General features: G+C 33.4%; 7 protein-coding genes across 9 annotated transcripts; 3 read left to right on the top strand and 4 right to left on the bottom strand.

The window, feature by feature from the left end:
• The first annotated feature begins 290 nt into the window (after positions 1-290).
• On the top strand, positions 291-1,245 carry LOC126706063 (uncharacterized). The gene is made up of 2 exons (XM_050405322.1): positions 291-530; positions 640-1,245. The coding sequence occupies exon 2, from the start codon at positions 658-660 to the stop codon at positions 1,183-1,185; it is 528 nt and encodes a 175-aa protein (XP_050261279.1). The 5' UTR covers positions 291-530; positions 640-657; the 3' UTR covers positions 1,186-1,245.
• A 1,172-nt stretch (positions 1,246-2,417) lies between these two features.
• LOC126705110 (uncharacterized) lies at positions 2,418-3,188 on the bottom strand. Its single transcript, XM_050404059.1, has one exon. It carries the CDS (start codon positions 3,186-3,188, stop codon positions 2,418-2,420), a length of 771 nt encoding a protein of 256 aa, XP_050260016.1.
• A 5,696-nt stretch (positions 3,189-8,884) lies between these two features.
• LOC126707030 (protein CHROMATIN REMODELING 35-like) lies at positions 8,885-18,987 on the top strand. 2 transcript variants are annotated; one of them, XM_050406619.1, is made up of 7 exons: positions 8,885-9,201; positions 9,292-9,413; positions 9,814-10,209; positions 15,449-15,709; positions 16,265-16,423; positions 16,788-18,541; positions 18,634-18,987. In XM_050406619.1, exons 1-7 carry the CDS (start codon positions 9,066-9,068, stop codon positions 18,635-18,637), a joined length of 2,832 nt encoding a protein of 943 aa, XP_050262576.1. In that variant the 5' UTR covers positions 8,885-9,065; the 3' UTR covers positions 18,638-18,987. The 2 variants fall into 2 exon arrangements, with proteins under 2 accessions (XP_050262576.1, XP_050262574.1); XM_050406617.1 differs by having other exon boundaries at positions 8,885-9,413.
• Positions 18,988-19,668: 681 nt separating this feature from the next.
• On the bottom strand, positions 19,669-20,262 carry LOC126705111 (uncharacterized). Its single transcript, XM_050404060.1, has one exon. The coding sequence runs from the start codon at positions 20,260-20,262 to the stop codon at positions 19,669-19,671; it is 594 nt and encodes a 197-aa protein (XP_050260017.1).
• Positions 20,263-22,199: 1,937 nt separating this feature from the next.
• LOC126705113 (probable E3 ubiquitin-protein ligase RHA4A) lies at positions 22,200-22,790 on the bottom strand. Its single transcript, XM_050404061.1, has one exon. The coding sequence runs from the start codon at positions 22,788-22,790 to the stop codon at positions 22,200-22,202; it is 591 nt and encodes a 196-aa protein (XP_050260018.1).
• Positions 22,791-30,224: 7,434 nt separating this feature from the next.
• Positions 30,225-37,616, top strand: LOC126706748 (protein CHROMATIN REMODELING 35-like). 2 transcript variants are annotated; one of them, XM_050406289.1, is made up of 7 exons: positions 30,225-30,742; positions 31,180-31,575; positions 32,750-32,962; positions 33,082-33,489; positions 34,554-34,712; positions 35,387-37,167; positions 37,253-37,616. In XM_050406289.1, exons 1-7 carry the CDS (start codon positions 30,248-30,250, stop codon positions 37,254-37,256), a joined length of 3,456 nt encoding a protein of 1,151 aa, XP_050262246.1. In that variant the 5' UTR covers positions 30,225-30,247; the 3' UTR covers positions 37,257-37,616. The 2 variants fall into 2 exon arrangements, with proteins under 2 accessions (XP_050262246.1, XP_050262245.1); XM_050406288.1 differs by having other exon boundaries at positions 35,387-37,616.
• Positions 37,617-39,494: 1,878 nt separating this feature from the next.
• Positions 39,495-46,888, bottom strand: LOC126706715 (BEL1-like homeodomain protein 6). Its single transcript, XM_050406249.1, has 5 exons — positions 45,968-46,888; positions 43,911-44,889; positions 41,294-41,673; positions 41,129-41,189; positions 39,495-40,491 (listed from the first exon to the last, which is right to left on the bottom strand). Exons 2-5 carry the CDS (start codon positions 44,823-44,825, stop codon positions 39,802-39,804), a joined length of 2,046 nt encoding a protein of 681 aa, XP_050262206.1. The 5' UTR covers positions 44,826-44,889; positions 45,968-46,888; the 3' UTR covers positions 39,495-39,801.
• Positions 46,889-66,173: the final 19,285 nt, after the last annotated feature.

A 66,173-nucleotide genomic window follows, 5' to 3' on the forward strand; every position in this document is an offset into this window, starting at 1 on the left:
AATTCAGTCTTAAATCTTTGTATATTTTTCATTTTTGGTTCCAAAATTTATATTCTCCCCCAAGATGAACTTCTCACTCCATCTCTAATTTTGTGCCATTACTCATTACAATTTACAAATGATTTGAAAAAGAGCCCTCTCCCGCATCCCCCAATTTTTAATTTTTTTTTAATAAATAATTTAGTTGTTACATTAAGTGAGAAAAGGGATTCAAACATTGGTTCTTTTTAGGGATAATTACACATAACCCACCTGTGGTTTGGGCGAAAATCACTTTGCCCACCCGTGGTTTGAAAAGTATCACTTAACCCACCTGAGGTGTGTTTCCGTCACTCTCCGTAACCCACCTCGGTCTCTGCCGTTACAAAAACATCTTTTAACCCCAAAACAGAACATAATGCGAATCAAAACCCCCAAAACTCAAACACTTTTCGAGAGAGAGACCCGGGGTGCGATCAGCTTGTTCTTCGTGGTTTGGAGCGTGTGGAGAGGGAGAAAACACTTGTTTTGCATCATCGAACCTAGGCAAGGTATGTGTGACTGCTGTTCATCTGCATTTGGGTCTGTTCTTGATTTAGGGTTTCAGATTTTGTTCAAGTGTGAACTTATTGTGTGAAAGTCTAAATTTGTATTTCCCAGGAATCGTGTTATGTTGATATGTCTTCATCAAGTGGTAATTTCTCGGGTTCATGTGGACATATGTGCAATGAGCAGACTTGTGTTTTGAGAACAAGTTTGAGTTTGTACAATTTTGGGAGGAGGTTCTTGGGTTGTAGCCGTTATAAGATTGGTCCTAAGTGTCCTTTCTTTGTTTGGATTGATAACCCAACCTGTCCTCGTGGGAATGAAACTGCACCTTTGGCTCTAGAGAAGATGTCTAGGCTTCAGACTGCTCTCCAACTTGCAAATGAGAGGGAAAGGACAGCTCTGGAAACGGCAGAAGAAGCTAGGCAAATGGCAGAAAAGGCTCTTGAAGAGGAAGCCAAAGCCAAGGAGAGGGAGAGAAAGGCTCGAGCTGTCTGTGCAAAAGCTAAGGAAAAAGCCATTCTTGCTGAAGAGAAGCAAAGAATGTGGAAGTCTGCATGCATTTTGTCATGGATCTTTTTTGTTATTGTTATGTTGTTGTGTTTTGGCTCAATTGAGTTCTCTGGAGTGAAGAGACCTAGATTGTTGCCCCTGAAGTAGTTAATTGGTTAGTAGAGATAGTTATGGCAATGGTGTTAATGAATTTGCATTGTAATAGCACTAGCCTATTGATGTAATGTTTTGATGTGTCAATGAATGAAGAATTGGTCAATTATTGAGTATTTTGTGCATATCATAACAACCATTCAATGGAAGAAGTAATGGTCAATTATCAATTTGGCTGTGCATACCATAACAACCATTCCACAATAAAAATTTCCATACACTATATTAGAAAAATATACTTGGACACAATTTGTAGTAGCAATAAATAAACTTCCATATAATTTGGTTGTGCATACCATAACAACCATTCCACAATAAAAACTTCCATACACTCTATTAGAAAAATATACTTGGACACAATTTGTAGTAGCAATAAATAAACTTTCATATAATCTAGTTTGGACAAATATTGTTCCATACAAACTATAATTTCACAACTTCTATATAACAACCTGGAGTGTATTGTACCTTAATTACAAAAAAACACATTCCAAGGCCAGCAGTGATTGTTTTTTACACTAATTAATAATTACAAAAAAGCACATTCCAAGGCCAGCAGTGATTGTTTTTTACACTAATTGATAATTACAAAAAGCCAACAGTGGTCTTCACAAAAAAAAAAAAAAAAACAAAAAGGCCCACATGTTCCCACTAGCTTTACTCCCAATGCTGGCATGCGTACCCACTAACTTTATTCATTTCTTGCCTTTACTTTTTCCTCTTTCCACCCACTGGATTCATTTTTGGTGGCCTTTGTGCAGCAAACTGTCCTCTAGTCCTCACACCACCAGTGCTCCCATTTGCACGTGAAGGCTACAAAATAAAAAATAGATCCACTTGTTAAAAAATATCCCAAGCTACACAACCATCCAGAACTAAGTTACCTGTGAAGAACTTGGTAAGGTATCCCAGGTCTCCCTAGGTGTGTGAAACTCTGGTTGTGAGGAAGAGAACCATCCTGCTCTCTTGTGAGATGGCCTAGGTTGATTTCCTTGCTGTGAGGATGAAGGCTGAGTGGCAGACATCATGTTGTAGGTCTGGGTAGGCTACTGGGATGGTGGCTGAGGTGCAGATCTAGGTGCAGACACCCCTTCCCTTGCCTGCAACAAAACCTAGTTTCAATACAGTGTTTATTGTAAGTTTAAAAACAAGTTTTTTTTTTTTTTTTTTTTTTTTTTTTTCTAATTACTTACAGCTTTTTCTCTTTGAAGTCTCTGTCTCCTCTGCTATGGTGTCTCCCCAGTGATGCCAGCCTTGCACCCTCTTGAATTATGCCATTCCTTTTTGCATTTCCCACATCTTACAGGTCTGTTCAGTCTACTTGCTTTGTAAGGGTTCCTAGGCTTATCAGAAGCCCTCTTTCTTTGCTTAGGTGGTCTGCTTGGTGGTTTGTATATGTGAGGTGCCAAGGGAGCAGGCTGTCCAGTCTTAGCCCATTTTGACTGGCCAGGCATGGGAGGAAGTACCTCCTTGTATATCTCCATATAAGTTTCTTTGAAGTAGCATGGGTGGGTATAGTCTTCTGGTGTCTGAATGTTTGTATAAATCACTGTTGTGGCATGTTTGCAGGGAATGCCATTTAAATCCCAAGACCTACAGCTACATGTCTTTTTCACCAAATCAACTACATGCCTCTCATACTGAGTGCCTACCTTATAAAGGAAACTACCAGCTGGGGTAGCACTGAATGCCTTACTTTCAACTTTCAATTTCTCCAACCTATCTTGTATGCTTGGACACAACTTTCCAGCATACTTCTGTATCCCTTCCCTTTTTGTGTAAAGCCTAGTCATAAGTCTAACCCTAATCCACTCCAACATTGCCAAGATAGGCTTGTCTCTAAACTTCAATATCATTGCATTAAAAGACTCACTCAAATTATTTACCAAACAATCTGTTAAGGCCCTAGGAGTGAAGTGTGACCTTGTCCACGGTGCAGGTGCAATGTTTGCAAGATACTCATATGCCTTTTCATCCAAATCCCTTATGTACTGCATGCATCTCTCAAACTTCCTTACTGTTGTGGCAGCAGCACACCTCTACAATGCATCCTTCAGCTCCAATCCCTTGTGATCAACTTTGAAATTATTGTAAATGTGTTTCATACAGTATCTATGCTCCACGGTAGGGAATAATGTCTCTATTGCAGGTATAAGCCCCTATAAATAAGCAAACAAACAAACAAAACAAGTTAGTTCAGCAAACAAAGTCAACTATTCAAGTGTAACTGAACAAAACAAAACTTGCATACCTTTTGCCTATCAGAAATGAAGACCAATTGAAACTCCTCTGGCCTCCCTATATCATCAGCAAAAATTTCCAAAAACCATATCCAAGACTCCCTGGTTTCTTGTTCCACAATAGCCATGGCTACTGGAAAAATGTTGTCATTTGCATCCTTGGCAGTGACAGATAAGATTTGCCCACCAAATATGTACTTTATGTGACAACCATCTAAACCTATAAATGGCCTGCATCCACCTAAAAATCCTACCTTCTGAGCATTGAACCTAACATACATCCTCTTAAATTTTGGCTGGGAAATCTCCTCAGCCATTTCTGTCTGCAGTATAACCCTACTCCCCTTGTCTACAATGGTTATCATTTGTGCATAGTCCCTAAGGACACCATATTGCAGTTGCTCATCTCCATTTATCAAATCCTTTGCCTTTCTCTTTGACCTATACACTTGGTTTACACTTAGGTCAACAGATAAATTTTGCATCACATGGTTGTGTACACCACTCACCTCCCAATTTGGATTTTTGCTAAAATCCGCAATGAACCTCTTAGCAACATAAGCTGATGTTGCTTGGCTGTTTTTAAAAGACTTGGGACAAGTACAGTCATCAGTCAAGGTCTTAATTTGAAATGTTAGCTCTCCACTTATTTGAGATGCATAACATCTCCACCCACACCCATTCTTGCAGTGAACTGATATCTTGGTCCTCTCATTAAGCTTGAATTTGATGTCAATAGGTTTTTTGATTGCATACTCCCTCAAAGCAGCTCTAAACACCTTTGCATTAGGGAACTTCATCTCCTTCTTCAGTACAACATTTCTCATGTCACTCTTAGCATTAAACTCTACTTGCTCAGGTACCTGCTCATCATCAGACTCATCCATACTTACCAGGTCATCCTCAAGGGCTGGCTCAGCCCACTCAGGGTCTGCATGGAATGCATTGCTTGATTCTGAGGCTGTGTGGGGTGCATTGCTTGATTCTGGGTTTGTATTGCGAGCAGAACCTTGTGGAGCTGAGTTTTGAGCAGCAAATATATCATCACCAAAGCCATCCCCCTCTAGGCCTTCATTTAGCCAATCATCATCATCTCCTTCAACATTCTATTCTTCATCTCTTGCATCAATGTCAACATCCTCAACATCTTCTTCATCATCACTCTCATCATCTTTCTCATCATCTTCATCATCATCACTATCCAATTCTATTTCAACCCTTGCTGTATCACCACTTACATCACCACCTGCATGACCACCTACACCATCTGCCACTCCCCCTGCATCAGGATACTCAACTGCCAATGGCTGCACATCTATGTCAGTATAGATTATGATTTTTTCAGCATACCATGCCTTATGAAGGTTAGTCATGTTTACGACATCTGTATCTATTTCTATGTCTCTTAAATCATGTTGTAGATCACCATCAGGAATTAAATACTTATATCTACTGTGTTCCTTAGGAGCACCAACTAGATGGCATAAATCCCGAATTTTAAAGTAACTCAACTTGTCAGGGTCAATCTCTGTCAGTAAACGTACAGACCCACCCACATATTGTATGGTTGGCTCCTCCACAAAACATCCCCCAACATGAATTTCAAGGTCAAATGTGAAGTCAACCATCTGCAATTAAAATAAGTATTTTGTTTACACACTGACATGCAGAAAATGACAAGAAGCCAAAAGAGACAACAAGCCAACAAATTGACTACAACACACGGACAAAGGACCACATAAAGCACATGCAAAACCAGATTCCCAACAAATTCATAGGGACCACACTACCCACAATTCACAAACAAGTGCAATCATTGACAAATAAACTTGATTCTTTCAGGTATATGCATTATAGAAACAACCATAGCAAAATGCATATCCTAAGCGATTCTACACATAAATAGCAAAATGCACATTTAACATACAAAAAAAATTTTATTGTGCAGATGAACAGCAAAACCTAACTACGTGGGTGGGTCACCATAAAAAAATGACATCAAGAACCCAAATGCAGATGAAAAACAATCACACATACCTTGCCTAGGTTCGATGATGCAAAACAAGTGTTTTCTCCCTCTCCACACGCTCCAAACCACGAAGAACAAGCTTGATTGCACCTTGGGTCTCTCTCTCGAAAAGTGTTTGAGTTTTGGGGGTTTTGATTCGCGTTATGTTTTGTTTTGGGGTTAAAAGGTGTTTTTGTAACGGCAGAGACCGAGGTGGGTTACGGAGAGTGACGGAAACACACCTCAGGTGGGTTAAGTGATACTTTTCAAACCACGAGTGGGCAAAGTGATTTTCGCCCAAACCACAGGTGGGTTATGTGTAATTATCCCTTCTTTTTATTAACGAAATTAGGCAATACCAATTACAAGACTATTCTCATAAAACTAAATAATAATAAAAAAAAGGTTACAAAACTCTTTAGCAAAAAAGGTTATGGCTAATGTAAGTAGTTATTAAGAGAACACATAATTAACATGAATTTCTCTTATTTGTTTAAGATTATTTGGAACAATATTAACTTACCTATTATTAACGGTTTTTTTTTTTCCTTCTACTTTTAGGGAAATAAATTGTTTAAGAATTTATTTTTTGTTGTTGTAAGGACTCAATTTGTAACGATCCCAAACTGGTATTGGGTTCGTACGTTAAAGGTCCAAACAATAAATTTGTAGAGAGTGAGCTGAAAGACTTGGCCTTGGTCACCAGACAGTGGTTGGTCATTGTGTTCATGGTGGACGCACAGAGGTGAACTAAGTTTTTCCATAGAGCTTGTCCATTGAGCTTAATATTCTTATTATTCCTTTCACTTTTTGGTTACAATTGTTTCCGCCTCTCCTCCTTTTTGGCGCATGAATCCTTACATTATATAGCCCTCCTCAATTGATCCTGACCTTCCATCTGTCGATCAGGCAGGTAACTTCTCGAGTGCCTGTCCCATCAGCCGCCTCCCCCCACTTTCTGTTAGTTGCAATAACCGAAGCCACACTATTCAGGGGTCTTTTCCCATCAATGTGGCTAGGACGTTTGTTGGCGCATTCAGTGTGGAGGTGACGTCTTTTCCTTGAACCACTCCCACACTGTACCCCCGTGCGAGTCCCATTCTACTCGCCTTTTCTTCTGGGAGCGCTTTGGAGGCTACCTTTGATGACGTATCATTCTTCCCTTTTAGGCCTTGGGATGCCGAGGACAGGGTCATCCTCGACTGCATCTCTAGGCCATTTGGATTTTCGCTATTTGTCCTCGGCAACTACTCTCCTCGGCGCGGGCCTTGGGCCCTAATGGAAAGTGGGCCGGGACCACAAATTCTCTGGCCCCACAGTTGTCATTTAAAATTTCAAAAAATAAATATTTTAAATTTATAGTAATTATTTAATTCAAACCATGAAAAATAAAATATCAATTTTAGAGAAATAACAGTTTGGCACAAAGGAGCAAAAACTAAAAAATTATATCAATTTTGAATATTCTACCAATTCACCAAAAAATAGGCATCCAACTGCGCCGTTTTAGCCTTTGAAGGTTTCAACCATGACCCCCTTTAAATCCAAGTTTATATCGCCTGTTTCATTTCATCAAGAGATTACCCAAATCTTACCTTTTATTTTTTATTTTTTTTATAATAATAAAAAAAATAATAATAAAAAAAAAACGCTTCAGAAATATAACAAAATCTCGCAACATTAAAATTTATTATTATAATAAAAAAATACAACGCTTCAGAAGCACAACAAAATTTCGCAACAATAAAATTTATTGTTATATGGGTCTCTCAATTTTTTTTATAATTTTTTTTTTAAATGGTAAGAACTTTATTTATTTTTTAAATATCAGCTGATGGCCACGTCAAATGCATGGGGACCCACTTTAGATTTTGCTGATTGAAACTTGAAGACACAGACCTCTCTACACAACACAACAGAATCTCTCAGAAAAACAGAGAAGGAAGAAAGTTGTGAGTTTTTATACATTTTTTTTATTTTGATTTCTTTAAATTTTTCATAATGTAATAAAGCTATATGTTTTTTTTGGGTATAATAAGGAATAGAGAAAAATGATGATATATTTAATGTAGTTTTGATTTAAGCATGTTAAGTTTTTGTTCTTTCCTTCTTTGTCAAGAAAGAATTTATAATATTATATTGACTCTTTTTATTGATTTATTGAATAGTGAGCTATGGACCCAGATATTAATTATCCAAGTTCAGCTCCAGGCAAGTTATTACAAAACCCATTTGGCTTTATCGGTTTATTATAATAAATTGCTGGGTTCCTTTTAGTTTTGTCTATTTTGGATTCCTGGTTGTGCACATTTTGGTTGTTTTTATCATGTTATATGTTTTCTAGCTACTGTTTGTATGAGCATTTTTTTTTTTTTTTTTCACTTTTTATTTTCTTAAGCATGTTCCATTTTGTACATGTAGAAGAAAGTTGGTACAAGGCTATGTTTTTCTAGGAGAAAACTATTTCCTGGGAAAAAGGTTTTGCAAAAGATAATTGGGTAATGCTGTATTGCTGTCTATCAATCGCTAAAAGTGGGAGGTTTGTGCAGTGGCTGTGACTTTTGCTATAGCCCAGTGAGCTCTCGCTCAAATGATTCTTTCGTTTTGACAAGAATGTAGAGAGTGAGGTCGTGAGTTCAAAACCTATAGAATGTGTGGAAACTAAGTTTGTGAGTTCAGTACGCACTGATTGTGAGTAACTTACTAATCAAATAATTTTCTGCATGATCCCGCCCCCCCCAAAAAAAAAAAAAAAAAATCAGTGAGATGAGTAGGATCTCTGAGAGTATCCCTTTACAGGAAGATTTTTCTCAAGCTATATATTAAATTAAATTGAATGGAGCTAATTGAGTTTTCATTGGTCATGAGTTGAGAGAAATGTAAGGCCTTATTGTCATTAAAGTTATATTTTGCAGTCAACCTTTGTATGATTAACAGGCGTCTACAACATGCTCTACCACTTATGCTGGCAAATTGCTTGTATATTGTCTTGTGGGATATGTTTGAAACTCCGTAGCTCTGTGTACATGTTTGATAATGCAGCACATCAGATACAATGATGAAATTGCAATTTCCACAAAAATGGTTTCAGCAGTATGTACATTGTAACTTACTGAATAAATTTTAAGTATGTCGTAAATCTGCAATCATTGCTATGCTTTGATATACTCTCTCTATTGTTGTTAATTATGACGTGTATATAAAACTTACCTTTTAGGAACTTTCCAGTTATGGCAAAGGTGTTTATGTTAGTCCAAATTTATTATGACATTGGTTTCTTTTGTTTTTGATGTACTGGGACTAGTTATGATGAAGTCTTATGAACTTTTTTGGTTCCATAATGCTTCTATTTGATTGCTTCTGTTGGTGTTGAGCTTCTAAAATTCTGATGATTTGATTATCGAGGGAAAAAGATTCTGATGATTTTTATGTTGAAAATAGAGTTGCATTCCAAGGTATGCAAAAGATTGAAAATAAGTTCTGAAGGAGGAGATTATGGCCACAGATCATATCCTGTGACTAAGCATGATAATTTTAAACACAAGCAACAACAGGCCACATCAAGAATTCTTAATGATTCGGAACCATCTGACACTCCCAATTTGGTGCAAGTGTTGGATACAAGTATGTTTGGAAGTGTGGGGAAAGAAATAGAGGCCCTTTGTGCACGAAGGTCACAATTGCTGAAACATGATGTTGCAAGAAATCCTAGGCTTCCCTTCACACGTTCAAATGTGCCAAACAACAGGAGTAAAGAGCCTGGTAAATTAGTGAATCAGAGGGCCACTCATCTCACACATAAAAATATCATTGATGTAGAGGATGACTGTATGTTGATTGATGCCCCTGCAGTAGTTCCAACTGTTGTAGATCTTAGTTCAGATGATGAAGACGGTGAACATCGGAGGCGTTCTAATATATATCAGAAGGTTGTGTTGGAGCCTGTCGGAAAATTTCTCACGAAGGATTCCATGGTAAGTTTTTCCTGTACATGTAACTGATACTTGCATGCCTGACAGGGCTTCTCAACCAAGGTGTTTGCACTAGAGACCTGGGATTATGTCCTGCTTTCAATAGGGCTGATAAAGTTTATTTTAAGTATGGGGTAAGGCTACTTTCGTTTGTGTATTGATTGCTGGTTAATGACCTAAAAGAAATTCAAGGGGTCTAAACTTATCAGCTGTGCTCAAAGCAAGTTGACAGACTTATATAACTCACTGTGGAATGCCTGTGTTGAACTAAGAAGATCTTTATTACTTATGCTGAACTAATAAATTCTTGCATTTAAGTATCCTTTGCTTCATTGTTCATTGTCCTCGCTAATTGTTTTTCATTGCCTTATATTAAATGGTGCTGTTATGATTTTTGTTTCAGAATATTCAAAAGAGCAAAGTTGTAAAGGAACAAGTAGAAAGCATGAATGGAAAAGTTGATATTAATAAGTTTGGCGCAAAAGATGATGTAGAGGTTGATGATGATAGTCACCAGCCAGTTCAGGAAAAAGAAAGTAATTATGAAACTAATACTGTAGACCATAGCCTGAAAGATATACAAAGAAAAGCTCCAAGCAAAGAGGTACGAAATGTGTCTTATACAGTTGATGTCAGGATTGAAAAAGATGAATATGATGGCTCTAGAGATGATGTGGTGATTGAGAATGACAATCATCAAATTCATCAAAAAGAGGAGCATAATCTTCAAACATATGCTGAAGACAATGGTCTGGAGAATATATGCAAGAAGATGGCAGTCACATCAGAATGTTCCGAGGTATCTGTGTTTGATGTTAATCTTTATATTAGGAGTTTTCATGTCATTTATTCATTAATCTTGCTTCTCAAAACATATAGGCTAGTGTGGCTTCCTTTTTCTGTAAAAATAGCCTCCATTTTCTTTCCTTTAATAACTTAGGTTTTGAAGTTCTGCAAATGTTTTGTGATCTCTTTTTTGCTACCTTCCTTTGTAAACCATTGCTGGCTAATGACCAAATATAAAATATAGTGCAGGTGGTCTAAACTTATCAGCTGAAGAGTTACCTAAACATGTGTTCAAAGCAAACTGACCAACTTATATTTCTTTGTGGAATGCCTGCATTAGATTATGAAGATCATTATTACTATGCCAAACTAATATAATCTTGCTTTTAATTTCCTTTGCCCTGTTATTCCTGTCCTATCCATATTTTTTCTTTGCGGCATATTATTTATTGGCGTGATTATGATACTTTTTGGTTCAGGATCTTCTGTAGAGCAAAGTTGTAAAGGAACAAGTAGAAAGCATGATTAGTAAAGTTTGATATTAGGACAGATAAAGTGGCAATTTTGGTGCAGAGAATGTAATGATTGAGAAAGACCGTCTCTGGTTATTTCAGGAAAAAGAAAGTAATTATGAAACTTATACTGTAGATCATAGGCTGGAAGATATACGAAGTATTGCTCCAAGAAAAGAGGTGAGAAATGTGGTTGATGAAATTGATCAGGATAGATAAAAGGTACGTATGTTGGCTCAAGAGATGATATGGTGATTGAGGAAGACAATCACCAAACTCATCAGAAAGAGGAACATAATCTTTAAATGGATGCTGAAGATTATGGCTTGGCAAATATATGCAAGAAGATGACAATTGCACTAGAATGTCCCAAAATGTCTTTCTTTGACTTGTTATTCATGATATTAAGACTTTTCACATCATTTATTCATTAATCTTGCTTCTTAAAACATATAGACTAGTGCGGCTGCCATTTTCTGTAAATATTGCCTCCATTTTTTTACTTTGATAACTTTCTGAAGAGCTATGGTTGGCTACCTGATGCAAGGAGCACCAGAATTATTTCATAATTTTTTCTTTCAAATTTCCTTTGAGATACTAGATTTTATTTTTTGAATTAGTTTTCTTTTAAAATTTGGTTGTTACTGTTGTTTAGGATTTTGTGGGGTTATGTTTTATGTTTGAATTACTTTCCATATTGATGTGCTCTTTGAAAGCCTATTTAAAAAAAGGCTCCAATAAACATGTAAGGGAGACTTGATGACATGAGATTTTGAATTGGAAAATTTCCAATTGCTGGGTGCTGATTCCACCTCGGTGGGTTTTATCATTTTCCTTTTGTTCAGTTTTCTCCTTTATCCCCCATTTGATATTGTCCAGCATCACTACCCCTTTTGTCTAACCATTGCTGGCTAACTACCATATTAAAGATAGTGCAGGGGGTCTAAACTTAAACTTATCAGCTGAACAATCACCTTGTTTAAGATGAGTTCATAGCAAGTGATATGTAACACACTATGTGGAATCCCTTTGTTGAATTAGGAAGATCATTATTACTTGTGCTAAAACTAAAATATTCTTGCTTTTGAGTTTCTTTTGCATTATTATTTTTGTTTTTTTCTTTGCTTCATTGTAATCGGCGTGATTATTATATTCCGGTTCAGGATATTCTAAGGAGCAAAGCTGTAAGGGATAAAGAGGAAAGCATAAATGGTAAATTTGATATTAGGATAGATAAAGGTGGAAACTTTGGTGCAGAAGATGTAGTGGTTGAGGAAAACAGTCACCAGTCATTTTGGGAGAAAGAAAGTAATTATGAAACTAATAATGTAAATGATAGGCCTGGAATATAAGCAAAGCAAAGCTCCCAGCAAAAAGGTAAGAAATGTTACTGATGAAATTGATATGAGGATAGATAAAGATATATATGATGGCTCAGGAGAGGATATGGTGATTGAGGAAGACAATAACCATTCTCATCAGAAAGAGGAACATAACCTTCAAACAGATGCTGAAGATGATGGTCTGGTGAATATGTGGAATGGGGTGATAGTCGCATTAGAATGTCCTAAGGTATCTGCATTTGATTTGCTATACATCAGATTAAGAGTTTTCATGTAATTTATTTATTCATCTTGCTTCTTAAAACATACAAACTAGTGTGGCTGCCATTTTCTGTTAGATTGCCTCCTTTTTCTTTGCTTTGAAATGCAGTTTTGCAAATGCCTGGAATTTTTTGGTGTTTTTGCAATATTATATGAGGATGACCCTGACATGCTAGTTTAGGTTCTACTATTGATTAGTAAGCATTTGCAGAAAATTAAGGGGATACATTAATGAATTGGATTATTATTATTTCTTTTATGCTATGATTTGGAACTAGACACCGTCAGAAGTTTGACTTTAGTTTAAAAGTGTAGTGGTTCTGGTAGGGATAAATGAAAGAAGATGATTTGGCTCGTTTAAAGACTGCAGTGGTTCTTGTAGGTATAAATGAAAAAAGATGATTTGGCTCATTAGGCATAGGAATGGTTCAAAGTTGATCTCCACCGTTGGTTCTTGTAGTGGTTCCTCCAGAGGATAATTATTGTAGGTATAAATGAAAGGAAAGAATTTGACTCATCCAAAAGATTGTTTGGTAACATGGGCTTGTTATGCCCACTATACTTGCAACTTTCAAGATCACCTGAGATCAAGAATTGTCTCATTTATAAAATGTTTAAATTTTGGACATTGTAGACCCTCTTGAGTTTGAGATTGTAATTCTTTCGAGTTTTCCAGTACGTGTATTGTGCATTTGATCTATTCTCTCTTTTGAATAAAATTATTTTATTCATAAAAAAATATGAAACACCATTTTACATCATTCATTTTCCAGTCATATAATTTAAAATTGTCATCCAATGTGCTCATGCTATTTCATAATCCATTTACTATCCAGTACATTCATGTTGATAGAACTGATGGTGTAATTATTCCATAAGTTTATTATTCTATTTTACTTTTTAAAAACAATTTCAATAACAATTGCCATTATATTTCTAAACAAAAGATTATAAAATAATTAAATAAATAAGGGACATCAACTTGTCTGCTGATTTTATTAGATGCATTAAAAATGAAGGTCTTTTGCAATCTTAATGGTTAACATTAAAATTTATCTCATTAAGAAAAATAACAAAATTCCTAATATATCACATGTTCTTCTAAGTCATTTCTACCTTGCACAAGCACATTTCTTCCGAAGCATGAATACTTCCCTAAAGGAGACCCTTTTATATTTGATGCATGTGGGTATGAATGAGATGCATGTCGGATGCATGCCATATAGAGATATAATCCTAAGTTGAAAAATCATCTAAAAGGTATCTAGATTAAGCTTTAAGCTTATTTCTGATATGCATGCATTCCACCATATTTGTATCTAGTCTATGTGTTTGTACTACACAAGCTTCTTTCTCTTCAAAGACTAATTCGTTTTTTTTTTTTTTTTTTTTTTTTTTTTTTTTTTCTCAAACCAATCCATTTCCCACCTTTTTTTTTTTTGCAAACATTTTGAATTTGAGGTATGTTTTCTTCATTTGAAGCTCTGAAATATCCACACCATTTTTTTTTTTCTTGTTTTAATTTAGTTGTTACTACAAGTGGGTGTCTAAACTTGGGGTTCTCCTCATAAAGGAGACCAAACACTACTGATGCTACTGAATTACAAGTTCTTTGGTGTGAAGGTTTTTGTTCATGTAATTATTTGAATTACAAGAAAATATTTCATCACTCATCACATACTTTGGGGGAGGGGGAATAAATTAAAGAAAGGGAATTTTTGTGAACCAGTCCCTTTCTTTATACTTTTTTAAAAAAAAATTTATTATTTAATTTTAATTGTTTCCAACCATTGGGGGGTGAGGGTGGGGCTGAACCCTGATTGTCCTCGTGAAGGAGACCAAGCAATGCTACTGAAATTCAAGGCTCTTGATGTGAAGGTTATTATTCATGTAATCATTTGAATTACAAGAAATATTCCTGATTTTTGTGTGAGTCAAACAACAGAAAATGTTTTTTTTGGGGCTCATTTTCAAGATTGTAATTAAACACAAGAAAACTGGTCATTTTTGGGAAATTGTTTTCTAGAAAACGAGTCATTTTCCACCCAAAAAAAAAAAAAACAAGTTTTCCCTTGAATCAAGTAGAGATTCTTTTTGCAGTGCATGTTCTCTTCCCAAAGTAGTGTAAAAGGTGGATCTATTGATTTTGGGTTGCAACATACCTCAAATGTATGAATTTTGTAGTTTGTTGTATCAAATGTTGTTTCTAACCATACTTTTTTCTCAGCATGAGTTGATGGTTCGAATTAATTTTTATACAATTGTAAGCTGGAGTTCATTCATTCACTATGTAGACAAAATATAGTGCAATCCAAGGCCAAAAACATTTTATCCTTTTTAATAGTGATGTGAACATTTTTACCATGCATTATCTCATGCCCAAAAACATTTTATGCTTTTTATTAGTGAAGTGAACATTTTTACCATGAATGTGTCTTTTGCAACATGAGAATGCAATGCAATGCCTCTAGCAAGCAACAGTTTTGGTGCGAATAAGTTTAGTGTATCAGTGAAGTGTATACGTACAATATGTAATGCAATGATGTTTCTAGTCTTTGCATTTCCTTGACATTAGAAGTTGCTCATGTGGGATCTTTAAATGCATTGTCTTTGATAGAGCAGCACTGTTATGGTTTGTTTTGACATGGGATTAGCACGTCTGCTCAAGCCTGATGATCTGGTCCAATAATAATATTCTCCTGGAGCCTTACTTGACAATCTGTTTGACCATCCCGCACAGAATATTTTAATTCTTAACCTGTGTCGGAATGTTAATTTTGTGGCTGGGTGTGTGTGTTTGTCAATGATTTGGTTCTGTTTTCTATTTCTGTTCCCCTTTTTCCCCGGGAAGGGTTTTTATTTCTGTATGTTTTCAACTATGTGAAATATGATTTATAATTTACTCTTCTTTCCTTTTGTGTTCTTTTGTAATTAATTGCATGAAATTTCATCTCATTTTCAATATGCTGGGTGTTATTTTATTTTCAGTTTGGGTGCTTCAGTTTAGGTGTTACCATTTGCAAATTTAATGGTCAGAATCAGCAAAAGGACATTATTTTTTTGTTCCTAGAATTTCAAAATTAGTGCAATTTATTGTTCTAATGACATATCTATCCTATTCTTCCATTATTGGTAGGACTATCATGTTCCACTTAGTAACCATGCAAAAGGCGGAGCTCAATCCCTTAGTTACCCTGCAAAAGGTGGAGCTCAATCCCTTAGTTCCCCCGCAAAAGGCGGAACTCAACAAGAAGAAGCAAGAGGTGAACTTGAAATCAAGAAAGAAAAAGGTGTTTATGTTGGCGTAGAAGATGAAGACAATTATCAAACTGAAACTGAAAATGATGGGCTGCAAGATATTTGGAAGGAGATGTCAATGGCATTGGAATGTTCAAAGGTACAATTATGTATAATAATTCTTGTTATAAGTATTGGTTAAATGATTACATTTACCATATTCGAATAGTTTAAACTTTTGGAACAATAGGTAATTTAACATGATATCAGAGCAAGGTCCAGTTTAACATACATCCAAGTTATTTTCTTCTATTAAACCTTTCTTCCTGTAATTTTTTCTCAGCTATCTTTGCATTGCATAAGCTCTTTTCTAGTTTGTCTTTACATTTATATTTTACTTTCAAATTTTTTTTTCTTGGGGTGGGGGGTAATTATGGAACAAGAACTTCACTAAAATTCAGCTCAATTATTATGAATGGAAATTTCCACACAAGCTGAGGCAATATTACTCATACCCAATCATGAGAATCTAGGTTTCACTTTGAGGTGTATGCTTGGCATTACCAAAAACTAGAAAATAGGTGCATGGTTGTCTACCTTATTAATTTAATAGACTGGAGAAACACTCTTTTGCTTATGGGAAATAGTTATAAACTTATAAATGACTTTTCATTATTGACTCTAATATTTCATTAATCTTATGCTGGTTCACTAGAATTTTGCTCTAGATCCTTCATCTGATGTAGAAGTGAGAGAAAGTGAGGAGGACTGTGATCATTCTTTTGTTTTAAAGGATGATCTTGGTTATCTTTGTCGCATTTGCGGGGTTATTGACAGAGGAATTGAGACCATATTTGAGTTCCAGTACAATAAGGTGAGATTTTTCTGTTGGTGTATTTATTCAAATTTTATATTACTGTACTCCTTTAGTTTGCTAATTTGGCTGCACCAGCTCTGTGTGCATGGAATTAGAATTAAAATTGCAATTGGATGTTCTAACTTGTGCCTTTTTTTTGTTAATATCTAAATACTAGCGTTATAGTTGCTATTACTTTTGTCATAAAAGTTGGTCTGTTAATTGATGCTTGATATTATTGACTTCTGGTTCTGAAATTAAAATCATCAGTAATAAATGGATATGCTTGAGCCCATATTTGGATATTTTGATGCCTTGTTAACTAATGTCTTTTTTTGGGAATCCAATAGCCTTTCTGATTATTATTTCCATTTTATTTCAGTACAAAAGGAGTACTCGAACACACATTTCTGATTCTTGGAATGGCAAAGACAGAGACTCAACTGAGATGGTTGGAGTTAAATTTTCTGAAGATGATCTGACAGTAATTGATATCTCTGCCCATCCAAGGCATATGAAGCAAATGAAACTTCATCAGGAGGAGGGTTTCAATTTTCTTGTTAGCAACTTGGTGGTTGATAATCCTGGGGGCTGTATCTTGGCCCATGCTCCTGGATCCGGAAAGACATTTATGATAATCAGTTTTATGCAAAGTTTCCTGGGAAAATATCCACAGGCTAGACCACTGGTTGTGCTTCCTAAAGGAATCTTGGCAACATGGAAAAAGGAGTTCAAGACATGGCAAGTAGAGGATATTCCACTGTATGATTTTTACACTGCTAAAGCAGAAAATCGATCTCAGCAACTGGAGGTGTTGCATAAGTGGGTAGAGCATAAGAGTATCCTATTTCTTGGTTACAAACAATTTTCAACTATTGTTTGTGATGATGGAAACAACGAGATCTCCACTTCATGTCAAGAGATACTTCTTAAGGTTCCTTCAATTCTTATTCTGGATGAAGGGCACACTCCGAGAAATGAGAACACCGACGTGTTGCAGTCCCTTGCGAAAGTTCAGACACCTAGAAAGGTTGTACTGTCAGGAACCCTCTACCAAAATCACGTCAAAGAAGTGTTCAACATCATCAATCTTGTTCGACCAAAGTTTCTGCGGATGGAAACCTCTAGGTCTCTTGTGAAGCGTATCATGAGTAGAGTAGATATACCAGGTGCAAGAAAGCAGTTCAAAGCAGGTTCTGATTCAGCCTTTTATGACTTGGTTGAACACACTTTACAGAAGGACCAAGATTTTAGAAGGAAAGTGACAGTCATACAAGACCTGCGCGAGATGACTAGCAAGATCCTTCACTACTATAAAGGGGACTTCCTAGATGAGCTTCCTGGTCTTGTTGACTTTACTGTAATACTGAATCTTAGTTCAAGACAGAAGCTTGAAGTTCAGAAATTAAAGAAGATGGCGAGGAATTTCAAGATAAGCTCTGTTGGGAGTGCTGTCTATCTTCACCCAAAACTGAATTCTTTCTCAGAGAATCAGTCCACATCTGATCATATGGTGGATGAGATGATAGGGAAATTAGATGTGAGTGAGGGAGTGAAAGCAAAATTCTTTCTCAACATGCTTAGCTTATGTGAATCTGCTGGAGAGAAGCTACTGGTTTTCAGTCAGTATCTCCTACCCTTAAAATTTCTGGAGAGATTAGCAGTGAAAATGAAGGGTTGGAGTCTTGGAAGAGAACTCTTTGTGATTACAGGTGATTCAAGTTCTGACCATCGCGAATGGTCCATGGAGCAGTTCAACAATTCCCCTGATGCCAAAGTGTTCTTTGGCTCGATCAAGGCATGTGGGGAGGGTATTTCTTTGGTTGGGGCATCCCGTGTTATAATAATGGACATTCATCTGAATCCTTCAGTGACCCGCCAAGCTATAGGTCGTGCATTTCGACCAGGTCAAAAGAAGAAAGTGTTTGTATATAGATTGGTGGCGGCTGATTCACTTGAGGAGGAAGATCACAGCATTTGCTTCAAGAAGGAATTAATTTCGAAGACGTGGTTCGAATGGGATGAGCATTGTGGTTATCAGGATTTTGAAGTGGAGACCATTGATGTGAAAGAGTGCGGTGATCTCTTCTTGGAAAGTTCACAGTTAGGGGAAGATGTAAGGGTTCTGTACAAAAGGTTAGTATGCGCATTCATCTCTGCACACTGTCATGATCCATACATGAATGCAAAATAGTTCTGCCTTAACTTTTTTTCTATATATTTTTCAGGTAGATTCTAGCATCATTCTAGGCCTGAGCAATGGAGTAGGCTCAAGTATTTCTTACTTTCGATCTGCCTGAGTAAGAATCTTCATCTGTTCATACTAGTTTGTGTGTGCTGGCTCATGAACTTAAATGTAGTTCTTGAAACTGACAACAGTTTTTTATGCTTTTTCAGTAATCCATTTTAAATTGCATTTTCTGGTTTTTCTTTCTTTGCTAAGGAAGCACCTGTATAAGCATAATCTCTCCAATGGAGTCTTTGATTATGTCCAATCAAATGCTTAATGGCATGCGAAAATTTCCTTATTGCTCTTAGTTTATGTAACATGTCTTTGTACAGGCAGTTTTCCATTACTGTTACTAGAATCAGTCTGTAATAAATGTCTGTTTACAAGGTTTTTTTTTTTTTTTTTTTTTTTTTTTTTTTTTTAATTTTTTTTTTACTGCAGGTGTTCATTATTAGTTATTTTATAATACATGTTATGATGTTTGGAAAATTATGTTCGATTATTTATTATATTTCACTAAAATAATGAAGACAAAAAATTGTAATCCAATATATTTTTAAGTAACCATAACTAATTAGACCCTAAAAATGCCACCACATGCCTTTTTTCTTTTTCTTTTTCTTTTTAAAATCAGGCATAGATGTATATTTGGTTTTTACATTTGACATTTTTAATATAAAACTTCTTATTATTTCTTTTTACTTTTTTTAGGAGTATTTCTTAAAAAGAAAAAATGTGAACTTTTGGAGGTTGACAATTTAAGATTTAAGGTCTATAATTTTTAATTTGTAAAACTAAATATACTCCTCAAGTGACTTAAAAATAATACAACAATTGAACAAAGAAATATAAAATTCTACTATTTCATAATAGAATTTCAAAAAAAAAAAGCTAGAAAATTTTTATATAACTGAAATAAAATGCAAGAACAAAATCAATCTTCAACATCCACTATGCCACCAAAAAAAAAAAAAAGCCACAGACTATTTACACAAGTGAAATAAAATTCAAGAAAATAAAACTTCATCCTCCACTATTCGCAGATTTGACTGCGGCATGTGGGACAAGTATTCTGCCTCATCAACCAAGGAAGAATGCAAGACTCGTGATAAAAATGTGCGCAGTCCGTCCTAACGATCGTGGACCCAACTGTTGAAGAAAAATCCTCTAAACACACAGAGCAAGTGCCAAAATCCTCACCATCTTCATCATCATTATCAGTCCCCAACTTTTCAATGTCAATGAGTTCTACCTCGGCTGCAATGGAATAGCCAAAAGGGTGTGCCTTGGTCAGCAAGTCTGTGGCCTGGGACGCAATGTGGAGAGCCACGAAGTAGTTGATCTGAGGATCAACGTCGAGGTGCATTGCGAGAGTGTTGGAGACCTCTTGTAAAAGGTAGGCATGGTGGTAAGCCGGCAACGAGAGTAGCTGGGTTGGAACTTGGAGAGAAAACAAAGGCTCGGAAAAGGTTCGAATGTCTACGTCCAAGTGTAGAGCGCCGTCGAGGTTCCGGTGGCCTTTCTGATACCTTGTGCGGTAAGAAACTTGTAGGGTTCCTGAGGCTTCCAACGCTATGCTTTTTCCTTTCCTGTATTTAATGTCAACAACTTGATCGGTAATAGCCATTGACGGTGTAGACAAAAAAACAGAGCAATGAGAGTGAGAGAGAGAGAGAGAGAGAGAGAGAATATGTATTTATAGAATACTCTTTACTTTCCTAAGTACTAACGGAAAAGCTAATCCTTGCAGGTTACGGATTATGATTTCCACCGACTTACTAGGAACTAGAACATGGGCTTTAGGAAAACTGTCCTAAGTTAGGACCATTGCATTTAAATATCAATTAAATTTATTTGTTTAATTTTGGAAATTTTGTGATTTAAAAAAAAATTATGAATCAATATTAACAGACTAAAGTTAATTTCCATATAAATAATCAAATATTATGGTTTAAGAATAGAATTTACACAAAAAAAAATTATTATTCTATTAGAACAAAGGTTTACTTTATATTAAATAAGGTAATGCATTGTAATAAATTTTGATTTTGATTTTAAGAAAGTGATATAGATTGTTTGGCAAGTGGACATTTAAAAGATTAGGTCAGTAATGTTGACAATCTATCATGTAAAATATTAGTTTACAAAAATTAAAATATCAAATCAATTTTTTCTCCAAAAGAATTTATGGTTTTCAATTGCATTGAGTTTTTGTTAATACCATATATATAAAATATTAGAGACCTTTTTGGAAGTGAGAAAAATAGTACCTAACACTTTTTTTTAACCACTTAATTATTATACAATCTTGAAAAATGCTAAAAGTTCTACTAACTTTACTACATAAAACATACAAATTGATGTGCAAATAAATGTAATTGGTGGACTTAAACTACATAATAAATTAATATTTGATTTTTTTTTATTTGTGACACCAAAATTTGTAATATCTCTAACATCATTATACCATTTTGGACATCATTATATATATTCGAACGTAGCCCAAAATTTGTAATCTCTCATATTTGAATGTAACCCATAAATTTCCCCCTTGTGCATTTGTAATGTAGCCCCCTCTTCTTAATGGTTCATCAATCTACAAATCAACCCTGACCCACATAAATTTAGCTTGATCTGCTTCCCATGATTGTTTGTCAACTTCAATAACTCTACCCAACCTGCTACCAATGTCTTTTCCAGTTTCATCAGTTATATTCTCGAAGGTTAAGCTCCATACTTGAACCCATGAAGGAGAGTGAGTGAAGGTAATATTTGCTATTGTTAGCCCTCTTCTCCACAGCAAAAGAGAAGTAGATTTTTTTTTTTTTTTTTGCTTTTTTTTGGAACCTAACCTTTTTCTCATTCTTCATATTTCTCTATTCCTACTTTTTTTTTTGGCCTTTTGATCATATTTTGTGAAATTTGATTAATACTTATAATAACGTGTCGGTGTTATGAAGTAAGGTGAAAGGTTAAATAAAAAACTATTTATACAAAACTTCAAAATCTTATGCTATGCTATCTCGCATGAAAATCTAACATTAAATGGAGAAAAAATTTCATTTATGAAATTAATGAATTTACAAGTGAAAGTTGGAAAATGGAGTAATTATAGAATACTCCTAAAGTCCCAATGACCAAAAGTGCCATAAATATATACTCTATCATCTCACATAAAAGCAATTCTCACTAATTAAATTTATGATGTGACCAATAATTTATATGAGAAGAGAGAGAATACATTTATGATACTCTTAGAATATTCAATAATTTTCCATAGAATCATATCTTTTATCAATATCTTCCGTATTTCATTGATAAGAAGTCGAGAGTGAGGTAAAATGTTAAATAAAAACCTATTAATTCAAAACGCATAATCTAAAAAAACATATTAAAAAAAAAAAAAAAAAAAAAGCTAAAAACTTTTTATAGAACTGAAATAAAATGCAAGAAGAAAATCAATCGTCAACATTATCCACTATGGCTCGAAGAAAAAAAAAGCTAAAAACTTTTTATACAACTGAAAAAAATTCAAGAAATTAAAACTTCAACATCGATTCAGTACTATTCGACGACGCGACGGCGGCATGTGGGACAAGTATTCTGCCTCTTTAGCCAAGGAAGTAAGCAAGAAGCGTGATAAAAATGTGAGCAGTCCGTCACAACCATCTGTGACCCAACTGTTGAAGAAAAATCCTCTAAACACACAGAGCAAGTACCATAATCCACAACTTCATCGCCATCTTTATCGGTCACTGACTCTTCAAACCGAAGGAGTTCCAGCTCGGCCTTAATGGAGTAGCCAAAAGGTTGTGCCTTGGCCATCAATAATCTTGTTGCATGTGACGCTATCTGGAGAGTCACGGAGTGGTTTATCTGAGGATCAAGATTGAGGTGCGTTGCGAGGAGGGTCGTTGAGACCTCATGTAAAAGGTAGGCATAGTGGTAAGCCGGCAACGAGAGTAGATCAGTAGGAGCTCGGAGTGAAAACAATGGCCTGGAACGAGTTCCAATGTCTACGTCCAGGTGTAGAACGCCGTCAAGGTCCCGGTGGACTTTCTGATATATAGAGTGATAAGAAACTAGGAGCTTTCCTGAGACTTCTGTGCTTCTTGCTTCCTTGAATTTAACCTTAACAACTTCGGTAATAGCCATTGATGTGTAGACAAAACAACTGAGTAACTAATGTGAGAGACTAAACTGCTATATATGTATTTATAGAATTCTTCTACTTTCCTAAATTCTAATGGAAAAGCTAATCCTTTTACTTCCCGGACTATGATTTCCACCGACTTACTAGGCACTAGAAGTCTAGAACTTGGGCTTTAGGAAAGCTGTTGTAATCAATATTAACCGAAGCAAAGTTTATTTCATATAAATAATCAAATATCATGGTTCAAGAATAATTTTTTTTGAATATATATATATATATAATTCTATTAGAACAAAGGTTTACTTTAGGTTAGATAAGGTGATGCATTGTAATAAAATTTTGATTTTGGTGTTAAGAAATTAATATAGATTGTTTGGTATGTGGCCCATGTGAAAGATTATATGAGTAATGTTGACAATCTATCATGTAAAATATTGGTTTACAAATATTAAAGCATTAAAACAATTTTTTTCCCCAAAAGAGTTTATTGTTTTCGATTGTGTTGAGTTTTTGTTGGTACTAGATATATAACATATTGGAGACCTTTTTGGAAGTGAGAAAAATAGTACATAACACTTTTTTTTAACCACTTATTATTATACAATCTTGAAAAATGCTAAAAGTTCTACCAACTTTACTACATGTATAAAACACACAAATAGCTATGCAAATAAATGTAATTTTTTTTAGGGTGAAAAAATAAATGTAATTTTTTTTTTTTTTGAGAAACAAACACACACACACACACACAAGGGAGAGGGAAAGGGGTTCTAACACAAAGGCACACCACAACTCCACTCAAAAGCCATGGTAACTTTTAAGGGAGGGTGGGGCAAGTTATACTACACACAACACACTCTCTTAAGCAATGTGGGACAATTACCCATTCTTTTTTTTGAGAAACAAACACACACACACACACACAAGGGAGAGGGAAAGGGGTTCTAACACAAAGGCACACCACAACTCCACTCAAAAGCCATGGTAACTTTTAAGGGAGGGTGGGGCAAGTTATACTACACACAACACACTCTCTTAAGCAATGTGGGACAATTACCCATTCTTTTTTTTGAGAAACAAACACACACACACACACACAAGGGAGAGGGAAAGGGGTTCTAACACAAAGGCACACCACAACTCCACTCAAAAGCCATGGTAACTTTTAAGGGAGGAAAAATAAATGTAATTGGTGGACTTAAACTACATAATAAATGAATACTTGGATTTTTTTTTTTTTTTTTGTGACACCAAAATTTGTAATATCTCTAACATCATTATACCATTGTGGGCATCATATATATGTTTGAATGTAACCCAGAATTTGTAATATCTCTCATATTTGAACGTAACTTAGAATTTTCCCCTTGTAACTTAGAATTTTCCCCTTTTGCATTTGTAATGTATCCTCCTCTTCTTAATGGTATATCAATTGGCTAATCAACCATTACCCACATAAATTTAGCTTGATCTGCTTCCCATGACTGATTGTCAACTTCAATAACTCTACCCAACCTGCTACCATTGTCTTTTCCAGTTTCTTCAATCACATTCTTGAAGGGTAAGCCCCCAATATACTTGAACCTAGAAAGGAGAGTGAGTGAAGGTAATATTTGCTATTGTTAGCCCTCTTCTCCATCAGCAAATAAGGATTAGATTTTTTTTTTCTCTCTTTTTTTTTTTTTAATATCATCTTTAATATTTTTTTTTTTGTGGGAATCTAATAGATTTTCTAACTCTACATATTTCTCTCTCTTCCTACTTTTCTTTTAATATTTTGTGAAATTGGAATACTTATAATAACATGTGTTATAACTTATAACATAAAAATCTAACATTTGTAAATATATTCCTAAAATTGTTTATTAACAATTGCTCTTAAAGTACCTATTAACGTGACAGTGGAACCAAACCACATCTCTTAATATTCTACATTTATGGCTTAGACCGGTTATTAATATGAAGATAAGGTGAGATGAAAGGCTAAATAAAAAACCATTTATACAAAACTCCAAAATTTTATGCTATTTCACGTTAGTTCTCTTCTTTTATATATAAATATTAATATTGATTGATATGTTATACAAAGGAGAAAATCAATTTTCAATATCCACTACCGACGGCGGCATGTGGGACAAGAATTCTGCTTTCTTTAACCAAGGAAGTAAGCAAGACTTGCGAAAATAATGTGAGCAGTCCGTCATAACCATCTTCGACCCAACTGTTGAAGAAAAATCCTCTAAACATACAGGGCAAGCACCATAATCCACATCTTCATCGTCATCGTTATCGGACGTCACTGACTCTACAAACCGAAGGAGTTCCAGCTCGGCCTTAATGGAATAGCCAAAAGGGTGTTTCTTGACCATAAAGTTTGTTGCATGGGACGCTATCTGGAGAGTCACGAAGTAGTTCATCTGAGGATCAAGATTGAGGTGCGTTGCGACCTCGTGAGAAAGGTAGGCACGGTGCTGGTGGTAAGCCGGCAAAAAGAGTAGCTCAGCAGGAGCGATCGGATTGAAAACAATGGCCTGGAACGAGTTCGAATATCTACATCTTTGTGTGTGTAGAACGCCGTCAAGGTCCCGGTGGCCTTTCTGATATCTAGAGACTAGAGTGATAAGAAACTTGAAGCGTTCCTGAGATTTCTCTGCTAGCTTCTTCTTTCCTTGAACACAACTTTAACAACTTCGGTAATAGCCATTGATGTGTAGACAAAAACAACTGAGTAATTAATGTGATGTGAGAGACTAAACTGCTATGTATCATGTATTTATAGAATTCTCAAACTTTCAAAAATTCTTACGGAAAAGCTAATCCTTGCACTCTCCGGAATTATGATTTCCACCGAGTTACTAGGCACTTGAACATGGGCTTTAGGAAAACTGTTGTAATCAGGGTAGGACCACTGCATTTAAATATCAATTAAATAAAATTTTATTTAATTCTAGAAATTTTGTGAATTAAAAAAATAATTTTATATAGGAATCAATATTAATCAAAGAATAAAAATATTATGGTTCAAAAATTAAAGAAAAATGTATTATTCTATTAAAATAAAGGTCTACTTCGTGTTAGATAAGATGATGCATCATAATAAATTTAGATTTTAGTGTTAAGAAAGAGATAAAGATTATTTGGTGTGTGGTGATGTGAAAGATTAGGTGGATATTGGGTAATGTTAACAATCTATCATGTACAGAATATTGGTTTACAGAAATTAAAGTACCAAAATAACTTTTTCCCTGAAAAAGTTAAAAGTTTTCAATTGGATTGAGATTTTGTTGATATAACATATTGGAGACTTTTTTGGAGGTGAGAAAAATAGTACAAAACCCTTTTTTTAACCACTTATTATCATACAATATTGGAAAATGTTAAAATTATTACAAACTTTATGATATAAAATATATAAATTGATGTGACAATGAATAAAATTGGTGGACTTAAATCCCATAATAAAATGTTTGAATTTTTTGTGATTTGTGACACAAAAATTTGTAATATCTTTAACATCATTCTATACATTTTTATAATAAGATGTGTCGTTTTTATCAAGGGTCAATTCTTAAAAAAAATTGGGGGCCTTACCTATGCCTAAATTGCCTGGTCCTTGAGCTGCCCTTGATTGTAACATGCAAAATCATGCAAATTGTTGTTTAATGCTAATTATTCTTATGCTAAATCTTGTTACACACTGCCTATGAAATCCTACACTTTTTTTTAGTGTGTCATTCTATGTCCCATACACGTGGTGTGAAACATTGTTGAAGTGATGTTCTGTTTTGCTTGCTTTGTGTGGTGTGACATGGTTGCATGTTAAATAAACACTTTGATTTTGGTCAACATTAAAATGGTTTTCCTCATGCCTTAATTTGATACAAAATACTTTTCTCTTATGTGGGGCTGGCATTTGGTTTTCCTCATCCACTGTTGCCTTTTGCCTTCGGACATTGCCTATCGCCCACTGGCCACCTCCGCCGCCACCTATAACAGTCTAATGGTTGCCACTCAATCCAAGACGAATGGTTTAATTAATATCATCAATGAATTTCAATATCTAATTAAAGGGCACATGTAACTTTCTGGAAAAAAAGATTGAATGAATTTTTTGTGTTGGCAATAAGGATATATTTGAGTAAAATTTAATAATTTGTATATATATCAGTATATGTATTTCATCATTTCATTGAAAAATTACCGTGAAACAAATAAATCATTGCTTTCCTTTAATAACTTAATTAATATAATCTTATCCGTTTGCATAATTGCTTTTTCTTTTTTTAGAGGTTACTGCGTGCTGAAATTCTGTTCAAAATTGAATATAGTATTAAAAGAGAATGAGTAGAGAGATAATATAGTTCTAAATTGTTGAAGTGCGGTATGTTTAAATTTTAGATAACATTTCTCAAAAAAAAAAAAAAAAAATTAGATAACATTGAAACTGCTAGATGATGATTTTAGGAAGGAAAAACTAACTGATCGAAGGTGTGAAAGGTAGATAGAGGGAACTGCTTTTTAAATTTACTTAAAATTTAGGAGTTTCAAATTGAAACTAAGGGTTCGTTTGGATACCGTTGAAAACTGAAAACTGAAACTGAAAACTGAAAAATACTGTAGCAAAATAATTTTTAAATGTGTGAATAGTACCGTGGGACCCATTTTTAATGAAAAAATTGCTGAAAAGTGAAATTTGTGGATCCGTGAACAGTACACGATGTGCACTGATTGGCTGAAAAAAGTTTGAAAAGTCAAAATTTGCGGTTACTGTTCATTGAACAGTACATGAATAGTAACCGCAAATCTAAAAAACACGTGAAAAAAAAAAAAAAAAAAAAGCTGAAAAACGCAAACACGCTGGTTTTCAGCGCAATCCAAACGCAGCTTAAAATAGAGGAAGTATGTTTCAATTTTGGCTTTTGATTACTTCTGGTAGTTTATTTGCATAGTATTTATAAAAAGATATACTAGTTTTCCCATATCATTTAAAAAAAAGTCACATCATTATTCTGAAAGTTCAAAAATCAATAGCTTTTATTGAAATTTCGATAACTAGTTTAGTAGGTAATCTCTAGTTAATGACTAATAATTTTGCATTTTTTTATATCTATATAAATATAATAGAGTTCAACTTTTAGCATTTACTACATGATAATTACTTTATATCATCAAACTAAAATATCAATCAATTTTTAGTATAGTTAGAATTCAAACCTCAAATCTCTCATTAAGGGACAAAAGCCTTCACCATTTTTGTTTTTGAAAAAAAAAAACTATAATTTAGTAGTTAGAGGATGAGTGGATTTAAACCCAAAATATGTGTTGTTATTTAGTTGGAAACAACAAGCATCAACTAGTTGAACTATAGTTATTAAAAAAAACCTAGTTGAACAACAGATACTTTTGACCAAGATACTTTACTAGTTGACCAAACTGAAATTCACTAATAATTTCCCACCTTGACGACCAATAGCAAATGAATTTTTTCTCTCTTAAAAAAACCCAATGAGTCCACTTCGATGAATTATTTTAAAACTATAACCTTTGTTACATTCTTTTTACAACTTTCTATATTTATTACTTTTTCTCCACCATTAATGCTATGCAACTAAAGAGTTGTGGGACAAAGTTTGTGATGGTGTACTCTTTTTCTTTTTTCTTTTTTTTCTTCTTGAGACAAATACACGGGTCTACCTAAAAGTGTACGGACCTTAAAGAAACTGAAGAGACACTGTGTAGAATCTCCAGCAGTCACCTTCCTTCAGAAAATAGAGAAGGGAGAAACTTGTAAGTTTTCCATTTCTGTTTTGTTTTTGGTTGTTGGTTTTTGAAGAAATAATTTTTTTTACTAATGGGATAGAGCTATGCTTTAGGTATAAGGAAAAGTGAAAAATGAGATACTTTGATTGAAGCATTTTCTTCTTCGTTCCTTCCTCGCCAAGAAAGAATTTAAAACATCACTGTATGACTTTTTTTTTCTTTCTTTCTTTCTTTTTTTTAATATTTAGTGAATAGTGAGCCATGGATCCAGATATTGAATACCCAAGTCCATCTTCAGGCAAGTTTCACCACCCATTTGGATTTATCGCTATATTATAGCAATAGATTGTTGGTTCCTTATAGTTTTGTTTATTTTGGATTTATGGTCATGCAATTTTTTTTTTTTACTTTAATCATTTTATATGTTATCTAGCTACTGTGTGTGTGCACACTTTCCTCCTTTTTTTTTTCTTAAGCATGTTCCCATTTTGTACATGTAAAAGGAAGTTGGTTTAAGGCTATGTTTGTCTTGAAGAAAAATGTTTCCTAGGAAAACAATTTTGCAAAAGAAAATTGGGTAAAGACTGTTTTGTCAATCACTGCTTTCAGACCCCATAAAAGGGGGAGCTTTATGTAGTATTTGTGACTCTTTTTTTTTTTTTTTGGTTAACTCAAGAGCTAGGATGTACGGATACTTCATTTGAGATGCCCTATTTGTATCGTACCTGTGTCATATCTGTCATATCATGTTATAATTTTTCAGAAATTACTCGTGTCACCGTATTGTATCCGTGTTTGTGCATCCTAGCTCAAGAGGGCATTATAAAATTCAGGAAGTTATTGTCCATTGAGCTTTAGCTCAAATGACACTTTCTTTTTGAGAAGAATGTGGAGAGTGAAGCTGTGAATTCAAAGCCCCTGGAATAAGTGAAAAATGAGTTCATGGGTTCAATACTCACTGAGTGTGAGTAACTTACTAATCAAATAATTTTCTGCATGATAAAAAATATTTAAAAAAATATTTTTTTTAAAAAACTTAAGATGTGTAGGACCTCTGAGAGTAACCCTTAACAGGAAGATTTTTCTGTAACTAGATATCACGTTAAAATGAATGGAGCTTAATGGGTTTTCATTGGTCATGAGTTTAGAGAAATTTAAGGCTTTATCATCATTATACTTATATTTAGTCAGCCTTTGTATGATTAACATGCTCTACCACTGTTATGCTGGCCCTGGCAATTTGCTCGTATATTATCTTGTGGGATAAGTTTGAAACTTTGTAGCTCTGTGCACATGTTTGATGATGCAGCACATCAAATACAATTATGAAATTGCAATTTTCACAAAATTTGTTTTGGCAGTATGTACGTTGTAACTTACCAAATAAATTTTATTTGCATTGTAAATCTGTAATCATTGCTGTGCTTTGAAATTCTCTTTGAATTGTTGTTATGACATGTATATAAAACTTGCCTTTTAGGAACTTTCTACTCATGTCCAAGGTGTTTGTGTTGGTCCAGAATTATTATGACATTGGTTTCTGTTGTTTATGATATACTGGGACTTGTTATGATGAATTCTTATGAACTTTGTTGGTTCCAAAATGCTTTTATTTGTTTGCTTTTTTTAGTGCTGAGATTTTAAAATTTGGATGATTTTTATGTTGAAAACAGAGTTGCATTCCAAGGGGTCCAAAAGAATGAAAGTTAGTTCTGAAGTAGAAAATTATGTTAGCAGATCTTATCCAGTGACTAAGCATGATAAGTTCAAACAGAAGAAACAAAAGTCCACGTCAAGAATTGTTAATGATTCAGAACCATTTGCCAGTCCCAATTTGGTGCAAATGTTGGATACAAATATGTTTGGAAGTGTGACAAAAGAAATAGAGGCCCTTTGTGCACGAAGGTCACGATTGCTGAACCATGTTATTGCAAAAAATCCTATGCTTCCTTTTACATTTTCAGATGTGCCAAAGAACCAGTGTAAAGAGCCTATGAATCTGGTGATTCAGAAGGCCACTCATCTTGCACTTGAAAATATCATTGATTTAGAGGATGACTGTATGTTAATTGATGCCCTTTCAGTAGTTCCACCTGTAATAGATCTTAGTTCAGATGATGAAGATGATGAACATGGGAGGCATTCTAATATATGTCCGAAGGTTGCGTTGGAGCCTTCCGTGAAGGATTCCATTGTAAGTTTTTTCCTGCATATGTAACTTTATACTTACATGCCTGACACTGCAGATATTGTAAGGGCCTCTCTACCAAGGTGGTTGTACTAGAGAGTAGAGACCTGGGACTATGTCAAGCTTTCACTAGGGCCGTAGAACTTTATTTTAAGTATAGGGTGAGGCTACTTTCATTTGTGTAACGATTGCTGGCTAATGACCTAAAAAAATGCCTAAACTTATCAGCTAAAGAGTCATCTTGTTCAGCATGTGCTCAAAGCAAGTTGACAGACTGATATAACTAACTGCGGAATGCCTGTGTTGAATTAGCAAATTCTTTAATACATATGCTGAACTAATATATTCTTGCATTTAAGTTTCCTTTGCTTTATTGTTCATTTTCCTTCTAAGCTTTTTCTTTGCCACATATCAATTGGCATGATTATTATATTTTGATTCAGGATATTCTAAAGAGCGAAGATGTAAAGGGGCAAGTAGAAATCATGATTGGCGAAGCTGATATTAGGAGGGATAAAGGTTGTAATTTTGTTGTGGAAGATGATGTAGAGGTTGAGGAAGACAGTCACTGGTCGTTTCAGGAAAAAGAAAGTAATTATGAACCTAATACTGTAGATCATAGCCTGGAAGATATAGAAAGCAAAGATGTACAAAATGCAGCTGATGAAGTTGATATCAGGATAGATAAAGATAAATATGATGGCTCAGGAGATGATATGGAGATCGAGGAAGACAATCACCAAATTTATCAGAAAGAGGAACATAATCTTCAAACATATGCTGAAGACAATGGTCTGACAAATATATGCAAGATGACGGTCACGTTAGAATGTTTCGAGGTATCTGCGTTTGAGGTTAATCTTTATATTAGGAGTTTTCATTTCATTTATTCATTAATCTTGCTTCTTAAAACATATAGACTAGTGTCACTTCCATTTTCTGTAAAAATTGCCTCCATTTTCTTTCCTTTGATAACTTTGGTTTACATTATGGCAAATGTTTGGGGATCTCTTTTTTGCTACCCTCCTTTGTGAACCATTGTTGGCTAATGACCAAATACAAAAAATAGTGCAGGGGGTCTAAACGTAACAGCAGAAGAGTTATTTTAACGTGTTCAAAGCAAATTGACGGAAATAATTGCTATGTCAGATGCCTGTGTTAAATTAGGAAGATCATTGCTTATGCCAAACCAATATATTCTTGCTTTTCATTTCCTTTGCCCTATTATTCTTCTAAGGTGGGAATTTTGATGCAGAAAATTGAGTGGTTGAGAAAGACAGTCTCTGGTTATTTCAGGATAAAAGAAAGTAATTATGAAACTAATATTGTAGCTCATAGGCTGGAAGATATAGAAAGCAAAGCTCCAAGCAAAGAGGTGAGAAATGTAGCTGACGAAATTGATCAGGATAGATACAGGTAAATATGTTGGCTCAGAAGATGATATGGTGATTGAGGAAGACACTCACCAAACTCATCAGAAAGAGGAACATAATCTTGAAATGGATGCTGAAGGATTATGGCTGATATGCAAGAAGATGACAGTTGCATTGGAACATCCCAAACTGTCTGTGTTTGACTTGTTATTCATGATATTCAAGAGTTTTTATGTCATTTATTCTTTAATATTGCTTCTTAAAACATATAGACTAGTGTGGCTGCCATTTTCTGTAAAGATTGCCTCCATTTTTTAGCTTTGATAACTTTTTTTAATAAGTTTCTGGGGAGCTATGGTCCCTTTGTCTAACCATTGCTGGCTAAAACATATTTAAAAAGTAGTGCAGGGGCTCTAAACCTAAACTTATCTGCCAAAAAGTCACCTTGTTTAAGATGTGTTCATAGCAAGTGCTAAGACTTATGTAACTTACTATGTGGAATGCCTGTGTTGAATCAAGATCTTTCTTAATTATGCTAAAACTAAAATATTCTTGCTTTTGAGTTTCCTTTGCCCTATTATTCTTGTTTTTTCTTTCTTTTCTTCATATTAATTGGTGTGATTATGGTATTTTGGTTCAGGATATTCTAAAGAGCAAGGCTGTAAGGGAAAAAGTGGATGGCATAATTGGTAAAGTTGATATGAGGATAATTAAAGATGGGAACTTTGGTGCAGAAGATGTACTAGTTGAGGAAGAGAGTCGCCAGTTAATTCAGGAGAAAGAAAGTAATTATGAAATTAATACTGTAGATGATAGGCTGGATGATAAGCAAATCAAAGCTCCAAGGAAAAGGGTAAGAAATGTGGCTGATGTGTTTCTTGCTTTTGAGTTTCCTTTGCCCTATTATTCTTGTTTTTTTTTTTTTTTTTTTTTTTTAAAATTAATTGGCGTTATTATGATATTTTGGTTCAGGATATTCTAAAGAGCAAGGCTGAAAGGGAAAAAGTGGATGGTATAATTGGTAAAGTTGATATGAGGATAATTAAAGATGGGAACTTTGGTGCAGAAGATGTACTAGTTGAGGAAGAGAGTCGCCAGTTATTTCAGGAGAAAGAAAGTAATTATGAAATTAATACTGTAGATGATAGGCTGGATGATAAGCAAATCAAAGCTCCAAGCGAAAGGGTAAGAAATGTGGCTGATGAAATCAATATCAGGACAGATAAAGATAAATATTATGATTCAGGAGAGGATATGGTGATTGAGGAAGACAATTACCACTCTCATCAGGAAGAGGAATATAATCTTCAATCAAATGCTAAAGACAATGGTCTGGCTAATATGTGGAATGAGATGGCAGTCGCATTAGAATGTTCCAAGGTATTTGCATTTGATTTTATATACATGATGATAAAGTTTTCTTGTATTTTATTCATTAATCTTGCTTCATAAAACATATAGACTAGTGTGGCTGCCATTTTCTCTAAGACTGCCTCCTATTTCTTTGCTTTGCTTTGCAGTCTTGCAAATGCTTGGGAATTTATGGTGTTGTTGCACTATTATTTGAGGATGACTCTGACATGCTAGTTTAGGTTCTACTATTGATTAACAAGCACTTGCAGAAAATAAAGGGAATATGTTAATGAATTAAAGTTTTTTTTTTGGAACTAGTCACAGTCAGAAGTTTGATTTAGTTTGAAGAGTGTAGTGGTTTTTGTAGGGATAAATGAAAAAATATGGTTTGATGTGTGTGGTACTTTTGAAAAAAAAAAATTCAATAACAATTGCCATTAATTCCTAAACTCAAAAGAATTACAAATAATTAGAAAAGCAAGGCAACACCAGCTTGTTGCTGATTTTATTAGATGCATTAATCTTGAAGGTCTTCTGCAATCTTAATGGTTAAAATTTAAATGTATCTCATTAAGAAAAATGACAAAATTCCTACTATATTACATGTCCTTCTAAGTCATTTCTACCTTGCACAAACGCATATCTTCTAAAGCATGAATACTTCCTTGAAGGAGACCCTTTTATATTTTATGTGAGTAATATGAATGGGGTGCACATTGGATGCATGCCATATAAACATATCCAAGTTGAAAAATCATAGATTAAGCTTAAGCTTATTTCTGATATGCATGTATTCCACCATATTTGTATCCAGTCTTTTGTACTACATAAGATTACATCTGAATTTCATGCTTATATACCAACAATGAGCTCATTTATTATGCTTTGGAGTGCAGAATAAACATGGGCATTGTTGCTTATTTTGCTTGTGGTTTTGAGGTGGCATTTCTATTTTTGATGTATAAGGTTTTTAACTTTGCCGGTGACTTGAAAATCTCACTCTTTGTATTAGAATCATCTATCATTGAATCTTTGCTGAAAATTTTCAATTCTTCCAAAGTTATTTTTGATTTAGTTCAAGTTCATGCTAGGATATTGGTGTTGATCCTTCAACTGATGAACACACAAGAGAAGGTGGGGAAGAATGTGATCATTCTTTTTTCTTGAAGGACGATCTTGGTTATGTTTGTCGCATTTGTGGAGTTGTTGACAAAGCAATAGAATCCATATTTGAATTCCAATATAGTAAGGTATGGGTTTTTTTCTTGTAAATTTTTTTCACATTTTTTTATTCTTTAGTTTTAACCGTTCAATTATATGTTGTTCGTCAAGTGGATCTGCATTTGGATACTTCAAGCTGGGTATGTAATAAATTAACTGAATTTTTGAACGGACATGAATATTGGGGCTTAGATGTAACTAATGGGGAACTATATCATCTTTTAATGGGAATATTTGACATGGCCACATAATTGAAAGTAGAATACATTTAGACTCCTCACCTAGTGAAATGCTTTCCGATAATTTAAGACAGATTCTCCTGGATTAACATATTGATATCTCAGGAACAGCAATTGGTTTAATTTTTGGAGTGGGAATGGGAGCTGAGGTCACAAATTCCTGCAGTAAAGACTTAAAGTTGTACAATTTTGTTGTTGCTATCTTTAAGTGAATGTTTCTGAGCTTTGTGTATTTCTTGGCTAGGCTGCTATTGATTCCTAATTGAATGCTTTATTTAATAATGGTCTTTCTATTACTGTGAATTTTTCTTGATATACATGATCCATTGATAGTTTCTTGGTTATTTATTCAAAATCATTGATTTAATGATCTACTTGGATCCAAATATTACGAGTTTTGATGCCATTTCTGCTAATTGCTCCCTTCTTAGAATTCTATTTACCCTGTCTGCCTCAAAATCCAGGGCAAAAGGACTACACGAACTTACATGCGTGATTCTCAGAGTAACAACAGCATAGGGTCAGATAAGAGTTTACCACTTGGAGTTAAATCTTCTGATGATGATCTGATGGCAAATGAGATTTTTGCTCATCCTAGGCATAGCAAGCAAATGAAACCCCATCAAGTGGAGGGCTTCAATTTTCTTTGTAGCAACCTGCTATCTAATAATCCAGGAGGCTGCATTTTGGCCCATGCTCCAGGCTCTGGAAAGACATTTTTGGTTATAAGTTTCATTCAGAGTTTCCTAGCCAGGTATCCCCATGCTAGGCCACTGGTTATTCTACCTAAAGGCATCCTGGCTACCTGGAAGAAAGAGTTCCAAATATGGCAAGTTGAGGACATTCCGTTGCTTGATTTTTATGGTTCAAAAGCAGAGAGTCGATCTCAGCAGCTGGATGTATTGAGACAATGGGTAGCTCAGAAGAGCATCCTATTTCTTGGATATAAGCAGTTCTCTGCCATTGTTTGTGACCGTGGAACTAGCAAGGTGGCAACTGATTGTCAGGATATTCTTCTGAAGGTCCCATCCATTCTTATCTTAGATGAAGGTCATACTCCAAGGAATGAGAACACTGATATGGTTCACTCACTTTCAAGAATCCAAACACCTCTCAAAGTCATTCTTTCAGGTACTCTTTATCAAAATCATGTGAAAGAGGTATTCAACATTTTGAATCTTGTTCGTCCTAAGTTTCTTAGATTGCAAGCTTCCCAAGATATTGTTAGGCGCATTATGAGCAGAGTACAGGTAACAAGCGTGAGGAAGAATTTAAAACTTGGCATGGACTTAGCTTTCTTTGACTTAGTGGAGCACACACTGCAACAGAAGGATGAAAACTCCAAGAGGAAAGCAACTGTCATACAAGACCTCCGTGAGATGACTCGCCAAGTCCTCCATTACTACAAAGGAGATTTCCTGGATGAGCTTCCTGGACTTGTTGATTTCAATGTAATGCTCAATCTCAGTGCAATACAGAAAATTGAAGTTGAAAATTTGAGGAGGTTGGATTACTTCAGAAGAAATTCTTTGGGTAGTCTTGTCTATATGCATCCACAGTTGAAATATTTTTCGGAGAAATATCCATCAACTGGAGACAAAAGTTTAGTTGATGATGAGAAGATAGATGAAATGTTAGGAAATATGAATGTGAGAGAGGGAGTAAAAGTGAAGTTCTTTCTTAATATGTTGGGCCTATGTGAATCGGCTGGTGAGAAGCTGCTGGTTTTTAGCCAATACATATTGCCCCTGAAACTCTTGGAGAGATTATCAATGAAGGTAAAAGGTTGGAGACCTCAAAAAGAAATTTTTATGATAACTGGTGATTCAAATTCCGAGTACAGGGAGCGGTCCATGGAACGCTTTAATAGCTCTGGTGATGCAAAAGTCTTCTTTGGTTCAATCAGAGCTTGTGGGGAAGGTATATCTCTAGTGGGGGCTTCTCGCATCCTAATTTTGGATGTTCATCTTAATCCATCAGTAAGCCGCCAAGCAATAGGCCGTGCATTCCGACCAGGTCAAAAGAGAAAAGTATACACTTATAGATTGATTGCTGCTGATTCACCTGAAGAGGAAGATCACAACACATGCTTCAGAAAGGAGTCGATTTCAAAGATGTGGTTTGAGTGGAATGAGAACTGTGGACATAGCGAATTTGAAATGAAGACTTGTGATGTGAAGGATTGTGGTGATCCATTCTTGGAAAGTCTGTCATTGCAGGAAGATATAAAGCTTTTGTCTCAAAGGTTAGAGTTTTCATGCTGATTTCATTGTTTCTTAGGTAGACATTATTAGGCAATCTGCCCTTAAAAAGTTTGTTCGCATTTTCAGGTAAGTCAAAATCATCAAAATTTAGTACAAGTTGTGCTTGTTGATAAATATGTATATTAGTGCTTCGATCACAACACTATCAGTATGATGAAGGTACAATGAAGAAACTTCTCCTCGGCATTGTATTGCCCATGTCCATTGTGTTGAAATGTTGAAAATATTTTGGTCATCATCCAGAAAAGTTACTAGGAGGGAGCACCAAAAATAAGTAAAACAGAAACTTACTAGTAGTGGAAAGTAATTTTATTGCGTTAATGCTTGCTTCTTCATGAATTCCATGTATTTATTTGATAGGACCTGCCTTTTGAAGTATTAATGAGCTAAGGACAACAAAAATTTACAGCATTCCCAAATTAAGCTACCATCTCACCCATGGGTTCAATATGTATTTTTTTTTAATAGCTAGTGGGATATAGGTTAATTTGAGAATATAGTGAATTTTTCTTCCGTTCTTAGGACTCAAAAGTGGGTTGGGGGGGCATTTAAAAGATGGAGAGAATTGAAATTTGTTTTTCTTAATCTGGCTTTTGAATTCAAAATTCAAATAAACCAAATCGGCAATTATGAATTGAAATATGAAGCTCTAAAGAGGTCATCTAATAGAGCCTGGAGACCGTTTTGCCTTGGGTTTAATGAGAAGAAATTTGGTTGAAGAAGCCCTTTGATAGTGATAGATGAACCGTCCTGTTTATAATGCTCAAACGTTTATAATGCATTGTATCTCCTGTATTGGTTGATGACTATTCATATGCCTGTATTGGTTGATGACTATTCGTATGTATTGGTTGATGACTATGCATAGTTTTGCGTTGACATCAAAGTTCAATTCATAGCTTTACTTCTGTCTTTAGGTAAAATGTCCAATCAAGCATGCTAGAAAATTAGAAATAGGAAATTTTCACAATTTGATGAGATGACAAGTTATTTTTAGTTTCTTTTTAGATTGATGGTGACATCATTTTTATTATACACCTAGTCAATAGTTGCAAAAGGAGGATTCTTTTTTTTTTTTTTTTGCTTTGCGGTAACACTAACATTTCAGCCGGCATGGCACAATATTACTGTATAATAATCATTATCCTTGTGCTAACCAAAAACCCTCCTGTGGCTTTCCTAATTGAAATTTAACACAACAGTTCCGGACTTCCGAGGCTACTTCTACGGTGATTTACATACCCATCAAGGGGAGGAGGGGCCTTGACACGCCTGCTGCATTAGCCTCGGATTTTTGGGCCAATTAAGAAAAGAGAAGATGTTTCCAGTCAAAGAATCTAAGTAAGGAACATCTCGTGAATAATCATAGCCGTACCGTAACATGAAATGCTCCTTTCAACAAAGCACTAACCAGTAGTATCTAGTGCGAAGCACAAACCTGAGTGGTTCTTATATTGAAAAAAAGGTTGTCAGAGTCACCCAATAAAGTATTGTCTTGCTGCTGTTGCCATTAAAAGGTACTAGCAACAACAGAGTCGCCCACTCCTCCAGTATAATAAAAAGAGAAATTCTAGTGCCAATCTCAATTACACAATTTTGTCTACAATTTGCCCATGTGACAAGTTGTAGTTGGTGAAGAGGTGATGGTGGGTCTACAACTTGCCCATATGGCGAGTTATGAATAAAGTTGTGTAATTGGTGTTGTGTATACACGTGTAAGTAAAGTCCCACATTGAATAAAGATTAGAAGAATGAGTAATTAATATAACATAATTGAGTACGTACCCATTGGGTTTAGGCCTTTTGGATTAAAGTGTATCTCTACATGTTATATTAATTATTCAAGAAAACTCCCCAAAATGTTTATCCCCCTAACAAGTGGTATCAAAGAAAACTCACCAAGGTGTTTATCTCCCCAAAAAGTGGTGTCAGAGCCTATGGTGGTTATCGAAATTCCTTTTGCAATTGGAACAAGAACGGGGTTGACACATGAAGGCCCATGGATGATGTGCTAGTGAAGGAAAAAACCCATTAGACAAGGGGGGTGAGTAGGACTTATTCATAGCCCACAGAGAGGCAGAGACTCACACATTAAAGTCTCACATTGAATAAAGATTAGAAGAATGAATAATTAATATAATATAATTGAACACATACCCATTGAGCTTAAGCCTTTTGGGTTAAAATGTATCTCTATATGTTATATTAATTATTCAAGGAAACTTCACAAGGTGTTTATCTCCCCAACAATTGGATGTGGCACTAGAATTTTTCCACTAAAAAATATCTTTAGAGGTCATTATCAACATCACACTAACAATCATCTACTCATCTTTTATTTCATAACATATTTGTTCATCAAACTGACGTAGGCACAAATTGTACAATTTTTCCTTCCACATATCAAACAAAAAATATGTATCTTTACAAATATACTAATCTTCCAATCAATTCATTGATATATTACAACCGTGTCTATGTCTCCATATTTGGAGGACTGCAATCTTTCTATTACAATTTCCAAGCAGGACTAATGTTCTCAAAGGAACATCCTAAAACCTGGCAATTGCTGTTCCTCTTGCATGCAATAATTCAAAAATCGCAATCAATATTTTTCACACTACAAAATCATGTAATAGATGGGAAGAACTAAACCTGTGTTGCTGGTTACCAGGATTCATGCATTCAAAATCAGCAGTTTCGGGCCCTACAGATGATGCTGCAGCACTGTAAATTTCATCCCCTCTCATCGACATGAAACTGTGATGGTTCCCACTAGACATGGGGAGGCTGCCATCCTCACAGTGCTGCAACCCCAATGTGAGAGACACTCCACTTCCACTCCCGAACCTCCCCAACTCAGACATGTGATATGCAGCTGCCATGAACCTTTCACTGGCTGCATCAGACTGCATCATTGCATCAGGGAAGAGACTACAGTCATCCACATTAGGCCTTTGCTCCTCCCTTCGCTTCACTAACCCATATTCATTTTCACCTTCTCCACGACTCCCATTATGGAAATTGACTACACTGGACCCTGCCATTTCTACATCAGGAACATGATTGGATTTGGAGTCCATGAGTTGACCAGTGCTACATCTCTCAGTGGCTGTTGAACTTGCACTTTGTTGCAAATCGTCCCCTCTTTCCTCGGAAGTCCTGTTATCACCTTTTGTTGCCTTGACTGCATTTTCTGATGAAGAATTAGAGTCCATCTCCATATCTCCAGTCTCTTCTTTGTACATCTCCTCTACCATGGGCTTCCAGAGACGCACACGTGCATTTATAAACCAGTTCGAGACCTAAGCCAGCTCAAATATTTCACCAATTTAGAAAGATAGAACACATAACCAATGCATAATACTATGACACAGGATATATTAATCAATAAAAGAGGAGCACATAACAGTTCTCCAGTTACTTTTAGATCACTAATAGCATTCTTAGCCTGATTTCAACACTTGTAATCAATACTAAACATCTTATCACAAAGATCATCTCTTTGAATGAATTAATATAACCATATCCCAACTACTTAGTGAAGGTAATTCAAAATTTTCCACCACTGTACCCAAAGTCATGTTCCCAGTAAAAAAATCGGCGATGTGTTTTCTACATATAGCCATTGCTTTTGTTACTATTAAAAGCAGAATTGAAAATATATGTTATTTTTCTTCTCTAATGAAGCTCTACCAGAATTGAGTTTATTCTTCAACTGTTTCTGTAAATTCTTAATGTCCTTAGTAACCTACCAGTGACTTCTCAACTTTTACCACCATAATCTCCCAACTGAGTCCTTTTTTTATAGGCTACAATTTTCAAATGGAATGTGTATCAAAATTTTGAAAGAATGAAGGACTTTCCAATTTTCCTTACTTAAGAACACAAAATCACCTCATATTCGACCCCAGAAAATAACAAAATTAGATGTTTTTTTACCTGACTTCTAGTCAAGCCTGTCTGCCTTGCTAGCATGATCTTATCAGAATCCTTTGGATATCTGGCAAACAACAAAGTAAGAAACTACTTTAAATAATGCACTAAGGTATCTTGAAAGAAGAATTGAAACTATGAAAGGGGGGACTGTTATGTGAGAGGGTTTACGGATGAAGGAAATGCTCAAACAGCCAAGCACGAAGAATTGAAACGGAACTTTCAGGCAGTCCCCTTTGTGGCCTCCATGCATGTTGCTGCATCATACCAAGCTGCTGAAGAGCCCTTTGTTGCTTGAGATGCTGGTCCACATATCGGAGGCGAGTTATTCCAACTCCTCTACTGCTTCCAGAAGTATCTTGCTCCCCAAGGCTTTTACGAGTTGCTCGAATTTGACCAGTGATTGCATCACGCAAGCACCTAAAGTGGCGGGAGATAGTCTGGAGAGCAAGTGCTGTATATGGTTTAGCTGCCCCACATCCTGCAATCACATCAAATGATGACACCACAATCTGCATCTGATGATAATACTGTTTGTACCTTCTATCAACCTGTGACAATAAAGTGATGAACATTAGACCCTGTGGAAAAAAAAAAAAAAAAAAAAAAAAAGACGTTCTCAACTCCTTAGAATATTGTAGAGACGGGGGGATAAAACCATGGGAATGCATCATATAGCCTGCACAGAAGTTGTATCATAATACAGCAATAATGGTTGGTATATAGGCATTATATTATATAACAGACAGATTACGAAAACAAAGAGAGCAGACCAAAAAAGTAGATGAACAAAGAGAGCAGACCAAAAAAGTAGATGAACTCCTACTTTAATGACATAGATCCATCTCAGACAGAACGACAAGCACAAAGGTACAAAGGAAAAGAGAGTCAAATCACAAATGAGATAGTATTTATTATTTAAAGGTTCAAAAGGAGTAAAGACTCTACAGTGCATAACTTTCATGTATTCGATGCAGCATTTTTTAATAGGAGATCTTTTTTTAACGTGTGTGTGTGTGGGAGGCTAAAGTAAGTTATTAGATACAACATAACGGCAACAAGGTTCAGTAATGACACCAAACATGGCCCACCATAATAATAATAATTAAGAGTAAGCAAATTAAATGCAGTCTGCAAAACAGTGAAACATTTTTTCTTTTTTGAAAAAAGAGTAAGCTGATAATCTCTTTTACTCAATACACATAAAATGAAAAATAATCACTTAGTTTAATCAGAAACAGTGAAAAAAAACTAATCCATGAACTTTCCAACATCAAGAGACCTGAAACCCAGTCAGAAAAGAAAAGGATAATGAACCAACTCTGTTAAAACATCCAATGCAAAAGGTCATTCCCAATGCACAAAGCTCCCACTTTTGGGGTGTCTAGGAGAGCTAATAGGGCAGCCTTACTCCCTCCCCTTTTTTGTAGAGACCGATTCCCAGACTTGATCCTGCAACCTTAACACCCTCACTCTCATCCGGGACCAACAAAAACCGGAACAAAGACCCAATGAACCAATTGAAACTGAAACAACAATAAACAAGCTTGGTAACCCCAAAAGTATAAGCTAATAAGTGGAGAGCCCCAACAAATACATATGCCCATAACCAAGCACAATCCCCCCATGTTCAAGCTTAATAAAAATGAAACCAAGATAAATGAGTGCAATCACCCAACCAAAACCAAAGCCAAGACAAAGGGGCCAGGCACATGGAATGCAATAACAAAAAAATCGAGCTCCAATACCATGTTAAACCATCAAACCCAAAAGCTTAAACTAGTATGTGAAGAAGCCTAACAAATACATATATCCAAAATCGAGCACACACGCAACCAAAGTGTGATTTCTTAACAAACTCAAGCCTCTCTTTTAGCCACTTTATTAATGAATTAGAAGCAAATTATTATGTAACCAGTCTTCTCTTACCATAGACATCCTCGCAATTAACACTCAATGATGTTGGGAGTAAATCATCTTGCATTGATCATCTATCATCTTAGGGAGAACCTGAGACTCCCCAAAACTAATTCAGTACTAGTAAATATTAGATGCATAAATAAATGTCAAGTAGCACTACACTAATTTCTTCACCCCATAGTCAATTTAGAATAAACTTCAAATTGGTTCTTAATTATTTTTAGCCTTTTGTATTATATGATTCCATTGAACACCAATAATAATGGGCAATGCTACAAACACAATAATTTTCACAATAAATATCACAACTCCTGATTTGGCAAGTTATTATCGATTCTCCTATGGGCCCACCATTGACACTACTTTATTATCCACCATTAACAACTTGCCACATTGGGAATTAAAGTACCTAATGACTCACAAGCCTGCAATGTGGAAAGTTGACAGAAGTGAATAACTAGTAAAGTAATTACCATTGTATCACAAGAAAAAAATAAAGCCCCACAAGGAAGAATTCACCAAAATTTTCAAATGTTTCTAAAAATTCACGTGAAATAGTTTGTATTCTAGGAAGAAATTCAAGCCACATAACAATAATGGTAACTTGAAAGAAGAATCAACGTGCTAATCAATCTCAACTTTTCACAAAAATGCACATGTGCACACAAACACAATTTTAATCAGAACAAATATATAGATCAACATACTAATCAAATAGAGCAAAAAATTATCTGAAATCAGGATCACTAAATTTGCAACCAGTTTTTAATACTATAAAAATAGTCCACTTCATGGTCAAATGACCAATAAGTAAGACAGAAAATATGATTATCTAAAAAGACATAGAAAACTAACGTATTGGTCTTACCTCATCTGACATGGACAATAATTTTGTCAATTTGTTCTGCAAATCTTGTTTTTCAGCATGAGAAAGCTCACACAGAGTGTTCCCAGCTGATTCTTGAGGGTTTGAAGACACTCCACTTGGTGGCAACGCATTTTCATTTTTTGATCCCCCATCACCCTCCTTGGAATTCTTTTCATGTGTGCTTTCATTTTTCATATCAGCCTGCTTTAGAGCTTTGCGGACATTAACTACTTCATCAAGCAGTTGTTGTGCTACCTTGAGATATTTGGAATTGGGAACGTTTCTCACTATGCTCGGCATCCCATACGGAGATGAATCCCCTTTATTTAAATCTTGATTGCCTCCAGGGAAACCAGGTGGCAAGTATTCAGCATTTCTCAATTGCTCATCTCTAGAAGAGCCATTCCTGTCAGCACTATCACCTGAAATTGATGAATTAGGACTCAAGAATGAAGCAAATCCTGGATTAGGATTCCGGTATGGGATAGATGACATTTGAATTCCTGATGGCATTTGTGTACCAAGGCTGAGGGATAATCCCTGACCCTGCAAGTTTTGTCCACTATGAAGAATGCTAGCAGCACCTCCCATTGGGTGTGTAACTAGCATCTCATTTCTAGCCTCCCTCCATGCATTGAAATCATGTTCCGCAATGTGCGACCCACCAAGATTTGACATGATTTCTTGCTGCTGCGGGGTGGAATTTGAAGCACCCAATGATGGAATTTCCATGCAATTGTTTTGCTGCTGAGAATTCCCAGCCAAAGCATCTGAATATGGCCCAGAGTTCATATACATCATCATATTACCAGGAATAACTGGTGCTTCTGCATATGAACTAGGCAAATGTTCCCTTAAATAAAGCATTGGTGCAGAATCTCTTTGATTATTTGAACTAGTGTAAAAAGTCGCCATATTTTACAAATCTCAAAACTTTCCCACTTGCTTATTTGATTTCAATTACATGGTCACTGGGGATCTGAAAAAACCAATCAAATAGCTTCATGTTATAAACAATTCTTGGTATATGTACAAAATAAATTAATAAACAATGTCACTCTGAAGTTTTGAGTTTAAATCCATCAGTATTCAAATTTTAGTCTTACTACAAACAAGTATAAGGTAAACTGCGCAATAGAAAACCATATATATATATATATATATATATATAAATATATATATTTACATATATCATAATTTTTTCTCTAATTACATCTCATGCAATCTATATATAAGAGGAAAAACTCATTAACAATATATCACAAGCAGATAGAATTATGAATTGTTATCCATTATCATTAACAGGAGCTATTTTACTAATTACTGGCAAGACAAAAAGTTCATGGTCACAACACTCAACAGTAGACAAAAGCCATAAATTTAAGGGTCAGAAGTAAAAGAACCAATAATCAAAGAAGCTATCTTCATTTGCATGACATTATATTCATGAATATAAGAATTTATTGTTTTGTATTTTAAAAGAATTTTACTGTATAAACATCAACAAGGACCTATCTTCCATAATGATTAAAGGAAACCCTGAAAACAATCTGAAAAGAAAGTGAGTCAAATACTGCATAAAACCCACTTATTCACCAAGTTAGAAAATTTCACCATCGCCCACTTACATAAATAAGCAATAATGACCTCCCCAAAAATATCAGAAACAAACAAAAGGGGAAAGAAACATAACATTAAAAAGAAAAACATGATTTTGAAACACATAAGCTAGATATAATCAAAGAAAAAACGTAAATTTACAAGCAAAAAATGAAAGCATCAAAAAAACAAACAAAACAAAAAAGAGAGGAATAAAAAGATAGACCAATAACCTTTTATAACAAGTCAGAATATGTTGAAAAATAACTATAATAAGAACTGGATGAAATTCATTTCCATATCATCATCACCATCTTATCCAGCACTAAATAGAGAGAGAGTTACAGAAATATTTATAGCTCAGCAGCCTAAGATAATGGGTTTTTTTTTTTAAATACAGTTTTTAGAGAGAAAGAAAGAAGGGAAAAAAAGTCAGAGAAATGAGAATAAAAAAAGACCTGGAAACCCGTAGCAGTTGTGGGAGTTGTGGGGAACAGCAAAGCTTGGAGACACCAACCGATCCGCAGGAACACAATCCTCTCCAAACTAAACACTTTCCGATCCCAAGACTTCTCAGATACAAAAACACAAAGCCTCACTTTTCATCCAAATTTTTCGTACATACATATAATACAACATCAACAGCAACAATAACAGAACTAACAGTTAAGGTAAAATAAAGGAGACCCAGAAAAGAAAAAACTGTTCTTTGAGGAAAATATAAAAAGAAAGATGATAATTCAAAAGAGCTATGAAATTTTTTTTTTTTTTTTTCACTTTAAAGCTTTTTTTTTTCTAATCATATATTCTCCCATCTATGATTCTCCATCAATCCCCACGTGAGACTCACACATATACAATACAAACCTCTCTCTATCTCTCTCTAAAAGTTTCTGTGAGAAACTCAAAAGAATGATAACTTTCTCTTTCTATCTCTATCTCTGTCTCCTTTTTCTAAAATAGAATTTTTCTCTTTTTGGAGTTTGCTTTTTTTTCTTTTCTTCTCTTTTTCTTTTTTTCTTGTAAGAGTTTGGTGGTTGTTTACTTGACTTGTTGGCTTGTTGCTATTGCTTCTTCTTCTTCTTCTTCCTCTACTTCTTCTTCTTCTTCTTCTTCTTCTTCTCCTTGAGCTTACTCTAACTTCTTTGCTGGTGATACAAGTGTTTGGTTAAGGAGCTCTATCTCTAACTACCAGTTGGTAGACCTAAACCCTCTCTTAAACCCATACACCATCTCTCTCTCTCTCTCTCTCTCTCAACCTCTGGCTGTCTCTCTCATCTTTGAGCATGGAAGGTCTGTCTTTGGTTGCTGCAATATCCACCATATACAGCACATTCTAATCTTTTTCCTTTATTTTTTTTCTTTCTGTTCAATTTTATTTTATATTTATTTTTTTTTTATATACTATTGTTTTACTTGTTTGATATTTTCCCTTGATTATTATTATATATACTATTCTTTTAGATTTTTTTTTTAATGTAAAGAGGCGCACCTGTAGGTGCTCATATCACTATATTTGTCTCTTTGTTCCAAGTAATATAATTTGTTTTCTTATACACTAGATCCTGTCTTTTTCATGTATTTCTATTTCTTTCCCTATAATTTTGGTAATTATAGATAAAGCAATGTTAAATAACAATTTTAATTTTTTTAACGACATTATTTATAATTGGTTGAGTGGTTAAGATTGAAAGTTGGAATAGTAACGATTTTATATGAACCTATTATCAATGTCAGTTTTTATAATGCATGAATCACAATAAACCATTATGAAAAAAATTGTAGCCTTTTTATGGATAAATTGATAATGGTATGAGTAGTGGTCAACATCATCCTTTGCCATGGAAGAGGGTAATGCACTTACTGAGGACCATGCACTATAAGGGACAAACATCTTTCTTTCAAAAAGTCTTCACAAACTAAATACATGAAGTAGAGGACAATGATGAATTCATAAATTACTGAAAATTGTACGCTAAAGAAGTAAAAACATGGTCACGGTGGGTGCAGGGATTTTTAAGCATTAAAAGAAATCTATGAACTAGTAAATTGTTCCTAATCCCAAACATCATCTATGAACTAATAAATTGATAATGGTATGAGTAGTGGTCAACATCATCCTTTGCCATGGAAGAGGGTAATGCACTTACTGAGGACCATGCACTATAAGGGACAAACATCTTTCTTTCAAAAAGTCTTCACAAACTAAATACATGAAGTAGAGGACAATGATGAATTCATAAATTACTGAAAATTGTACGCTAAAGAAGTAAAAACATGGTCACGGTGGGTGTAGGGATTTTTAAGCATTAAAAGAAATCTATGAACTAATAAATTATTCCTAATCCCAAAATTTTAACATGTTATGAAAGTATGAGTTTTTAACATAGTTCAAATTTAATACTACTTAATCTTCTTTTCTTTTTCTTTTTTCCGTGTGTGTAAAAGATAGAATATACTGCTTATTTTAATAATATGATAAACGATTAGTTGTTCAAAAGCTTCAATTATCATAAAAGTATGAATTTAATCATTTAATTATTATTCTAACATAAGCATGCTTCGAAAATTGTTTACATACGAAAATGACAAGAAAAATAGATAGAAATGAAGTGTAGGGATTGTCTTACTTGCTAGTGGATTTATTAGCAACATAGTCATCTTAAGAATCGAAATATAAAAAGGGTCCGGTTAATGTATGTCCTTAGGGCACATATTAACAAATTCATTTTTTAATTCTCGATAAAATTTTTTCCAAAAATGTTATATTATTGTGTTGAACACGTTAGTAAAATCCATATAAAAAATATCATATAAGGAATTTTTCAATAATGTGATGAGGATATTCTTTAGAATTGTATATCAAACACTGCCCACTGTACTCGCCTAACCCACTAATTGGCACTACTCAGATAGTCACTTTTATATATTCTTTCCTCTTTTGATTTTTTCCCCCCTACTCTTTTAGATTGTTACAATGAAAAGGTATCTAGGTAGGGTTTGTAATTCGAATGATAGGCATAGCCTTTTGAAAAGCAATGGGATCATTTTCCACTTTTTTTTTATAGGTGGGATCATTTTCCACTTACATTAAAGAGGAGGAGTAATTTGATATGTGCACAAATAATTAACTACCCCATTTTGCTTTCTATTTAGATAATATTTTAAATCCCATAAAAAAAAGATAATATTTTAAATTGTTTTCTTACTTATATATTATGATCATGAATGCAGCATAGGTTCCTCCTAAAAATAATATTGTTACAATGTTACTCAAAGTTAAAGAAACATATGGAAACTGCAAAAAGTATTTTTAATTATAAACAAAGTGCATTTTACTATTTTAAAATTCAAAATTTGATATTAGTTGAAACCACTTATATTATGTTTGTAATGTAATTTATAACTACATGCAACCAATTAAGGTTTTAATTTTTATAACAAAATCGAAAAAGGGAACGGAAGGAAATATTAATTTGAGTAATAATAGGTAATCCACATATTGCTTATTTGTCAACTCTTAATTGAATTTCAACTTTTTTAAGTACATGTGATAAACCCATGTAAATGTATTTAAATCCAGGCAGGAGTTGACATATAAGCAGAATGTGGATTTGAATGTAAGAAGGGGTGTGTCCCTGACATTACTTATGAGTAAATTATTTTACTAGCACAACACGTGCTAGTAAGAAAAGCATGCTTCAAGGTGCAAGCTGGTATGGAAGAACTTAATTGGACATGAACATGACATCTCTATGTTGTATATAAACTTGGTGTTGTAAAAAATTGTTAGTATGTGAATAAACAAGCATCCTATTCCATTTTTAAAAAAGAGAAATGTTAATGAATTTTCTAAAAGCATTGGTTTAGCAACTATTTTTAGAAATATTTTTATGGAAAAATGATATAACAATTAATTGTGTTGGTAGTTTTTTATATTTCTCATAAAAATAGTGTCAAAACTTTCCTAATACAGTTTATTAACAATTACCTCAATGGCACTCATTAACATGACCCTTTAAAAAAATATGATTTTTTAAAAAAATAATATTTGTTGGTTTAATTGTTTGTTTTTACTTTATATCTAATAGTGGAGAAGATTAACACACAAAATATATTTAAATCTCAACATTTGAAAACTTCTAATTAGAGGGTATAAACTATAAAGCAATATTACTCATAAAGTAGCGCATGCTTGGTGGGTTTGTTAATTGAAAATGCTCAAAATAGTTATCATTATGATTTCATATTTAAAGGTTAAAATTATGTTAATGTAATGTTTTGTTAATTGAGAGAAAGCTTCAACCAATTACGACGTGCTATGCATTATGCAATACAAAGAGTTAACAACACGTATTCTTGGATTGCATGGAATAGTCCAAAAAAATGTTTCTATGTTTTAAAACTTCTGACTATCATGGAGTATTACGCTTGCACTGGTTATAAAATCAATAGGGTCATTTTCTGATGATGGTGGCTAAACAGACTCATCCTCTGGCCTATGGGACCTCGAAAGGTAATGTGAGTCATTATGGTCGATGATGATGGGTCCTATGATTTGTGTAGTAAGACTTTTGAAGACATTCAGCCCCAAAAAAAAAAAAAAAAAAAAAACTTTTGAAGTCATAATTAATATATATATATATATATGGAATTTATTATCGTGTAAGACATAAATTAATAAATTATTTTTAAAAATTTTTATGGAAAAATTAAAAAATAACTCACTTTTTTTTACAAATTTTTTAATTTTTTATTAAAATTTTTTAAAATGAATAATTAATGTAGACCGGACATGTATTAACAAACACTTTATTTATTTATTTATATAGTTAAAAAAATTTAAAAAAAAAAAATGAGAAAAAACGAGTTGTTGCAAATTCCACCAGCATTTTTTGTTTAGTTTGCTTTTCTATTTATTATGTATTCAATAAGATGCTGAACTGGCTGCCAAAAAGTAGTAGCTCCTTTAATCAAATTCTTATTGTCCTTCTCAAAAAATAAAAATAAAATAAATCTTATTGGCTAAAGTCTAAAGACCAGAAGGCAGAACGGCCATTCTCCTAATCCATGCATTTAATGTTGGCATGATTAATTGTTTGGGTCATTAGCCTAAACAACGGTTTTTAGTAGGGGTGTCCATTCGTGTTCGCGGGTCGGGTTCGTGTCGTGTCGAGCCATAAGTACTCTGTTATATGAGTTGACCCGAACCCGACCTGTTTAGTAAACGTGTCAAGAATCCTCAACCCTAACCCGACTCGTTTATTAAACAGGTTGACCCAACCCGACACGTTTAACCTGTTTAATTAATAAGTCATATAAAAGTCAATACAAATAACCCATTTAATAACCTGTTTGATTAATAGGTCATATATGACCTAAATAATCTATTATAAATTTTTATATATCTAAAATTAAAATACAATTACGGCCATAAATATAGTAATAAATATATAATTACAACAAAAAAATTAAGTAATAATAACAAAATTTAATGCATTTATTATTTAAACGGGTCAAACAGGTCAGACGGGTTCACATGTGTGAACCCGAACACGACCCATTTATTAAACGGGTCAGTCGTGTGGACCCAAATATGACCCGAACCTATTTAGCCTCGATCCATGACCTGTTTATAAACGAGTTAGTCGTGTCGAGTTCACGGGTCGTGTCAGATTTTGCCACCCCTAGTTTTTAGAGGCATTTAAACGACGCTTTTTTGTTTGTTTGTTTTGTTTTTTTTTTTTTTTTTTTGGAGAAACACACACACATATATAAGGGAAGGGGATAAGATAAGGGAATACACTTACACGCCTACACCAAAATTACATGCGGCAGTTAGTGTCGCGAAGCAAGTGATAAACCCCTTCTCAATATCATACCTTACCAATATGTAATGACTCGACAACACTGAATATCTTTTTTATTTGAGAAACACACACACACACACATATATAAGGAAGGGGGATGAGATAAGGGAATACACTCATATGTCAACACCAAAACTACATGCGGCAGTTAATGTCGTGGAACAAGTGATAAACCCTTACCGATGTGGGATGACTCGACAACACTGAATATCTTTTTTATTTGAGAAACACACACACACACATATATAAGGGAAGGGGGATGAGAAATGACGCTTAGTTAGGAAGATCTTTCTTTTTTATTAAAATATAAAATACAGCATTTCGTATCGGCTCTAATACGCTGGATCGTATCAAAATTTCAACTACAATAGTTATAGAATGGGTTTCTCAAAAAAAAAAAAAAAAAAAGTTATAGAATGGGTGACTTTGGAAATTCCACTTATCGTACACATTCCTTTCACTAATGAAAAATAGTGAGTTAATTCAAGTTGAGAGGACAACATACACACAAATAATAATGATAATAATAATAAAACATTAGGAGAAGCGGTGAGAAAAAAAAAATGTCAATTAAGGAGGTAATAGAAAATATAATTTTAAATAGAACAAAATAAATATGAAAAATACATGTGATTTTTTTTTTTTTTTTGCCAAAAATACATGTGGTTAACCCTTACTTACTGAGAATTCATAATTGCCCCCAACTTTGTGTCATGTGTCTAAATTTATGTGGGGACCACATCATAATTATCTACTTAAGTTTGTGTCAGGTGTCCACTTAAGTTTTTTTAATCTTTTGTGCAAAGTGAGTTAATGAGTGCAAAATACTAAGAATCTAATATTAATGAAATATAAAATAAAAAATTTAAAAATCAATCAATCACATATACTCAATAAAAATCACTACACAACAAAGATCACCATATGTTCTATATTATTAAAAATTAGAAAAAAAAAATGATCATAAGTAGTATTAAATTTAGGTAAGAATTTTAATATGTGACTAGTTAAGTTTGCTTTTAAAAAAAATAATTTGACTAATTATTTATATTTTTATGACAAAAATTGTGTTTAATTTTAAATGTATTCATACCTATGCATGTGTTACATGCTATTTTTTCAAAAAAATAATTAGACTAAATATTTATATATTTAAAATAAAAATTGTGTTTAATTTTAAATGCACTAATGCGTTTGCATGGGTTACTTGCTAGTTTTAAATAATATTACATTACATTCACCTTTATATTTATACTTATATTTATGAACTGCTAAATCGTTATGATGAGCCAAAAGCCTTATGTCTCATATAGTATTTCTTGGTATTTCTATTGAAAATATTCAAGATTCAGATCTTCTCTCTCTCTAACATTACATTATCAATTTGAAAATAAATAAAAAAAAAAAAAAAAAAAAATCTTTATCATGAAACTAACCGTCTTTATTTCAAGAAAAAAAAATGGAGATAATATTTCTCCAATTCTCCCCATATGAAAAAGATTTAAATTTGGACAACTCCCACAAACCAACCGCCCCCCCCCCCCCAAAAAAAAATCCCTTGTACAAAGTAAAATTTCATGGACATTTCATAGAACAATCAATCTAAAAGTTACAAAAAAATTTCACAGCTGTTGAGATGACATGTTGTTATTGGCAAATTAAAAAATAATAATGTTAATGGTTAGTTAGTATGAGAGCAAATAAAAACTTATTTTTTTAGAGAGTTTCAATCTATGGCGTCCGTTCCTGATGAGATAACTCTTTATCATTAGACTAAGACATCAATTGGTTTTTTGTGTAGGCGGAAATTGAACCTCAGATCTTTTAGTTAACCATCAGAGACTTTACCGATTGAACTAACTGAAATCTACTTAAAAAAAAACTTGTTAATTCAACTATCATAAAAAAAATTTGTGACTATGGCATTATTATTCATCTAATAAAAACCCCTTGTCAAAGCTGGGTTTTACTACACTCATATTCACAACTGGCAATATTTTTTCACTGTTAAATTTTAAACGTCCAGTAAAATCACAAAATAACTCTAGCAGTAGTGGTAATTATTAGCCAATAATGTCATTTTTTGAGTCAACAGACTCAACACAAATAGTATCACTTTTTTTTGTTTTAAAGAAATTTATAAATGTTTTGTTTTATTATTTTCTTTTTCTTTTCCTTTTTTTTTTTTTTTTCCAACGTTAGTGATTCCTTTTCTTTTTATGTTTTAGTGTTAGTGGTCCTTTTTTTTTTTCTTTTTTTGAAGGGATGTTAGTGGTCCTTTAAATTTTAACATATCAACGGTCAACCTCATTTAATATATTACTGCTATTCTATGTACTTTTTCTCTCTTTTTTGGAGTAACTATTCCTCTATGTACCTAATCCTTTTTTTTTTGATGAATTCTATGTACCTAATCCTGGTCCTTTTGTACTCAGTCCATTAATTCACTATCATTCAGCATAAAGTAATAGTAGAAATGTATAATAGTGGATTTCAACAGTCTTACTGCAAAAGGAAATGAGCTAGTTTTGTTATTATTTAGGCCATTAAAATGTACCCGTGAACTTGTACCCTATGTCTTCAAAGTGAGAAATTGAAAATTTGATGCGAAGTTTTGAACAATTAACTTTAGTCCGCTATGTATTCTCAAAATAATAAAGGGCTGTTTGGATTGCAAGTTTTCATAACTCAATTCTCAATTTTCATAATTCATAATTCAAAAATTGAGGGACCCATAGCAAAAAGGTTGTTTGGCAAACGATAACTCTGTTTCCATCACTCAATTCTCCTATTTTTAAGTTATGAGTTATGGAAACTGAAAACAACCAAAGGCTATTTTTAGTTTCCATAACTCATAACTCAATGACATTTCCGTAAATAAACACACATGGAGGGACCTACAGCCGCAACTTTTGACCACATTTTGACTTTTTTTTTTTTTTTTTTTCACTTGTTCGGTCTTCAGTTCTGGTTTTTTTTTTTTTTTCGTTGGTTCGGTCTTCAATTCGTTGTTTTTTTTTATTTTTATTTTTATTTTTAGCTTCGATGAGTTTGGGTACTGAAGAAAAAAAAAAAAAAAAAAAAAAGAAGAAGAAAAAGCTACACCGGCTGACAGGTATGAGCCCATAAATAGTGTAAAAAATTGAGTGATGAGTGATGAGTTATAAATTATGGAAATTGAATGATGAAAAAACCTTGGCCAAACAGCCCCTAATTGTGTCTTGATACATTAACTCTCTATGTAGTGTCAATAATAAACCTATATAAAAATGATATTGTTTCATCATAAATTGAATAAGATGTGAAATTGGGTGTATTTATAGAATTGTTGAAGCAAATTTATATTTGTATTTTTTATGAAATTTTAACAGATTTAATCACAAATGGTAATAACGGTATTCTAAATTTATTGATAATGTAATAGAAATCATGTGTACATCACATAATTAAATCCATTAGTTTTTGATGAAAACATTAACAAAATTTTTAATTTGTTGCAACCCAATTTACATGGAACTAACTGCTTAAATTCAAAGACTAAGAAAAAAAATACACTCACCTCAAAGTTCAAGGGCGATATATTTATTTTTTCAAGGGTGATATATATATATATATATATCATTGCTAAGCAGTGTTTGGTAACTTTACGGCAAATTCATTATAGGAGAATGCATTTTTCTTTTTTTAAAAGTGCATAAATTTTTCCTAAAACGTAATTATGTTGAATATAATTGTTTTTAGTTATATATTTTTTCATAAATTCATTCTTGTTTGTTAGTCAATGACAAGATGATGGGTTCCTAAATTTCACTTTTTAAAAAACAAACATTTAATTTTACATCCACATAGTTCTATTCCAAATGCATATAAAAAAATCCAATATAAAAAGTAATTTGCAGGAATAAATTTCTAAAAACGCAATTTCTAACACCAATAACAAGCCAGAAACATTAGTTTTTTTTTTTTTTTGAGGAAACATTAGTTTCTTTTTAATTATATAATTTTGTACAAAAATACTTTATAATAGAAAGCATTATAACCAATTAACAGTTTCCCTGATTTCTTAAATAAAAATAATAATAAAAAAAACTAAACTAATTAATAAAATGTCTCTACCAAGTATCCACAATTTTTACATAACATATCTACAATATACAAATATCTCATGAATTTAAGCAGGACAACAACAAAATCATTTGAAACCTACTTACAATTTTTTTTCACAGCACTCAATTTAATTCTGATGGTTTTTTTTTTTTTTTTTTTTCACCTACAAATTTTGGTTCATAAATTTGTTTCCCCACTCCCCCTTTTTCTTTTATTTTCGCCCCCACACAACTCGTTCATCCACACCTTTTTCTCCATCCCCTTTTGTTTTTCTCTCTTTTTGCCCCCACCACTTATTCCCCACCAATCTCTCTCTTCTTCTTGCTCCAACCAAATCTCCCTTATCTTTTTTCTCTCTTACAAGTCAATGAATCCACCCCCCCCCCCCCCCCCCCCGACACACAATCTTGCAAAAATCACCATGGATGGTGGTGGCTTTCATCATTGAAATTGAGATTATTGTTGGAGAAAATTCAATTTTAGACTAAAAGTTGCATAAATTAATGAATTTATTGCAAGTAAGTTTATTGGGGATTTTAGCACAAACAGATATATCAACCATGAAAATCAAATACAAAATCTAAAACAGTAAACCATTAACAAAAAGATATGGTAACAAGTGAAAAGACCAATAAAAAACCATCCCGGGGATTAAATTTTTGTAAAAAATACAATATAACGGAGTTGTTACAATTAGTTGAAACTTACAAAAGTTTTGTAGCCTACACTTTTTATGTAATACTTATAAACATCGGAATTGCCTTTCAATTAAAGTAATCCTTAAAAATTTGAAATCCTTTAATGATGATTTTCTCCATGAATGCCACATCCACACAGAGGAAACATCTATCGTAATGAACTCACTAGAAAGAATTTGTATGGTTTCAAAACAACCTCATAATCACTATTTTTTATTTTTAGATCACAAGATGAGTTGATTGTATCTAGGTTTCCAATTTGACACACGAAAGAAAAAACATAAGGTTTTCTATGTGTTGCACTTAGTGTGACCACCTTTCTCCCTATTGAAAAGTCATGCAATGAGTAAATTATATATGTAGGTTTAAAAAGAAAAGAAAAAACAAGAAACCTTTTACATTTTACATGATCTCACCTGAGTGAGAGACAAAAGAACTTTTAGGTTTTAAAGTTTTGCTTGAGCAAGATTCACTCTAGCTCGTGTGAAATTTGTTCTTTGAGCGAATTTGGTTTAACTTGAATGAAAGCTCTAGTCTTTAATTTCTTCAAGATCTTCAAAGCAGATCTTGACAAACATACAATAAATAAATACAACCAATTCCAAATATCCTAGCACAAATTTTGAAATGGAAATAGCCAATATTAGAAAACCAAATAGTTGGGAATAGAGGTGTGTGGTAGCAGTGGATATTGTTGTTGATTGGGTCTTGTGGGTTTAGGGTCATTGTTGATTAGGGTTGATTTGGGCTTGCAACAATTAATGAGGATGGGGGAATTTGTCATGTTTTAGGCTTTGGCGGGGTGGGGTGGATTTTAGGCTTTGGTGGTTAAGCCGACAAATCAGAGAGAAAATATAAGGAAAAAGAAATAAAAGGGAGAGAGTCTTTATTAGGTGTTTCTTGTAATGTACATTAGTACATGTGGATTACACATATCTTACAACAACAACAACAACAAAAAAAAAAAAGTAGCGGGCATAATAAAAATCCTTTGTCTCATTTTAATTTTAGAAAATGAGAAATAAAAAGTCCATTATTTAGGAAAAATCCACTTTATTGTTTAAGGAAAAATACCAAATATGGCAAAAAAAATTGCAAATACATTTAGCTTTATCAAATATTGTAAAATGAATTCTAGGTAGAGTTACCAAACATAGCCTAACTCACCAAGATTTTAGATCATTTTGGTGACTATATTGTCAATTTGCTTACAAAATTTTGTATAAATAGCATTTTCCCACTAATTTTTTTTTTTTTTTTTTTATAAAAAGCATAACAAATAATAATAGCAACCTCATTTTATTTATGCATGTTTTATATATTAAAAAAAGAACACCTTGTTATCTTATCGTGGGATCTTGGATTCAAAACTTCTTATCGGTGTCTTAAAGCTACTCTTACAAGATTCCTTCTCATAATAACCTGATGTGTGTGGGACAAAAAAACTACATACACCTAAAAAAAATAGTCAAATACTTAAAAAAATTTGAATACTCTCATTTGTTAAAATTAAATATAGCATTAAACCGACAATGTGTTTCTTAGAAGACAAATCAAAATTCAATAATTATGGAGTGACTTCCAAATCCCTCAAATGCTAACAACCTCGTTAGCACAATCCAAAGGAAAGAAGTAGATGAATAAAAAAGCAATAAAAATAAAGAAGAAAACCACGTTAGTAATAAACACAAACATATTGACCCAAAAAAAAGGTAGCCTGCTAGGGACCAGAGGAACAGAGCCCTGAAGTTATTGGGGTGGGGGGTGTGATGACGTGTAAGGAACCTAATAAATATGGTCGCTGCAACAGAGTTGCAGAGTGGTGCAGAAGGACGTGAATGAAAGAAAGAGAAAGAAACATGTAACCTTGGGATTCGCGAAAAAGAGAGAAAGTGATAGCTAAGGTTAAATGAAAACGAAGGGGTTTGATTGGCCAATGGATTTTGTGTGTGTGAAAAAAAAAACCTTCGAGATTTGTTGCTCTCATACGGTCACCCCTACGTATGAATGATTTCAGAGAACTTCTTCTTTTTTGGGTTTTGGGGTTTTGCGTTTTTGCATTTTTTTTTTCTGACACAAAACCTAGACTCGGATCCAACCCAACGTAATCATTGTACTTTGGTTAAGCCAACAAGATTAAAATTCAAACTAGATTCGGTCTACAGAAACCCAAAATATAATAATATATATGTATATACATAGTATATTAGTTTAGTCGGGTACACATGTTTCAAACTTTTGAAATTCTTGATTCTCAACAAACTTTTGAAATTTTTGATTTTTAGCATTTGATAATTAAAATTCCAAATGTTGTTTCTTTTTTTCTTTTTTGTTAAAGTGCAAACTACATTTGGATCTTTGAATTTTATAATGGGGCCATTAATATTGTGAGGTTCACCTAATAAAAAATTAGTTTAAATTGATAAGGTGACTGAAAATATTATTAAAGTGACCAATGAAACTAAAAAATTTAGCTTTATTAGCTCTACACATTCTAAAGTTGGTAAAAAATTTGACATAAGTAAAATGATTTGACATAAAACTATTTCTTAACTGACACTTTACAATGCCGCTACTTAATTTTATAGCATCATTAAATATGAACGAATGGGCTACTAATGCAAACATAATGTAACTTTAAGGGTAAAATTCAAATTATGAAACTCTATGGTATAAAATCCAAAATGTTTTCCTATGATCTACCCCATGGCAAGAGAAAAAATTATTTACGTATATTTTAGTCATATGTCCTACTTAAGATGTTACTTGTTTAAATTATTCAATGAATCATGTAATTTGATATTCATAGATAGTCTTATGAATTGCATGACAGTCTATCACATGATAAGTTGAAGAAGATTCCCCTAATCTAGTTTAGAGGAATACTTTGTCCTTATATATTTTCTATAAAAAACGAGCATGTGTTACAACTAATAGTTGATCATTTAATATTCACGTATATTTTAGTCATATAACCTACTTAATGATACGACTTATTTAAATGATTTAATGAATTATTAGATTTAGTTTTCATAGATAGTCTAATGAACTATATGATAACTTGTCACGTGCTAGGTTGGAAAAGATTTATCTAATCTAATTTGAAAGAAAACTCTGTCCTCTCTCTCTCTCTCTCTCTCTCTCTCTCTCTCTCTCTCTCTCTCTCTCTCTCTCTCTCTCTCTCTCTCTCTCTCTCTCTCTCTCTATATATATATATATATATTAAAGGAAAAGGCATGCATTACAACTACATGTACCCTTAAGAAAATCCTTAACAAGACCCTTTCATTAAAAATTTGAGTTTTCAGGGCATTGTTACTATTATTTGATAATTACACATTTTTGCTGATTGTTAATAAAGTGTAAAAATAGTATATAGGAGTAATATAATTTACAATCATAGGTAATTTGTCTTTTGATAATATCTTTTTTAGTATTTCTCTCAAATAAGGGATGCATAATAAATTGAACCAGAAAAACATTTAGAAAACAACATATATGTATTTTGAACATACCATGTTGTTAGGAGTTTAGACTTGTAATCAATGTTGATGTTTAAAAATTCACCATAACAAAATTTTGGTGAAAACAAAATCATCAATTTTTTCCCTCAGTCATCTACTTTATTTAAAAAGTAAATGACTAAATGGTGTGTTTGGCGAGCCAACATAACTAATTTGAATTGTTTTTGGTTTGACAGCTTTTTGTTCAAAGCGTTATTGGTTCTAATAACCGGGATAAGAAGACTCTATTAAAAACTAGCTTTAACTTATTTATTTATATATATTTTTTAAAACTAGCTTTAAATTTACTTCTTTCAAATATTTTATTTTTAAAATTTTTTTAAGTGCATATTCCCACTAAAATTTATTTTGAATTTTGAAAATTTTACACTAATGTTAGCTAATTTAAAATAAAACTAATCAAAATGATTTTTTTTTTTGTTTTGTTTGTTCAGTTTTTATTAGACCTAAACCAGTTATGAGGCTTGCCGTATAATTATTTTTTTATTTGTTTATTATAGTTTAAATTGTGGAGAATAGTATTGAAAACTTATACATTAAAGATAGCGAGATAGTAACAAGGCATCAAAAAATATTCTCTACAAAAATGATTTTTTAAACAATACTATTAAAGTATTAATAATATAAGACAAAATAAGTTTTTTATTTTATTTTTAATTTTATTTTCAAAGGTTGGAAAACATCACCTCCTTGTCTCATTGGTAAAATAGAGTAGCATTAGCATTCCTATATTAGGCCAACTTTTTTCTTTTCTTTTTTTATTTAATTTTTTTTCTTCTAGTAGTTTAAGTATTACATATCAAGTGGTGTTCTTCCAATAAGGCAATTAAATTGGCACAATACCTTAATCCATTTTTAAAGGATAGTGATACTTAATTTTATAGGCAAAAGTTTAGTCCTCCAATCTACTATGTGACGATTAAAGAGATCATTTGTGTGTAGTTTTAATCACATAATTGATAGTCTCGTAAATTGCCACATAGTAGGTTTGATGATATTAAGCCAAACTAGTTTAGAACTAAATTTTATCCGAATTTGTATTTACTTAGTTTCCAATCCATGTGATCTGTAAAAAAGTTCAATAAATATATATATGATAGTGATATATTTTAACTTGTATATAAGTTCTAATTGATATCGAGTGATATATAATAATGTATATTTTTTTTAATTAAAAATATGAATATAATGATGATTTGGGTTTATAAAATCTTACAAGCATGTAATGCATTGATGAATTTTAAAATAAGCACAATTATGTGTATATGTTGAATACAATTGATGATAGTTTTAATATTTGTGTCAACTCCTAAAAAAAGCTTATCGGGTTATCATTTGGTAGGATGTGCAAATTGTTTATTTGTTCATTCTTGATTGTTTATATATATATATATATATATATATAACTTCTTAACTTAATTTTTTTTAATGCAATACATTTTTTTCATGTTTACATTTTAAATAAATATAAGAACAATTGAATTATTATAACATGGTAATTTTTTTATTATTATTGAAATTTGTACATTTGAATTAATATAAGTTTTTGTGAAAAAATATGGATTAGTTTTACATGGATGGGGAGTGGTATCAAATGGGATTTAAATAGGATATGTTAGCTCAATTGGTAAAGTCTCTAATGGTTAAATAAGAGATATGAGGTTCGATCACCGCCTGCACCAAAAATCGATTGATGTCTTGGTCTGAAAATAAAGAGCTATTATTAGAAGCAGACGCCATAGATTGAAACTCTCTGGAAAAAAAAAATCTTACGTGGTAAGCTATTACTAGTTTTAATTTGGGTTTACAACGGAAATCACTTTTTTATCTATCCGGAACAACCTGTCATCTAAGAGTTATCATGAAAATATTATGAACGTAATATTACTCTTATTTTAAACAAATTTTCATAATTTTTTGTTTTAATACTATAATAAAGTTGAGTTGTATACATAATGCCTACACTAAGTGAATCAATGTAATTATTAATTTATTACAAGTTGCATATTTTTGCCATATTCATTATAAGAACATTAAAATTATTAAAACAATTTACTTAAAATGAAACTGTATTACAAAGATTTAATAATATTAAAATACTATTTTTGTATTTAAAATAAAAGGGTATATATTTACTAGCCTCTATGCATGCGCGTTGTGCGTACTTAGAGACTCTTCTATTTTTTTGGGGTAAAGGTTAATAATTTGAATCTGTTATAATTTAGAAATATATATTTTTTATTTTTTAAACAAATAAAAAGAATAAACTTTAGAGAGAAGCAATAATTGTAATTTTTTTTTGAACGTGTGTTCGAAAAACAAGATGAACGTAAGAAGAAATAAGGTTAAATTTTAGAAGTTCTCTTAGTTTTTTATTTTTTAAATTGGGATGTTTTACTTTTATTCGATGAAAAATGAATAAAAAATGCTAAATTTAGGGAATAAAAAAATGAACGTAAAGGGAAAAATTCTAAATTTTAGGAGTTTTATTTTTAATTCAAAATGAAATTTGTTATTTGACATTTATGACCCTATTTCTAAAAGAATTTACCCTTCATTAATGAGGGTATTTTTGAATTACATAAAAGTCTAGTTCAAAGAGGGAAATCCTCTTTCTTTTTATTTTTTATACAATATATAAATTATACTCTAACTTAATCTAAGTGTATATGTGTATAAAACTCCCTCCTGGAGACTTGAACCCGACCCTTGTTCCCTACACCCCACAAACACTTATACAGTTATAATTGTGGAGTGACTATCATGTCAAAGGTGGGCGGTGGTGAAAATCCTCTTTTATATAGTAAAGATTTAGTGCTTTTTTATGGAAAAAAATGACTACACTACAATGCCCCCCGTACCCTATGCATTTAGTGCAAGAGGAGGTACCACTTTTTGTTGTTGAGAATCCGAGGAAGTACCACTTGGCCTAACAATTATGGTGATTAGTGCATTTTCAACTCTCTCCAAATAGGAACTATGAATAGATAAGGCACTATGAAAAATGTGGTAAAAAATCCATAATAGAGTTTGACCAAAAAAATAAATAACTATTATATAAAAGGGTGAGACTTAAGTCCAGTGCATCCAGTGTGTTGGACTCATTGAGATAGTGACACGTGTCTAAAAGTGGACACATGTCATTATCTTAACGGGTTTAGTGCAACTGGGCACTGGACTCAAACCTTACCCTATATAAAATAATTCATCTATTTTAACTTTCACACTGGTCTGTTCGATACCGTTTATTGCTGAAAACACTATAGCAAAATAATTTTTGAATGTGTGAATAATACCGTGAGACCTAGTTTTAAAGAAAAAGTTATTGAATATGGTACTTGTGGGTCTCGTGAACACTGCATAGGACCCATAGGAAAAAATGCTTCCGTTGGGAAACGCACAAAATGCGCTTCCCAAATGGAGGCTCAGTGTCTGTTTAGCTAACTTATTTTTTGCCAATTTATTTTATTATTTAGCTTATTTTTGCTACTATTCATGGGTCCCACTGTATTTTTTGGTACTATTCATAGTTTCCTCTATGCTATTTTAACTAACATTTATCTTTATTTATAGTACTTTCACAAAAAAATTTTCAGTTTCAGTAAAATAAACGGATATCAAACAGACCCTTAATTTTCTCATATTGCCAAAGAATAAGGTTCACGGGTTCCCTTACTATTAAAACTCAACTATCAAAAGTTTTAAGAAATTATAAATAATATAATTGTTTATTTATGCTTTAATTTATTTGGGTTCTGCTGCTCAAAAAAAAAAAAGGGTTCTGATTAATTTTCTCAAGTGTAGACTATGTAGTGGATACGTTGTAATTAAAATCATAATCTTCAGTCTCACAAATCGTTGTCGATTATTGCCCAGTAGTATAATTATGACGGTTGAGAAAACAACCAAACATCACTATAAGTCTACAACACCATAGGAATGTTTGATTTTGTTTTTTAGCAAATAATTTCTCTAATTTTTTATTTCAAAAATTAATAGAGAAAAATTACAATTAAAATATTTTTGTATGGACAAAGTTTGGAGCCCAAGCCCGAACTGTATGGAATTCTGATCCAAAAGGCCCAATACAATGAATTTTGTAGAGTATGGGACAAAGAACTAGGTTTAGGAGAGTTGTGCAAAGGCTTGCATGAGTTTAAGAAACAATCAGATAAGAATAAAAGCTATTATAATCAAAGGACTTTCCATCTGAGGAGACTAGAATTTTACTTATAAACACAGATCACCACATTAGGATTCTTTTACATGCTACAGTATTCTCTTCTCCTTTTTCCACTCTCCCCTCTTCGTGGGGGCTTTTCTACATTATATAGGCTTTTCCTGATCATCTGGACCTTACACTTGTTGATCACCTGGACCTCCATTTGAGCACCCATCACATTAGACACCTTTTTCAGTCTTTTGTAAGTTGCGGCAGCCAAGGCAACACTGTTCAGGGGTCTTCTCCACATTAATGCGGCCAGAAAAGTAGTTGTAGTGCATTTAATGTGGTAGTGGCAGCCTTTCCTTATATATTTCGAGTTATCTTCTCTTTCATGTGTTCTGGGAGCGTGCTTCAACTACTGGAATATACACTTGGTTTGGATCTGCCGTGTCCGAGGAGGAGTTCCCCTCTTTGTCTCCCAATGATAAGGCTTGTAAAATAAATCACCTAAGTCATGTTTCTCTTCTCGGACTTGTTAGTGTTCTCAGATAAGGCCCAAAACCCAATACATTATTTTGGGCCATAGTCCCCACAATTTTCGATTGTCTATTTTTCTTAAACTAAAAATATAAAACACTTTTAGAAAATGCAATTTTGATGTTCCCAGTTCTCTCAAAACAACATTTTGAGTTACAATTTCAGAAAACAATATTCTTAAACAATAGTTACATAAATATATATATATATATATATATTTTTGTGTACAAATGGAAAGTTTTATTTATTCAAACAGACAGTTTAGGAGAGTACATAATTTGTTACATAGCACTTTTAGAGTGTCCATTTGACAAACATCCCTAAGATACTTTTCATACACAAACTCGGGTAAGACTCATATACAAAAATTCTATTCATTTGCAACCTTCCCCTTTTAGCTAGTCCATCAATCACTCCATTAGCCTCCCGGTCCCGGTATATGTGAGTAGGAAGGACGATCCATTCACGAGTGATAAGAGACCTGCAATCATTAATTAAAACATAAAGTTATGGCGCATAAGCACTATCATGTGTTAGCTATTGCATAACCAAGTTTGTAAATTAATATGTTTAAACCCAGATTCCAAGCCAGATTTAAACCAAAAACAACAACTTTTAATTCTGCTATGTTATTGGTAGTTGTTTCTAGCTGAATAGAAAAATCTTTTAACCAAAACCCATTAAAATCACGAAAGACCCCCCTCCACCAGGTCTATTTAGATTATCAAAAGAACTCTCATATGTGTTTAAAGTGATAAAAGACTAAGGAAGATTGCCAAAAGATGTTTTTTTGTAATATAATTTTTTTAATGTTTTAAAGAATATGCAGAGTAGAAGAATTCAATGGCTAAATGAGTGGTTTTGTGAATTAGTTGTGGTCCTTGTGGAAAAGAGCTACAATAATTGTTCAACTTTCGAGCATTCGTGTACTCTTAAATCTCCATATGAGCTATCTTCTACAATTGATTAAGTTTGTACTTGTATTCTCAGCAAAAAAAAAAGTATGCTATGATAGTACATCAGTGCCATTTTATTTTTTATTTTTAAATGTTTGCCATGATAGGAGTGCCTAGATCAATTAGCTTAAACATATTGTCTGTTGGTTGAGTGAGTCTTGTACGCAAAAGCCTAGAATTAAAAATTAATAATTAGTAATAATAATTAAAATTTTATGGGGCCAATGGCCAATGGGAAAGGCCCCGCCGGCATTAGACCCTGCATAAAAACCAAAATACAATCCACCTACAATTTAAAATTCTGATTTTATATGAATATATATAAACTATGTAAATTATTTTGAAAAATATAAATGGGTTTTTAATTCAACCAATTCATAATATTAATTAACAAATAATAGGTGAAATTGCCAACTGTACGAAACCCAATTTATATACTGATTATCCGGTAATCAATGTATAATAAATTTACTAATATATAGTTTTAATCAAGGGGAAGTTTTTTGGTTTAGCTCGTTGAAAAGTAGACAAAAAAAATAGAAGAAGAAAAAAAGTGGGCCATAGATAAGGCTTAAATGACACGTGTGTGGTCATGATCAAATGATTAGTGGGGATTTGTCTTGACTCTTTATATGTGATTAAACTTGTGGGTATGGAAGGTGGGTCCCAAATTTAGCTTTAGAATCAAACTATTGGAACTGATTCCCAATGGGGTTAAGATGTGTGTGTGTGTGGGGATCAGTTCCATTGGTTTTTGATGTCACCTATGACATGGATGGGACCCAATTGATAATGGCTTAATGGGTG

The sequence above is a fragment of the Quercus robur genome, chromosome 11 (assembly GCF_932294415.1).
Source record: "Quercus robur chromosome 11, dhQueRobu3.1, whole genome shotgun sequence".
Lineage (NCBI taxonomy): Eukaryota > Viridiplantae > Streptophyta > Magnoliopsida > Fagales > Fagaceae > Quercus > Quercus robur.

Excerpts from the sequence above, each read along its gene's own strand:
- LOC126706063 (XM_050405322.1), top strand. The coding sequence starts at position 658 with ATGTCTTCATCAAGTGGTAATTTCTCGGGTTCATGTGGACATATGTGC.
- LOC126705110 (XM_050404059.1), bottom strand. The coding sequence starts at position 3,188 with ATGCAGTACATAAGGGATTTGGATGAAAAGGCATATGAGTATCTTGCA.
- LOC126707030 (XM_050406617.1), top strand. The coding sequence starts at position 9,066 with ATGTTTGGAAGTGTGGGGAAAGAAATAGAGGCCCTTTGTGCACGAAGG. Across the intron at positions 10,210-15,448 it reads TCACATCAGAATGTTCCGAG|GACTATCATGTTCCACTTAG; the intron begins GTATCTGTGTTT and ends CATTATTGGTAG. Across the intron at positions 15,710-16,264 it reads TGGCATTGGAATGTTCAAAG|AATTTTGCTCTAGATCCTTC; the intron begins GTACAATTATGT and ends CTGGTTCACTAG.
- LOC126705111 (XM_050404060.1), bottom strand. The coding sequence starts at position 20,262 with ATGGCTATTACCGATCAAGTTGTTGACATTAAATACAGGAAAGGAAAA.
- LOC126705113 (XM_050404061.1), bottom strand. The coding sequence starts at position 22,790 with ATGGCTATTACCGAAGTTGTTAAGGTTAAATTCAAGGAAGCAAGAAGC.
- LOC126706748 (XM_050406288.1), top strand. The coding sequence starts at position 30,248 with ATGAAAGTTAGTTCTGAAGTAGAAAATTATGTTAGCAGATCTTATCCA. Across the intron at positions 32,963-33,081 it reads TCAAAGCTCCAAGGAAAAGG|GATATTCTAAAGAGCAAGGC; the intron begins GTAAGAAATGTG and ends ATTTTGGTTCAG. Across the intron at positions 34,713-35,386 it reads TTGAATTCCAATATAGTAAG|GGCAAAAGGACTACACGAAC; the intron begins GTATGGGTTTTT and ends CTCAAAATCCAG.
- LOC126706715 (XM_050406249.1), bottom strand. The coding sequence starts at position 44,825 with ATGGCGACTTTTTACACTAGTTCAAATAATCAAAGAGATTCTGCACCA. Across the intron at positions 41,674-43,910 it reads TATTGTCCATGTCAGATGAG|GTTGATAGAAGGTACAAACA; the intron begins GTAAGACCAATA and ends TTATTGTCACAG. Across the intron at positions 41,190-41,293 it reads TTTGAGCATTTCCTTCATCC|ATATCCAAAGGATTCTGATA; the intron begins GTAAACCCTCTC and ends GTTGTTTGCCAG.